The 72,089-nt window shown below is 39.5% G+C and overlaps 1 protein-coding gene across 7 annotated transcripts; it reads left to right on the top strand.

The window, feature by feature from the left end:
• Positions 1–16,558: 16,558 nt before the first annotated feature.
• LOC310663466 (vomeronasal type-2 receptor 26-like) lies at positions 16,559–46,582 on the top strand. 7 transcript variants are annotated; one of them, XM_083411307.1, is made up of 7 exons: positions 16,561–17,003; positions 21,600–21,693; positions 23,589–23,715; positions 41,063–41,923; positions 42,274–42,501; positions 43,132–43,258; positions 45,140–46,582. In XM_083411307.1, exons 2-7 carry the CDS (start codon positions 21,659–21,661, stop codon positions 46,039–46,041), a joined length of 2,280 nt encoding a protein of 759 aa, XP_083267433.1. In that variant the 5' UTR covers positions 16,561–17,003; positions 21,600–21,658; the 3' UTR covers positions 46,042–46,582. The 7 variants fall into 7 exon arrangements, with proteins under 7 accessions (XP_083267430.1, XP_083267433.1, XP_083267436.1 ...); XM_083411308.1 differs by lacking the exon at positions 16,561–17,003 and adding an exon at positions 18,797–18,884; XM_083411309.1 differs by lacking the exon at positions 16,561–17,003 and adding an exon at positions 18,897–19,026.
• The last annotated feature ends 25,507 nt before the right edge of the window (positions 46,583–72,089 follow it).

Raw genomic sequence — 72,089 nt, 5'->3', positions numbered from 1 at the left:
TAGCAAATTGACTGCATATACAAAATATGTGTTTGGGGGAGTGCTGTGAAATAATAAGCAGTGCCTTTTAATATATGAAATTAAAGCAATTCCAGTGGGTTTTTTTCTCTCTCAATGCAGTTTCATTCCTGAAACAAATTCGAGCCCAGGATTTTCTTCTCAGCGGCTATGATCTGGCTGTTTGCTCCTGGCATATTGTTTGGAGTGGCTGACTAAAATTATATTGGCAATTTGAAATTGGTATCATTTTGTTATAAGCTTTATTTATATATTTTTGCTTCTTTATTATATAGGGTTGATATGTCTTCCAGAAAAGAATTGCTGCCATGGGAGCATCACAATCACAGGGGAAGAAACTTTGGCAGGAATATGTTTGTGTATGAAATAAAAGATTGTTATTCAGGTACTCAGGTACCCATGTAATAAGCTATGACTTGGCCACAGTTACCCATGCTGTGGTTCAGTCACATTTTTAACTATTATAATATGTTGCACATAGGGCTGCCTTTAAACTGTTTCAGAAACAACAGTTAGTTCTATCTAACATCTATCTACTGGCTATCAGTAAAAGACATGGAAAACACAACAAAAATAGAAAAACACAGATGCATCAACTCTTATACAATGCAAATGATATTTTAATAGACCTATGAAAATAAAATCAAAAATAAGTATTGAATGGGTCAACAAATATTTGAATTGTGCACCACAGTAAGCAAAATGAACAGGTGGGGCATGCCACTTGATTTCAGTCATGCTTCTTCTTTCAGATGTGATGACTCCCAGCCTTTTTAAATTGATGTTTTCAACCTGTGAAGCCCATAATGGTTTGGGACCAGGTTAGCTGAAATTTCACTTTATTCCATATTTGAGTTCCCAAATTTTAATTTCCTGCTCAGAGGTCCTGTTTCATGTGCCTCCAGTTAAGTGAAAACCATTGGTTGAGTATTAGGGGGGGATCATCTTCTCAGTCTTAGGGACGCGGGTGGCGCTGTGGGTAAAAGCCTCAGCGCCTAGGGCTTGCCGATCGAAAGGTCGGCGGTTCGAATCCCCGCAGCGGGGTGCGCTCCCGTTGTTCGGTCCCAGCGCCTGCCAACCTAGCAGTTCGAAAGCACTCTCGGGTGCAAGTAGATAAATAAGGACCGCTTACTAGCGGGAAGGTAAATGGTGTTTCCGTGTGCGGCTCTGGCTCGCCAGAGCAGCGATGTCACGCTGGCCACATGACCCGGAAGTGTCTGCGGACAGTGCTGGCCCCAGGCCTCTTTGAGTGAGATGGGCGCACAACCCTAGGGTCTGTCAAGACTGGCCCATACGGGCAGGGGTACCTTTACCTTTATCTTCTCAGTGACAACACACCCACCTTCCAAAGAGACTTCATACAATTCACAACCAGTATAATTAAAAATCATATCAAAGTGTTTTTTGGCACCAGGTGAATATCTTTTTAATTCTAGGCTTTTAAAAAATCTGATTCCACTGATTGTATTGTGCACAATTTTTAGTTCCACGGTATGCATCCCTCCATTGGAAATATTTTTTCAGCAATTGTTTACATTATATAAATTATATTTATATGTGAGGGTGCAACTTGTATTGCAGTGTGGTGCCAAAAGGTTCCAAAAGCTTCTGGCTTTGGTAGCCGTTGTAGAGGGGAACAATAAAAATCCCACAACCCTACTTAATATCACTTTGGGTTCCACTATAATGGCAACTTCTACAATATTCAGGTAATTTGTAATGCATCACTGAATCTTCTTCCTACAAGTATGACACCCAGAACAATTTTTGGGGTAAAAGAACTCAGAGCTCTCCTTCACCCTGGTCACTTTTACAAATACATGCCAGATTCAACAGGTAGATATTTTGAAGGGTAGGTAAACCTGAGATGTCACAACATGAGATACACAAAATTCAATTCCCGTTCATGGACTGCTTTATGCTTCAGTGTAAAAGTGGCAGCTGCTGCAATGTTTGGCTTGGTATTTTAATATATTAGTGACTGAAATAAATATAGGATTGTAGTGATTAATTGTATGCTTGTGCGATGCACAGGGAAATTTTCAGAACTTCTCCTTGATGCTTAAAAAAAACAAAAAACCCACTCATCAATTCTATGCATCACACATTATGAGATGATTCCGTGTGATTCAAGAAATTTCTGTGATTCAGGATTCAGGAAAGGTTGTTATATTTCCAAGTAAAGGTAAAGGTACCTCTGACCGTTAGGTCCAGTTGCAAACGACTCTGGGGTTGTGGCACTCATCTCGCTCTATAGGCCGAGGGAGCTGACGTTTGTCTGCAAACAGCTTCCGGGTCATTTGGCCAGCATGACTAAGCCACTTCTGGTGAACCAGAGCAGTGCACGGAAACACTGTTTACCTTCCCGCCAGAGTGGTACCTATTTATCTACATGCACTTTGACGTGCTTTCGAACTGCTAGGTGGGCAGGAGCTGGGACCGAACAAGGGGAGCTCACCCCATCACGGGGATTCGAACTGCCAACCTTCTGATCATCAAGACCTAGGCTCAGTGGTTTACACCACAGCGCCACCTGCATCCCTATTTTTCCAAGTAGGATCTTGCTATTATAAAGGTGTCAGTTCATGTACAGCCATAGTTGAGTGGAAGTACTCAGGGTGTGGGTTAAACCACAGAGCCTAGGACTTGCCAACCAGAAGGTTGGCGGTTCGAATCCCCTTTACCTTTACCTTTACTCAGGGATAGAGCATCTGCTTTCCATGCAAAAGCCCCCTCATTCCATCACTGGCATCTTCAAATATGGCTGGGAATTGACCCAGTCTGAAATCCTGGACAGTTACTGCCTCTCAGTGTCGACAATACTGTAATAGATGGGTCAATATGCTGACCCAGTATAAAGTGGGCTTCCTATGTTCTAATGTGCTCTATAAGCTTATGAAACCCTATGTTGCCTCAGCCCCCCTGAGAAATGAAACCCAGCTGACTGGTAAATGTCTAGAGTTTCAGAACTGGAAGGGATTTTTTTTTTTGTCTCATCACCTAGGTCAAGCTCATGGTCTTGAGCAATTTTCGGCCTTGGCCCCGGCCTGGTGGAATCCTCTGCCACAAGAGATCAAGGCCCTGCGGGATTTGACATCTTTCCGCAGGGCCTGCAAGACGGAGTTGTTCCACCAGGTCAGGCCGGGGCTTAGCCTGACTCCCCTTTTCTTTTTTGTATAAGTACTAATATGAAAGAGGGCTCCCAGCATTTTCACAGGCCCATATAAGATCAGCGTAAACAGTTGGTCCGATGAGCACTTACTGTTCCCAACCCTAACCCTGCGGGAAGCCATCTAATCAGACTTTAATTTGATGTTGACATGTTTTTAGGCGGTAATTTAATTATTGTTCGATTTTATACCATTGTTAGCTGCCCTGAGCCCGACTTCGGCTGGGTAGGGAGGGATATAAATAAACGTTTATTATTATTATAGGTATATGAAAGGTAAAAAAGCTGGCATGGCAGCAAACTAAATGAAATAGGGAGGAAACATGAATTAAGGGACGCGGGTGGTGCTGTGGGTTAAACCACAGAGCCTAGGACTTGCTGATCAGAAGGCTGGCGGTTCGAATCCCCGCGACGGGGTGAGCTCCCGTTGTTCAGTCCCTGCTCCTGCCAACCTAGCAGTTCGAAAGCACATCAAAGTGCAATTAGATAAATAGGTACCGCTCCAGCGGGAAGGTAAACGGCATTTCCGTGCGCTGCTCTGGTTCACCATAAATGGCTTAGTCATGCTGGCCACATGACCCGGAAGCTGTCTGCAGACAAACGCCGGCTCCCTCGGCGAATAAAGTGAGATGGGCTAAAGTGGTGCTTCAGGTTAAGAACAGTTTCAGGTTAAGAACAGACCTCTGGAACGAATTAAGTACTTAACCTGAGGTACCACTGTATATGTGTTGATAAAAGAGATTAGTCCATTATCTGAGGATAAAACAGAGTGGAGGAAAATAAAAGTGGCAGGGTCCTTTTCCAAGTTAGATATTATTGATTTTTGTTTGTTTATCTTTTCATTTTTTTAAAATAAATTTTATTAGGATTTTTAAAGAGAAATACAAAGCTTAATATCAATGTTATTGTCCAAAACCAAAACATTGATCTAAATACACTGAGAACATAGAAGAGGAGAAAAAGGAGGAGGGATAGGGAGAGAGAGAGAGAGAGAGAGAGAGAGAGAGAAGTAAAGAAAAAGAAATAGACAAGAGATTTAAAAAGAGAGTGAGGAAAATAAAGTTCCATTTGCAGGAGCTGTGGGGTAGAAATTAGAATATAATAATAATAATAATAATAATAATAATAATAATAATAATATCCAGCAGCAAAAACATTAATATTTTAACATATTGTTCAGCATTGTACAACATTCATATTTTAACTCATAGTAGAACAGATCAGAAACCCTACTATATTAATTGCAGCAGAATGATCCTACTCTGGACAAAAGATAATGAGTTTACCACACCAATTAAGACCTTCTGCTTCTCCTAGTGTTTTGCTGTGTTTGAGACCACATAAATGTCACCACATGTGGAACTGCTTCTCCCTCCCCATATAATTATACCCATATAATTGTCCTGCTCACCAAGCCCCATGGCATATTTGAAAGCCTTGAGAAAACTAAACTGTTGTATCAGAAAGTGATTATAAAAGGTTTCTCCAAGGCTCAGAACTGGCCCAAAGGGTCAGGTTTGGATATAGTTCTGTCACTCTGTGTTCTGATAGTTTTAGAGTAAGAGTACACAATTGGATGTCCTGTGATTATTACCAGTGAAAATGGTTTGTGAGTAGCTTGAGCAATCTGCAACTCATGCTATTTCCCCAAGGCAGACTCCATTTCTAGATATTGCTTATATGGGAAAGTAATACAGCCTTGATGCATAGGTACAGGAAAGGTACAAAAAGAACTAGCATAGGGAAAGATTATTAAGAATTATTAAGTAGAAAGAGAGGGACAGTGGTGCTGACATGCTCTAATACCAACTTATCAATGTAGTAATGGAGTAAATCTCATTGAAAGTAAGTTATAACCTGGGTGATCTGAAGAAAACCGAAGCATGTGTTTCTGGAAGGGAAGTTTTGTTCCCCAAATGGTGATGTTATTTGTGTTTCTGTTTGGTCTTCTCCCACATATTGTCAGCAAGACCATTTGCATTCCTCCTATCTTGAAGACTCATTCTAATAGCTGCAGAGTAAGTAACTCCTTTATTTCACAGGATTTTCCTTAGCTGGGAGACTTTTATGCAACATTGGTGAATAGAAGTGTGTGCGTGATTAAGACATGTAAAATACAGCCAAACTGATAGTAATGGAGACATTATCTTAAGCCAACTGGTCAAAGTGGCATTGAGGTCTCATTGAAAGCAGGTCACAACCAGACTGGTCTGAATATGATAACTGCAGTTCAATAAAACTGTGTTTAGAAATCAAGTTTTCTTTGAAAAATGGGTTTCTGCTTGGTCTTCTCCCTTGTGTTGTGAACAAAACCGATACTGGTTCTTTCAGCTTGAATTTCCGATCGTCTAAATGCAGAGGTAATGACTACTTCTTTATTTAACAGGAGTTTTCTCAGTCAGGAGACCTTTTCATTGGACAAATTGCTTCTCGGTTCTATTTGGTGAACTTCACTCATATTTTCAATAAACAGCCTTCTTCAGTGTTGAACAAGGACATCATGTAAGGCATTTTCATTCTTTTAACTAAAGCATTCATTTGTTTACCTCATAGAAACTGTGAAAAGACAATGAAGCAACGGGAGCTCTTTACCTAACAAAAAGTGGCATGCAATCCACATGTAGGTGCTTCTGACATTGTACTTGCCATGATATCTGGATAAGACATTTTTTAGTATTTGAGAATTTGGTCCAGATTTCCAGCACTTCATTCTAAGGTCATTTAGACATAACATTTTGTAACCCAATTGTGTGCATTTGGTATTCTCCTTGCATCTGCTAGGACAGACGATCATTTTGACCATTTCATAACTCTTCCTATTTTCTCTGCAGCACTTCTTTCTTTCATGAACCCAATTGCCTTTTTAAAAACAATAAAACAAAATGTATTTATTTTAATAGTATTTTTCAAGTACTATATTGGGATATTCCATCCCCTGAGGCTTGCAATTCTATGCCAGATTATTCTCTGATATTTCTCTTGTGTTTCTGGCAACATCCAGATTATTCTCTGATATTTCTCCTGTGTTTGTGGCATTAATCTTGTCCATGTTTATTTCAAACATTAAAGTGAGCCATAGAATTCTAGAGTTAGAAGAGACCATGACGGTCATCTAGTTGAATGTTCTTAATAGTTGTGATGTGTACTTTAGTATCTACTTTTTGCCTTCTCTCCTATTAATTTTAAATGTTCCTGATGGTAATTACTGGAAAAATTCGCTCTAAATGTAGTTAGAAATGAGAGCTGTGAGATTCTTGCCTGACATGTGAATGTACCCTCTGTCCAGCGAATGTTTTTCCCATCTACCCTCTCCTATTATCCATATGGAGATAACCATACTATCCTACTTAACAAGGATTTTTTTTTTTTTTTTGACAATGTATGTGAAGCATTTTTCATATGGTGTTCCGACTGCTGGCTAACAGTCTCTTTGTCTTCATAGCTCAGGATGGCTAGTTGATATTTTCATAGTTGGAGCTGAAGAACTGAAAATTGTTGGAAATTCAGCATTGTTTTTGACTTTCAGAGGCTGAGCACCAATCCAGTTTTGTAATTAACAAGTATGTGTGTGTGTAGAAACAGCAGTATTGCAATTCAGAAGCTGGCATGTGGTGAGTTCACTGAAGCCTACCAGCAGCATCAGGATTCAAAGTTTCAGTCTGGACATCTGATTTGGGTTAGCAGATGTGCTACACTTTAGAATTGCCTCTGTGTCTCTACTAATTATTCATCTGCACATTTCTTAACAGCAGATACAACAAAAAAACAGTGTGTCTAATCCATAGGAAGGGAAGCATAGGTAGCACCACCTTAGGAACATGTCACAACTATGGAAAGTGAGGGGTATGAAATATTCAGGTGATTCCATATGAGAAAATCCTTACCGCAAATGTCTCCAAATATATTTGCAGCTACATAAGCCTTAGCATGCATTGTGTATTGTGGGAAGTATTCCAAGAGCAGCAGAACAGTGATGTAACTTTTTCATGAAAAGCAAAATGCTGATACTACTACAAAGAATTAAGAAGAATAACATATGGTATTCTTTACTGGAGATAACCAAGAGAATTAGAAATGGTATTCTCTGTGGTCGTTTGATATTTCTTGGCATTTTATTATATGGAATGTGCTTTTTATTGCAGTGTTGTGCCAAAGAACTACCAGGAGATTCTGGCCTTAGTATTTGCTATGGAGGAGATTAAAAAAAATCCCACAATCCTACCTAATGTTACTGTGGGGTACCACATCTATGAAAGCTACCACAGTGTTCAGAGGACTTACAAGGCCTCATTGGATCTTGTTTCTACACAACGCAGACTTTTACCCAACTACAAGTGTGATACCCAGAACAATTTGATAGCCATTGTTGGGTCAAAATACTCTGAGCTCTCCCTCAACCTGGCCAACATTGTAAACCCATACAAGATTCCACAGGTATCTATTACAGGGGATAGTACTAAGATGTTACAACATAAGTTATTCAAAATGAAATTGTGTTTAATGGGTCAGTTTGAGGTTCAGAGTCAAACAAGCAAAAGTTTAAATATTATGCCTTAATAGTTTAATATAGGCATAAGAGGTGTTAGGAAAGGGTTAGTAGCTCTGGTGGAGGACACATCATGCTCCTTCTGAGGTAGCTCTCACCCATGGCTCCTAGACACTGTCAGCATGTGACCGCATGTGATCGTGGCCACATCCCAGGAATAGCTTTGACTGGCCGGCTAAACCAGATGAGGATAGCTGATGAATCTCAAACCCTGAGTGAGCTAGGGACTTCCCCTGCAGGTGGAGACAGGTTCCGGTGGATTGAACAGATGAGAGTGGGTTCACCAATCTAGAAGGCAGCTACTGCATGTGCTAGAGGGAATACACACACACACACACACACACACCATGGGACAAGGTCATAAATGTAGCCACTGGATTAGACCCAATCAGGCAGAGTGAACCTAAAAGGGGGATGGGGAAGAAGAACATGTGACATTAAAACATAGCACATTGGCTAAGGTGAAAGGCAAGGAAAAAAAGTATGACAGTGTGATTTCTTTGCCCATCCTAGATGTGTGTGCTACAAAAAAATGTTTCTTGGAACTACTGGATCCAAAACATTCTCCTGTCTATTATAGCCCTAGATGCATTCACCTCACTGTTCCTCACTGAGAAAGATTTGTCTAACTGTATACTGATGCGCATCTCCTGAATGAACACATTTTTGTATTACAAATGAAATATTAATTTAAATCAAACCAGTGTATGCAAGCAAATGTACTGCACACTGGTGAGTGATTTAATGCAGTTTTTGTGACCTTCATATCATTATATCTATGTTTTATTCTTAGTTCACGATTGGCTCCCTTGACTCAAGGTTTATAGAAAGAAAACTCTTCCCTTCCTTATACCGGATGGTGCCAAATAACAACTATGAGTACAATGGGATGGTCCACTTACTTCTGCATTTTGGATGGACATGGGTTGGGCTATTAACTGTGAAATTATTCAGTGCAGAAAGATTTTTGCAAGCTCTAGTGCCACAGCTTTCTTTAAATGGCATCTGTATTGCTTTTATAACAAATATACAACCATGGGGTTATGCTGCTGATATGTCAGGGAAATGGAATACTGCAATATTTTCTACAATATCAGATACCACCAGCAAAGCCAATATAATTGTTGTATATGGAACTCCTGTAGTAATGGATATCTTGATCTGGTATCTTCATACAGCACATCTTCCTTCAGGTAAAGTGCTGCTTGTGACATCACATTGGGATTTCAAAACCACCAGTAAAAGCCCCTGGAATATGCAGTCCTTTCAAGGTGCCTTATCCTTATCTGTCCATTCAAATGAACCACCGGGATTTAAGACATTTCTTCAGAATCTAAATCCTTCAGAGGCAAAAGAAAACTGCTTGGTGCAGGATTTCTGGGAGAAAACATTTAACTGCTCATTGAAAAAGAATAGTGTGGGTGACAAGATTAAAAAATTCTGCAATGTGGAGGAGAAACTAAAGAGTCTGCCATTATCTATCTTTGAAATGGACATGACTGGCAACAGCTATGCTGTGTACAATGCTGTCCACACAGTTCTGCATGTTCTGCATGCCATGTATAAATCCATATCAAAATACAGAAGACACGTAGATGGAAGGAAACTGGTGGCTCACAATCTGCACCCATGGGAGGTAATTTCACCCAAATCAGTGTAGTTTTCTTGTATAGACTAAAAGAACAGAGCTTTCCATGTTTGTAAAAAGTAGCACCTACAAAAATATATATGCTATGTTCATGGCTTTTTCTTTCTTCTGCATGAATCAATTGTTAAAGTTTTGTTACAGAAGTCACCAAGTGACATAGCTCCGCAGTGCCGATCATAGTGCTAAGCCAAAGCTTCTGCAGTCTGTATGGATGCTCATTGCTACTGTACTTGCCACAATAGCAGGAAAGCTTTTTGAAAAATAAGAAAATGGAGATGAATTCACTGCTATCTCCTTTTATATCAGAAAGTACAATTCAACAATGTATTTGGGTTAACTCTTAAATTTATTCCCCTTTTCCCCACTGCAACCCCCATTTTGTCTATTTCCAAGTTCATATCTTTGCAAAGTATCTGGCAACACCATGTCAGCCATCTAATATCTTGCTATTTGTCTCTTTCTTTATTTTTGCTTTGAACATAGCTCCATTTCTTTCTAAAGGTTACCTCATTCAACAACAGTGCTGGAGAGACAATACAATTTGATGAAAATGGGGAGTTAGTTGCAGGATTTGATGTGATCAACTGGGTAATGTTTCCAAATAAATCTTTTGGTAGAGTCAAAATTGGAAGCCTGGATCTTCGGGCTCCTCCAGGAAAACAGTTAACCATACAAGATGAAAGCATTGTGTGGCATAGCAAATATAACCAGGTGAGACAGAACAAACAACAAATCTTTAGTTCCAAATAATTGGAAATTGATTGTTCAAATGTATGAGTACTTTTCAATGTTATTAGTACATTTTAGTGATGTTACATGCTCTACAATCATTGTTTGGAGTACCCCAATCTTCAGTTGATTGATGTTTTCAAGGTTTCCAGAATGTACTCTGGGTTGCTTTAACTTGAATGAGGTTACTGGAGATCTCATTTTGTCATATATTATTATTATTATTATTATTATTATTATTAACACTTATGAGCCACTTTATACAAAAACAAAATCTCAAAGAGGCTTAAGAAGATAAAGTTATGTGACACAATAGGAGTTGAAAACCAGAAAAAAAACAATGAACAATGTAGAATACATGAAATGTTCTTGGACCATGTGTAAGAAATGGAAGAATGATGACAGAAATTGTGAAGGAAGAATATACATGAATTGCCAACAGTTGCTCCATCTCATAGTACCTAGCTTTAGAACAAGCACACACAGAGAGAAAGAGACACATACTTTCTCAATCCCTAATGTTTTTCTATAGGTTCTTCCTATTTCTGTGTGTAATGACAAGTGCCACCCCGGTCACAGAAGAAAAGAGAAAGAAGGGAAGCCATTTTGCTGTTATGATTGTGTTCCGTGTCCAGAGGGAAAGATTTCTAACCAAACAGGTAGGAAATAAGTTTGTCACAGGGGTTAAGTACATGATGTATGATACAGTTAGCTCCAAAATTCCAACTCAACTCAAATAGCAAACTCCTCGCTGTAAAGGGAGGCAGAGCACTGCAGCTGAGAAGGTGGTTTGTGGATCAATCCAGCTTAAATAGCTGACCAGACCCTTTGTGACCCTCAGTGTCTCTCACCTTGGGAGAGACCATCTCAAGTCTTCTACATAAAGGCAGGAGATGATAAATTGGCATTGTGTGCATGTTCAAATTGTGTCCACTTTAAAGTGTGTCCACTTTAGTACTTTACACCAATATCATAGAAATTTCGTGTTCCAAATTACCCAATCCACACAAAAGGCATACAATCGACAAAGCCGATACTCTCTGTGCTCATGGTGGTGTTTTGATATTGGCTGTTGTAATCAGGACCTGGACTTACACATCTCTAATGTGTATTAGAGATGTAGTATATTTTGCTAATCATTGCCATTGGCTGCACCATCTCTCATTCAATATTTTATTGCAAAAATCTCTTGTAAGATGCAATAGGGAAAGCTGAATTGTATTAATAGTATTAATATAGCATTAATAGAATTAATTTCCTAATGCCAAGTACATTCCTCAGTCCACTTACTGTAGTATCAGTCAAGGTAAGCGTTCCATACATATACTGGGACTGCTGAATAATTTGCTTTCCCTTATTATGTACAGTTCCTGGTTAAGGGACCTAATGCCCTTAAAACAGACAACTGCTTATCCTTTAGGTAGAAGATTAAGATGAGTGGTAATCATGTCCCTGGTGAGTTTTGAATGGAGAGATTTAAATTGGCTCGCACACTGATCATGAAAATTATGCTTCATGCTTCCTTTCTTTTTAGCAGCAGACGTCATTTTCCAATTACAGCTTTTGACCAACTTTAAAGTGTGTATGATAGTAGATTAAAAATGAGAACTTTGTCACGAATGCTTATGTTCCGCTGTCATCACTCATTAACCATTTAAAAAAAATGACAAAATGTGTAGCACAAATATCTTACTCATTTCCAATAATTCTGGAATTATTAAGCATTAAAAAGCATGCTTTTCTTCTTAATTTTTAACAATTTTATTATTACAATTTCAAATACAAATATTTAAAGTCTTAATTCATCCATCTATAAATATACAAAAGTTATAGATACGTACATACTGCATACAAAGTGTACAAAAATATTCCATATTATTCAATGTAACATCTTTCTTTAATATAACATCTTTCATCTTTCTTCTACTTTTTAGATATGGATGCTTGCACTAGATGTCCAGAAGATCAATATCCAAATCTGGATCAAAGCCAATGCATTCCTAAAGTTATAACCTACCTCTCTTATGAAGAACCTTTAGGGATGACTTTAGTTTTCTCTGCTCTTGCTTTTGCTCTCACCACAGCTTTGATAATGGTAATATTTATTAAGCACAAAAACACTCCCATAGTCAAAGCCAATAATCAAAGTCTAACCTACATTCTTCTCATCTCACTCCTCCTTTGTTTCCTCTGCTCTTTCCTTTTTATGGGGCAGCCTGGACAGGTGAGTTGCTTTCTCCAACAAAGTGCTTTTGGCATCATATTCTCTGTGGCTCTCTCCTGTGTTTTAGCAAAAACCATCATTGTGGTTCTGGCATTTATGGCAACCAAACCAGGATCAAGGATAAGAAAATGGTTGGGGAATAGGCTTGGAAAATCTATTGTATTTTCTTGCACCTTTGTTCAAACAGGAATTTGTGCTTTTTGGTTGAGTACTTCTCCACCTTACGCACATGCAGATATGCACTCCCTGATTGAGAAAATCATAGCAGAGTGTAAAGAGGGCTCAGTTTCCATGTTTTATGGTGTCTTGGGGTATATGGGCTTCCTAGCTGCTGTCACTTTTACTGTGGCATTTCTTGCTAGGAAGTTACCTGACAGTTTCAATGAAGCCAAATTTATCACTTTCAGCATGTTGGTCTTTTGCAGTGTTTGGATATCATTTGTTCCAGCATACCTGAGTACCAAAGGAAAATACATGGTAGCTGTGGAGATCTTTGCTATCTTATCATCTAGTGCTGGGCTACTTTTTTGCATATTTTCCCCCAAATTCTACATAATTGTGTTCAGGCCTGAGTTAAATAACAGAGAACAATTAAAATGCAACAACAACAACAACAACAACAACAACAATAATTTATTTATACCCCACCCATCTGGCTGGGTTTCCCCAGCCACTCTGGGCAGCTTCCAACAGAATATTAAAATACAATAACCTATTAAACATTAAAAGCTTCCCTAAACAGGGCTGCCTTCAGATGTCTTCTAAAAGTCTGGTAGTTGTTTTTCTCTTTGGTGGGAGGGTGTTCCACAGGGTGGGTGCCACCACCACGGAGAAGGCCCTCTGCCTGGTTCCCTGTAACTTGGCTTCTTGCAGCGTGGGAGCCACCAGAAGACCCTCCACACTGGACTGCAGTGTCTGAGCAGAATGATGGGGGTGGAGACGCTCCTTCAGGTATACTGGGCAGAGGCCAAGGCATTTGGCATGGTAGTTCCTGGGTTTAAGGAGTATGTTTTGGTCTATGTTTGGCAATTATCCAATGTCCTTTTGAACCAAGATGGGTACTGAACTTGTCAAAACTGCACAGATTTGTACACCTCTTAAGATATAATAACTGCCATGCCCCAGCTAGAGGAGTCATCTTTGAGTAGGCCCTGAGGCGCCTCAAGGCAAATATTACAAAGGTACAGACTGTGTCAACTGAAACTGAGAAAGAGAGGAGATACAGGCCTTCAGGGGTCTTGGAAATCCATTATATTTTCTAAGACACAAAGGGCCAATGCACAAAATGAAAGGTTGAGGGTGTGCTATCACTGAGATTGGGGAGGGGGGTGTTACCAGGGCCTAATGGTGCAAACTCAGGCAGCAGCCAGCTGCTGGATTTCCTGTATGAAGAACAAGGATTCCTTGGGAGTAAATGGCTTCTTGTGAACAAGCTATTTCTCATGAACAGACCAAACATGTCTGGAAAACCAGATGGCCTGCAGCTCTGCTTTGGGTGTGCCTCTGAAGTCTCATGGTTAAAACCAGTGCCTTTTTTCTAGATTAAAAGGTCCAGTACTGCCCCCTCATCACCCCCTCCCCCTGTGTCTCCCTCTCTCCCTTGCCCCTGCTTCACTGAATGTCCTGCAAGCCTTTCTGCAGCAGGCTGTTGCTGTGCTCAGTTTTTCTTTTCTCCAGGTAGGTGACGAAGCAGAGTAGCCATCCTGTTCGCCTACCGCAGAAGAAGCCAAAGTTAGTTCGAGAAAGGGTTGTAAAGTCAAAGCTAGTCACACTCCAGAGCGGAACCACTGAAGTGGGCATGAGTAATTAGGTCCACTGACTTAGCAGGTCTACTCTGGGCAGAACTAAGATATCGCCAAAGGGCCACAGAGCACCTTAAAACAAATTATTATGGCAGAAGCTTTGGGTGGACTACTATGCACTTCACCAGCAGCCTTCTCCGTATGTGCCTGCATACTTAATTTCAGATAATTAGGAGTGATGGTAGTGAAATTCTTTCCAAATAAAGGGCAATAAGCATACAGAAAACTGCCTATTTATTATCTTCACATTAATCAGCAAAATATAATTAATGTCAATGGATACTGGCTGGTATACTTTCTTGTAGCATTTTTTTATTATTTTGTTGCAGGTAACTCATTTTGCTTATGTGATAAAGCTCAGTATAATAACGTTATATAATTTCAAAAAATGTTAGCTATTAACTAAGCTGAATTTTATTCCTGATAGAAGCTAAAGGCATCCTAGCAGGTATCAAAGTGTCAGTAAAACTTGTAGCCTAGTGTCAATAATGGGCTAGCTAAGTTTGGAGAGGCTTCAAGCTCAGTTTTAGTAGGTCGGTTACTGGACAGTCTGCCACATCTCATTGACTCATAATTGTAGATAAATAGGAAAGCAGAATTTCACTCAAATTGTGGTGACTGGGTGGAGGGCCCACATGTGTGTAAATAAAAGTCAGGGTTCAGGAATGGTCATAAAATGGTTGTTGGGGGAAAGCTATTTATTTAATTTATACATCAGCCTTCATTCAAGGATTAGAGGGCAATTTAGAATTAAAAAACACAAAAATGAACTGGAGCAGAATGGTAAGGGATTTAAGAAGAGGCCCAGGGTGGGCTTTGGAAGCCTGAAGGGAGGCAAGAGTAATAGCAGACATAGGCATCTAGAACAAAGCTAAAGATGCAAGACAGAGGTTCATATAACTGGTGCAAATTACTGAAAGAGACCTCTGTGGAAGCCTTCAAAGAAGAGATATTGCCAAAATGAGAGATACTTGCAAAAATGAAGTGGCATTTGTTTCTGGAATAGTCTGGAGGCCATAGCTTCAATCCTGAGAAAAAGATGAATGACTACAAAATAAAGGAAGCAATGACCACATTGAAAATTGTTTCCAAACCCTGGATCCAATCTTGAGTGAAGCCTAGGAGCTGGCATGGAATGGAAGTATTATTAAACCAATTGGAACCAATGACCATAGTATCATATGTACAACAGTAGAGCACAAAACATTAGAAACAATAAAATAATAAAGTCTCTGACTAATTAAAGAGGCATTAATTAACAAAGCAAAAGGCTTATATTAATTATCTGTGGTGGAGAAGGGCACTCTGCTTTGTTAAAAATCTTCATTTTATAGTACTTTAAACTCTCCATATTGTTTGTGTGGCACTGGCTATAAAAATGAAACTGAATTCAGCATGAGAATAGAATGCACTGTTTACTTAAAGCTTTTATAGGCAGACACTGCTAAGTGGGAGGTTAACAGAATCCATTATGGCAAAGATTGTTGGTATCATGCGGTGATTATTGGATGAGCAGTTGGAAGAGCTTAGAGCTGAGATGCTTACAATGGTGAATGAAAATGGATCAGAAAAGGCCAGACCTTTGGAAAACAATATTGATCAACATCTGCCCTCAGAACCCTCCAACACGGTGATAGTAAAATCCAGGAAAAATCTTATTGAACACCATATTCCCATTTTTCTCATGAAATAATGGTAGTGGTTTTGGTTGTCATGATTTCACATTATTTTGCAAGACAATTTCCCCAAGGAATGGTGACCAAAAATGTGTGTTTGTGGGCACTGTGCAAGATTGCACGACCCCAACCCTTTAAAAAGTGGGGGGGGGGGGGGCTTCGAGAGGGAAAATTGTGGTGCAAAATTATGCAAGACCTTGGTGACCAAAAATGCCACTGGTCTCTCATGATAAAAATTGGGATGCCCCAATTTTTCTGAGACACTTGCTGGGTATGCCATACAAGTTTACCAGACTGTTCACCTCCCACTGTTTTTCCAGTTATTTTTCTGTATGTAGCAGAAACAGCAATGTCTGCAGACAGGGAGATGATTATCACCCCTATAATTATGAGCATATAATTACCCTGCTAAACAAACCCTAGGAAATGTATGTTCAAGGCCTTGAGAAAATAAACCACCACAACAGAAGTACTTATAAAAGTCTTCTCCAATGCTCAGAGCTGGCCCAAAGCAGAAAGAGCAGGCAAGGCCCTGTCATTCTGAGCTCTAACAGTTTTAGGATAACTTTGCAGTCTTTGGGTGTGCTGTGGTTTCTTCCAGACTAAGCATATTTTGAGTTGCTCGAACGATCTGTTTCTCCCAGCAGTGCCTCACTTATAGATCCTCCTAGTAAAGAAAATACAACTTCTGTGTGCAGGCAGAAAAATTTGCACAATCTTGCAGTCAAGACCTGAGGTGTATTAAACAGAATTTTTTAAAACTAAAAAAATTAAAAAACATGAAATAGGAGCGGAGGAGATGGATGCAGTCACCTTCTTACATCAACTGATCAATGTAGGAATGGGGTCACATCTTGTCAAATTAAGTTGAAACAAACTCATCTGAATAAAAGTGACATTGAAGAAAACAGTGAGGTGTGTCTGGAAGTAATTTATTGTCCCCAAAATGCTGAGGTTATTGATACTGCTGCTTGTTTTTTTCCCTCATATTGTGAGCAAGAGCCATTCAATTCTTTCCAGCCTGAAGATGCGTTTTGACCTATGCAAAGTAAGTAACATGTACGTCACTTCACAGGAGTTTTCTCAGCCAGGAAATCTTGTCATTGGGTTTATTGCTTCTCGGTTTTACATGATGCACTTCCCTACAATTTCATCTGAACTGTCCTCTTCAGCACCCCAGAAGGAACTCATGTAAGTCACCCTCTTTTTCCTCTCTGTAGAATTAATATTTTTTTATCTCACATGAATTAAGAACAGATAATGAAGCAACAAGAGGTCTTTTCCTCTCTTATAATCTGAAATGTAAGATGCAAATTATGGTATTTCTGAACTTTTATTAGCTGTGCTTTCAGCGTAGGTGGGTTTGTTTATTTTTTAGTAGATGCAAACTTGGTGCATATTTTATCACTTTATTCTACTGTTACTTTTTTGCAGTCTACTAATTTGATAAATCTAGTGTTCCATATGATATGCTTATGCAATTTCTTTCTGGACACCTGATTTTAGAGAGCAGAAGGGCTGCCTTGGTGCAGTGCTTCTTTAAATCTGTTTTTGCTCCAGATTCATTTGTGTAAATAGAGCAAATAAAGGCATATAGCACAAGTTTACAGTGTTGTGAGTTGAGGCCCCGTCCCCCCTTTATGATGAAATAAGACACATGGACACAAGTATTTTAGGTAAATGGGCTAAAAAGGCCACAACTTTATTGGTTACAGAATGTGATTGGTATTGGCTTAGGCATTGAATCGAAAGAGACTAAAACTGACTCCTGCCCGCCATGCAGGAAGTCACAGAAGGGTTAACAACCTGCAGGGGGAGCTTGTTGATACAAATCAACTGGAAGCTTTCCCCTAGAGTCACCGGAGAGTCATGCCATGACCCTGGTCACCACCTGGGCTTTGGACAGGAACCACGACCACTGGATTCCTTTAATGGAATACCCTTCAAAGGGAGTGGTAGGTGATGGCCACAACCTCCCCTCCAACACACAACACATTTTCCAATGCCTAACCACCTAACCTTACAAAGTTGTGATGATTTGCTACGAGGTAGGTGAAAAATCAAGTGGCTGGTGCCAGTCTGCCAAGAGGAAAAAATACTTACCAGGCCCCTTCAACAGGCAACCAACAGAGGTCCATAGCAAGGTCAGGTATTGAATGCACGAGAATAGAGGGAGGGAGGGAGGGAGGGAGGGAGGGAGGAGATTCATGCATGCAGGAAAGAAACAGGCTGAGCCTCAGTCCCACACACATTTAAGAGTGGCAAACCACGCCCCTCCCAGTAAGCTGTATTGGCTGGCTGTGGGCATGACACAGGCCAGGGTCTCTCTGACACAGTGGGCCATCCACGCCCCCTGCAAACTGTGGGAAGCGAGACCCACTTACAACCCCTCACCTTGGGAAAGAGGAGAGGCTTTTTCTGATTCATTTGTAAATAATGCACATGATAGCCCTACCCTAGAAACATTCCATTGGATGTCCATGAGTTCTAGACTACAAATATTTCACAGCTCTAGAAGGTGTAGAGCATATGAAAATACTTTTTTTCTGAATTGTTCAAAAGACCATAAATCTATCAAAAAATCCTTACAAAGGCCATGTTGCAATGGATTTGCAGTAAAGGACACCTTAAACTGCAATTTGTAATGCAGGAAATATTCTGTGCACAGCAGATTTTTCCTAACAGATGTAGAAGATTGATGCTACCTGTTTTATTTCATGGAGGTGATAAAAAATATGAGAAATAGTATACTGTGTCCCCCCCCCCCATTTGTATTGCAGTGTGGTACCCAAAAACTACCAGGAGGTTCTTGCCATGGTATTTGCTGTAGAGGAGATAAACAAAAATCACCATATTTTGCCTAATATCACGTTGGGCTTCCGAATCTATGATAGCATGCACAGGGTTGTAGTCACTTCTAAGCTCTCACTGGACCTACTTTCTCCACGGCATATTTCAGCTCCAAATTATAAATGTGATCGCCAGAACAATTTGATGGCCATTCTTGGGACAAAGTTAACTGAGATCTCCTTCAGTTTGGCCAGTATTATAAGCATGTACAAGATTCCTCAGGTGGGTGTTTTTGAGGATAGTACTGAGATTGTGTGAGATATGAGCATCCAAAATGCGAAGTAAAGACTTAATACTCACAAGGACTGCAACATTCTAAGAAAGAATCTTGTGAGGTCATATAACTTGTGCATGAGGCAGTTGTGTAAGTTGGTACAGTTATGTCAATTAATAACAGTCTTTTTGAGTTAGAGACACTGAGCAGTAGGCCTGTTCAGTTCTGCTGCAGTCTGCCTCAAAGTTTGTTGGTCTGTATGAGTTTTAGTCTTAGTGATAAGCGGAGAGAGGGCTTGAAGGGGCATTTCTCCCTCTCTGCAGGTTGAGCTCCTGCACTTCTTTGGAGAAGAATATTAGACAAACCCTATGACTACTGAGACACCTTTCCAGGAACCAGTGGATTACACCCTAAATTATGTTTATTTAGATTATTTCAAATTAAATGCATCAAGATTGCCTTGGCTTGAAATATCAATTGATCATTATTTTTCCCTGGTAAATGAAACATTCATTTAACCCAAAGTAGTGGCTGTGGACAAAAGTAATCCATATTAGGAATGCATACCCTTAATCCACACATTTTCTGTGCTTTTCGTATCATATATGTGTTTGCTTTTAGTTCACCTATGACTGTCTTGACTCAAGGGTGACTGAAAGAAGACAGTACCATTCCCTGTACCAAATGGTCCCTAATGATGTCCATGAGTACAATGGATTGGTCAAGCTACTTTTGCATTTCAAATGGACATGGATTGGTCTCTTTACTATGGAATACATTATTGGAGAATTTTTTTTGGAAACATTAGTTCCCCTGCTTACCCTGAATTACATCTGTGTTGATTTTATACGTAGGATATTGCCATTGGCTTATGCTGAAGGAATGAAGGATTTGCTCCTTAGTGAATTTAATAAAATTTCGATTGTCATGACAAGCAAAGCCAATGTTTTTGTGGTCTATGGTAGTTCCATGTTGATGGACATTTTGATTGTGTATCTTCATAAGGCACAACTTTCTAATGGTAAAGTATGGCTTGTGACAAGTCATTGGGATTTCAAAACCACCAATGAAAGGAGGTGGAATATGCATCCTTTACAAGGTGCCTTATCTGTATCTATACACTCAAATGAACCCCTGGGATTCAGGACATTTCTTCAGAGTCTAAATCCTTTTGAGGAAAAGCAAAATGATTTGATTAAGGATTTCTGGGAAAAGACCTTCAAGTGCTCATTGAAAAATAATAATGTGGGTGAAGAGCCTAAGAAACGTTGCACTGAGGAAGAGAAATTGGAGAGTCTTCCATTACAAATCTTTGAAATGAGCATGACTGGCAGCAGCTATGCTGTGTACAATGTTCCTTATGCAGTGGCACATGCTCTACATGCTATGTATCAATCTAGATTCAAACCCAAATCACAGGTGGCTAGAGTGGATTTGCAGAATCTGCAGCCATGGGAGGTAATTTTACCCACAGCACAGTATTTTCTGCTCTTAGGTGGCCTAGAATACCATATTATTCCACAGCTGTGTAAAAAAAATTTAAAATCTCGTGTACATAAACAGATCTTACATTCAAGGCTTTTTGTTTCCTATCAAATAGCTTGGTGGCTTCCCTGTTTGCTGTGTTATACATAGCACTTTCACTAATAAATCATTCACTTTTATGTCATACCTCCTATATGGGCAAATTTTGGTCAGGGCTGCTGATTACATCTTCACTGCTGGCTAATATACCAGGAACACTTTTTTAAAGAAAGAAACAGGAGAATTTTTTTACCTTTTCATCTTTTATTAGAAAGCATTGTCATCATGTTGAGTTTTTGCCTGCGCCTGAAAATTATTCATTTGTCTCTTCCCAAGCTCCTTTGGCTTGGTGGAAATGTATCTTGCTGCCACACCATCTTCATTGATACATTTGGATACTTTTGAACCTATTGTTGTTTTGTGTGATGGATCCTAAAAGGGATTAACAGGTTTTTGACCCTTTTCCTGAATCAGGTGGAGGATGAGCCACCTCCAAGTATGCAGAAGTGATGACTCCTAATGAGTTAGCTGCCAGAGGCCAAGCTGCCTACCTGAAAAATAACTATTACTCAGGTGTGACAGGCTGTTCCTCAAAGACCAAATTTCTTATGATATCTTGATGACCTGCAGTTATGCTCTGGGTGTGGCTCTAAGGCCCATAGTTTTAATCTGACAGTTTCTGGTAGAGAGTGATGGCACAACTTCCTTACATGAGTTCACTGACTAGAATAGTAAGAAAACTTTGCAAAATAATTCCTAAGATTGAGGACCTAGTTTTGGTCTATGATTGGTTATATTTGGATGCAATTTTAAATCAAGATGATGAACTGAAACTTTCAAAACTTTACTGTTTTTAAACAAAACTACCAATATTCTCTAGTATTTTACAAATTAACTTTAGAATGATTTTTTAAGGGTGAAACTAAATTAAGGGTTTTTTATTTCATAAAATGTCTGGACTGGCTACACACACACAACTAGTGCACACCTCTCTGAAAATTATGGTTGTATTCACCACTCTGAGGATTCAAACATTTTACCCCTTTCTATTTTTTTTGAATGTAGCTCCATCCCTTTCTAAGAAATCTCACATTCAACAACAGTGCTGGAGAGACAATACAGTTTAACGCTAATGGAGAGATAATGGCAGGATTTGATGTGACCAACTGGGTAATGTTTCCAAATCAATCTTTTGGTAGAGTCAAAATTGGAAGGCTGGATCTTCAAGCTCCTCCAGGCAAGGAGTTAACCATTCAGGATGAACGCATTGTGTGGCATAGAACATTTAACCAGGTGAGCTAGGAAGACTTGTAAATCTTTTTCTCCCAAATAACTGGAAATGGATTGTTCAAATGTGCCTGACGACTTTTTTTCAATATTGTTACATACACTCCAATTAGTGCACCCCATTCTGCAATCAGCAAAAGGTTTCAAGACTTCCAACATGTACCCTGGGTTGGTCTCATTTAAAGAGAGTCACTGGAGACTCAGAAAATGCTTGCAGTGTAAGGCTAATCTGTACATATATTCACAGTAAGCATAAGAAATTGGTTCATAGCCCTAATTTCCATTGATTTCCCATCCTCCCTCCCATGATCCCAGGGATGGTCACAGATAAAACATCAGCAAATCAATCAAATGCAACTTTCATAATACAGAAATAAAACAAGAACTAATAATTTAATTGTGCACAGAAAATAAAAAAGGCAAAGAATAAATGAATGCAGCTGGCCTTCTGAAAGAAGAGTCTTTTCAATTGCCAGCAAAAGAGTAAATGGTTGGCAGCAGAACTACTTAGAAGGGGGATTCAAAAAATGGAACATTAAAACTAAGATGGCCCTGGAGTAAGCTGCTTACTCACTGTCTTCAGATAGTAATTTTATAAAATGCGAGCAGGAAAATATATGGGGATATCATTCCCCATCAAATCTTCCCAGGCCCCAATGGGATTAGAACCACCAATATCACAGCATTGTATTTTCCTACTAGGGAATTCAAGTCTATGTCTCTTTCAGAATCAGTTTCAGGAGTGCTAATCATTTGATCACTTTCACAAACCCTTCAACGTCATCTTTGGGCATCAGAAGAAGACCAGCACCTTAATCATGGGCCAGCAGCAAATTGGTAGCCAGTGCCATTCTCTCAGCAGTGGTGTGACTGGTTGCCAATACTGTGTCCCAGTAAGCAGTCAAGCAATTTGCATCAGCTTCAGCCTCTTGACCAGCCTCAAGGGATTCCCCACATGGACACTGGGTTCTACAGCCCCCCTTGTTTCAGATGTTACAGAGAAGTAGAGTCCATTACGTCAACTCAGAAGGATACCATGGCCAATCGCATCAAAAGCCATTGACATGTCCCCTGTCCTTCTCCTCATAACCAGGCATGAAACCAGAGTGGCATGTGTCAGCCATGATACACTGGAAAAGAGATATAGGACATAGTATAGAATTAAGTGTGTTGGAAAAATTGTGGCGTAAGGATTTAAAATTTACAAATTGTGATACGTTGAAAGAAAACTTCATGAAGATTATATATAGGCTGTATTTTATGCCGAGTAAATTAGTGAAAATATATAAATCAGAATGAAGTACCTGTTGCAAGTGTCAAGAAAGGGAGGGTACTTTTTATCATATGTGGTGGACATGTAGAATTCCGCAGGAATTCTGGGAGGTGATATATAATTAAATCAAAAAATGTTATAAAAAGACCAGAAACCTTCTTACAAGGTATATTAGGAACAGAAGTCTTCGCAAAACTGCAGAATTTTTTTAAGCAATTACAGCAGTCTGAGGTATATGCTCAGAAATAGAAAGAGAGAATGAACCCAACAAAGGAGGAGTGGCAGATAAAGTTATTGGAATATGCAGAATTGGCAAATTTAACCAACAGAATAAGAAATCAGCAAGATGGCGTGTTTAAGAAAAAGTGGAAAATGTTTACAGAATCCCTCAAGAATTATGCAAAGCAAGATAAAGTGTTAGCAGGATTAATCTAAATGTAGCAGGTTAAATTATTAAAATTATAGTGGGGGGAAAATTGAATAAAAGGGGAATTAGAATATGTAGTCTTAACTGATAAATAAATGGAACCATGGAAGGGGGAAAGATAAGGCTATTATTCAATGTGTGGTGATATTCAATGAAATGCGAATTGTAATGAAAATGATAAAATTGGACATTTATTTATAGATTCTTCCCACTTCTCTGTGTAATGACAAGTGCCGTCCTGGATACAGTAGGAAAAAGAAGGAAGGGGAGCCTTTTTGCTGTTATGAATGTGTTCCTTGTCCAGAAGGGAAGATTTCTAACCAGACAGGTAGGAGATATGGTTATCATAGAGGTCAATGTGCCTTTGAAACTTAAGGTAGGTGTTTTCAGGACATTCCTGTACTACTAATTATTTTAACAGTATCATAACTGTTTTTAATGTACAGTTTTAAAATGTTGCATCTGTTGGGATCTGATGGTAAAGGGTGAGTAATAAATTGAATATTAGTAAGTGCAGAATGAATTCCACAATTATCCAGCAAGACTGACATGACTATATTTGGTATTCAGCTAAGTTGTTGTGCGTGCAGAACAAGGCCTGCGCATGCAATGGAACCTCCCTGCTGTTTCCCCCCTGCAGCACCTAAACCCATTCTGGGTTTCCCACAAGCCTCCAGGGAATAATTATGGAGTTCATGGAGAATAGTGGGAGGACAAGGGGGGAAGTGCCAGTGTGTGCGTGGACCTCATTCACCATGTGCTTGGTCCACAGAATGCTACATTGAAACCCACCATATGGCTTTAAAGGGGGGAAACAATCATGCTTAAAATGTGCATTATTTTGTTTGAATGCTGAAAATATTCCATATGCAGTACACTTTCCACCAACAATGTAAACAATTCCTTTTCAGATGTAGCCCAGTCCAAATTTAAGACATGTAGTAAAACAAGTTACTATTAGACTTTCATGTTCTGACATCAGCAATTCTGGCCAGGGTCTTAGAAGGACACGAAATGGGTTTTCTTATTTATATTTGCTAACTATTGGTATTGGAAGTAACATCTCTTATTCTATATTTCACTACAGAACCTTATTGTGAGACACATCACATCAAGGGGAAGCTGAATTTTCAAAAATTCATCTTCATTATAATTTTCCAATGATATATATAACAAAAAAATTCAATACGCATTACTTATTCCATTTTGATTAACCCCACCATAGAAAAATAGACATAAAGGAAAAACAAAAACAAAAAAGATATGTATATTGAGAAACTGAAATTACATGATCTGAGAATCTATTAATCTCAATTTATTTCTTCAAATAAGTAAAACATGTGAAACAATAGAATGATTTTTTATTATTATTTATTACTTATACCCCGTCCATCTGACTGGTTTGCCCCAACTACTCTGGGCAGCTTCCAACAGATGTCTTTGAAAAGTTGCATAGTTGTTTAACTGTTTGACATCTGATGAGATGACATTGCACAGGGCAGGTGCCACCACCAAGAAAACCCATTGCCTGGTTCCCTATAACTTCATTTGTAGCAGTGAGGGAACCACCAGAAGCACTGGCAGAGGAAGAGGAGTGCGGGTGGAACGCATAGCCCCCGGCAGTGCGATCCCAGTAAGTGCCATCACAGCTGCCTCCACCCACGCTGGGTGCCACACCCTTGCAGGCAGCAAACCCCATCCCAGGATGCACACCAGCCCCACCCCCACCTGCTCTCCGCCCCCTGGTGCTGGAGCATGAAGCTCCATGACTAACCAGAAGGCCCTTGGAGCTGGACATTATTGTCTGGGATGAAGAGGGCCTGAATATATACATATTCCTATATATAGGGCCTGAATTGTGATCAGAAATGTACTGGTAGCCAATGTAGATCTTTAAGACCAGTGTTATAACATCATGTTCATTAGGGTGGAAGGTGGCTGTGACTTTTTAAATTAGTTTTATGGTTTTTGCTAGTTCTTCCAGGGCTGGCATAGCTTGCCCCCAGTTCTAGACTAGGATCTGTGGAATAATGTGCCATATACTTCAAAACACCTTCTTTGCTGATATCTCACATCTGATGGAACTGTTCTTTGCTTAAAAGCAAAGATAGATAGTCTTCGCATGTGAGGAGTTTGCAGATGAATGACAACCCTTGGCTAATGAACTTGGAAATGAGGAGAGATTTAATGCAGTTCCAACAATGACAATAAAAGTATCCAATTTTTTTTAAAAAAATATTCTAGATATGGATGTCTGCACCGAATGTCCAGAAGATCAATATTCAAATGTCCACCAGAACCAATGCATTCCCAAAGTCATAACCTACCTTTCATACGAGGAACCTTTAGGAATGACTTTAGCTTTGTCTGCTCTTGCTCTTGCTCTGATCACAGCTTTGGTGATAATAATATTTGTGAAGCACCAGAACACACCCATCGTCAAAGCCAACAACCGAAGTGTCACCTACATTCTTCTCGTATCCCTCCTACTGTGTTTCCTCTGCTGCTTGCTTTTTATTGGAAAACCTGGACAGCTAATTTGCTTACTCCGACAAACAACTTTTGGCATCATATTTTCTCTTGCTCTTTCCAGCTTGTTAGCTAAAACCATCACTGTGGTCCTGGCATTTATGGCTACTAGACCAGGATCTAGAATGAGAAAATGGATGGGGAAAAAGCTGACAAACTCTATCATGTTTTCAGGCTCCTTTATTCAAGCAGGAATTTGTATCCTTTGGTTGAGTATTTCTCCCCCATACGCAGATACAGACATGTACTCTGTCAATGGGGCAATTATAGCAGAGTGTAATGAAGGCTCAACTGTCATGTTTTATAGTGTCTTGGGCTATATGTGCTTCCTGGCCATTGTCAGCTTCACGGTGGCATACCTTGCTAGGAGGTTGCCAGACACTTTCAATGAAGCCAAATTTATCACTTTCAGCATGATGGTGTTCTGCAGTGTTTGGTTGTCCTTTGTTCCTGCCTACCTGAGCACCAAGGGAAAATACATGGTGGCTGTGGAGATCTTCTCTATCTTATCCTCCAGTGCTGGGTTACTGCTTTGCATCTTTTCCCCTAAATGCTATGTTCTTTTGTTCAGGGCTGACTTGAATAACAGGGAGCAACTAAAATCAGGAAAAGACTAAGTTATATGAGAATTAAAAACAGATGGAACTTCCCTCCCCCCCCCCTTTCAAGTATGCTATCTGAATGGTAGAATGAATAGTATAATGACTGACACATACAGTACTTCACAGAGGTTAAATATACTGAGAAACATCCTTTCTAAAGCTTTCTAAAGCTTTCTTGACCTAAAAATTAATATCAACGATCTTAATGGACCTTTTCTTTGCCATTTTAGTGAAATTATTTGCAAGTCAAGATCCACAAAGTGAAGTTGCATATTTATTCTCTTCATACTCATCAGCCAAACAGAATTATTGACTGAAATAAATATTCCATGAATAAATATAAAATAGAGACTGAACGTAATAATATTATTGTTATTTTCTCTCTGTTGGAAAAACACTACTGAAAATGGTGGTTCATGGACCAGTGCCTGTATGTAAGCAATTGGCTGCTGGTCTGTGGTGATTTCCCAGGAATTCCAGCAGTAGGAAGGGAAGAGAAAGGGCAGCCAGGGCAAGGAGGAGTAGGAAGAGAAGAGGAGGAGGAACGATACTTGTTAGGATAATTAGTCTGGTGCTGCCAATAAAATCTTCCCAGATAGATTTATGGCCCTCTTTGAAGTCCAGCACGCTTCCGCCGCGTGAAACTCTGTTGTAAAACACCTTAGCAGAATAAGCGCAGCATACGTGTGATAAAGGCTTAAATTAAACGAAGGCAGATTCTTTCCTTAAAGTCTTTTATTGCTCCGATAACATTGGCAAAAATCCATCAGAGTTCAGCTGCATCTCTGCCAGCTCCTCTCACCGAGCGAGCTGCTGACACACTGACACTTTCGCTTTCACAGCACACAAAGAACATTCCAGTCTGCTCACGTCATTTCCTGGCAGACGTCCCAGGAAATCCCTCCCCTTTAGAGCCGAGGCATAGCAGTTTACCTCATTACTGCTCCCAACACCCCCTCTTGCCTCGGATCGGAGGGTAGAATCGACCCTTGGTCGTCCCAAACCTAAACCTACGCAAAACTCTCCATGTCTCTGGAAGGAGAGTGGCTTCGTTAAGCCATCAGCTAGGTTCTTCGCAGAGGGACAATACTTCAGTGCTACTAATCCCTCTTGAACGCTTTGACACACATTTCGAACTCTCAGTGCTTCACAAGCTACAAGCGTTCTCTGAGCCTCTGCTCTACACTGTGGTTGCCCAGTCTCTGTGGGTTTCAAACGGTAAACCCACCTGCAACCTACTGCCTGTTTGCCTGGTGGCAGTTCAGTGAGTGAAAACACACCTAGATCCTTCATGGACTTCAACTCTTTGTCCATTGCCTTGTGCCACTCAGCTGCTTCTTCCTCAGGTAAACTCTGAATATCCTCAAAGGACTCAGGTTCACATCTAGCTGAACCTACCCAGACACCTGAAGCCTCATACCGATCAGGAGGTCTCCTTGTCCTCGCTGATCTCCTCAGTGTGACCCTTGGTGACACTGCTTCTTCTTCCTCAACCTCAGCATCTTCCCCCTCTGACCTGCTGCGCCTTTTGGGCTTCACAGCTGGCTCAACGGGTGAAGAAGGCTCACTCTTTGGTTCAATCTTGACTCTTGTCAGAGGAAGTGTTGTTGACATTCCTGGGTCGCCATAGCAACAACCCCCCTCTCACTGCCCCCTTGGCTGGGGCCTGTGTTGACTTTCTTCACTGTAGCCTTTGTTGCAACTCTCTCAGTTGCCATGGAGACTGGACTTCTCTCACGCAAGTCCTCACTCCTTATCTGTACTTTCGCCAGATGTCCGACCTTGAAGGCTTCCACTGTAGACGGCTTCCCACGGGAAGATTTCTGTGCTCCTTCACGTAAACAACTTATGGTAGTAGCCTTTGGAGAAAGAGGCTTCTCTGCGCTGTTGCTTTCCTCTGCCCCCCCACTCTCAGCACCCCTGGGGCTCCCAGGTCGATAACCTGCACCCCCTCTGGTGGGTCTGGTGGGTCTGGGGTTCCAGCTTGGCCCCTCTCCAGGCTTCTCAGACAGACACATCTCAGCATCAAAGCAGCTCTCTGCAGCAGCCACAGCAGCTCTACAGCCCCCCTCTCTTGGGAGCTTCTCCCAGCTGCTCTCAGCTGGGCTCTCGGCGCCATCTTGGCTCTCTGCCCCTTCTGGCGTCGCAGCGGCCACGTCTCGGCCCAGGCCTCCCACTCCTGCTTCACAAGCTTCTTGGAGTGCTCGCCACGCTGCACTAGGCCTTCTAGCCTCTCGTACCAGGGGTAACAGGTGTACGTCCACGTTTTCTGCTAGAAACGCTAGCACACGCTGCTCTGCTTCTTTCTGCACCTCTGTGCTCTCTGCTGCCTTCTGGGGTTTCTGGACAACACCCCACAAACCTGCCCCCACTAGGGAAAGCTCCACATGAAAGCTCCACGCCAGCCACGTGCTGGGGGTAAGCTTCTGACATGGCAAAGGCTCACAGCCAAAACTGTGCTTCAGGGCCATCTTCTGCCCTTCTCAGCCCCTTTCTACTCACTCAGTCTCTCAAAGGGGATATTAAAGTTTTCTGAAGCTGCCTGAGCCATGGCCCTTCCCTTCTGTCGGCTTATACTCACTCAGCCAAAACCGGGAGTCTGTGTGGCTGTTGGCTCCTTGCGTCTGAGTCTCTCCGCTGTGCCTTTGAAGATCTGACACGCGATCTCAGCCCTCCGCAGCTTCAAAGCCTTTTTCCACACATGCTGAAGTCCATAACCTTTGTTAGGATAATTAGTCTGGTGCTGCCAATAAATCTTCCCAGATAGATTTATGGCCCTCTTTGAAGTCCAGCACGCTTCCGCCGCGTGAAACTCTGTTGTAAAACACCTTAGCAGAATAAGCGCAGCATACGTGTGATAAAGGCTTAAATTAAACGAAGGCAGATTCTTTCCTTAAAGTCTTTTATTGCTCCGATAACATTGGCAAAAATCCATCAGAGTTCAGCTGCATCTCTGCCAGCTCCTCTCACCGAGCGAGCTGCTGACACACTGACACTTTCGCTTTCACAGCACACAAAGAACATTCCAGTCTGCTCACGTCATTTCCTGGCAGACGTCCCAGGAAATCCCTCCCCTTTAGAGCCGAGGCATAGCAGTTTACCTCATTACTGCTCCCAACAATACTACCTGCCTATCTGCAGGGCCGTAGCTAGGATGTGGCAAGGTGGGCCCCCAAGATAGGGCACAGGCGATGGGGGGCACAAAATTATCTTAAAAATATGTCCTTAAATATAAATATTGATTATTGCCTCATAAGAAATGGTTATAAATAGAGAGTGAATTGAATGGGTGGAGGGGTTGTGGTTGGAGGAGAGGTGGGAAGAAGAGCTAATTTTTCCATGGCTAGGGGGCACAATCTGGACAGTTCTGCCAGGGGCACAAGATCACCTACTTACGGCTCTGCCTATCTGCCTATGTCAAGGGGGAGGGGGCTGGAGTTGCTGCTGCTGCTGCTGCTGAGTCTGAATTGGGAGTAGGAAGGCAGGGTCCTTGGAAACATTGAGCCAGGGGAGGGAGGAGAAACCCATAAAAAAGCAAGGAGTTTCTAGTGGCCCCCTCAGGAGGAGTTCAGCAGACTCCCTTACCTGGACCTTGTGTATGGACCTTGTTAAGCTGGCATCTGTACTCTTTAGTTAAGTACTTCCCTTTCATTCCCAGATACAGACATGCAGTCACTGAATGGTTAATTCATATTTGAATGCAATGAGGGTTCAGCTGCCATGTTTAATTGTGTCTTAGGTTTTATGGGTTTGTTGGCTGTCGTGAGTTTCATTCTGGCTGTCCTAGCCAAAAAGTTACCTGATGGTGTTAATAAGAATAAGTATACAAATAATGCACTATTGTTGTGTCAAGAACATGCTGCAGAATAACCCACCTTAAAACACCAGTCTGGATGGGTCCCTGGTTTCTTTCCATCTATCTACCCCTGCCCAAACAAACTGACCCACTTAGAATATAACTCAGATTAATCACCCTTCTTCAACAGCCACCAACTGTTATTGATGTTGTTGGGTTTTCAATCTATCCATATTTTTATGGTTGGCTTGTAAAGGTAAAAAAGGTGAAGGACCCCTGGAAGGTTAAGTCCAGTCAAAGGCAACTGTGGGGTTGCAACCCTCATCTTGCTTCAGATCGAGGGAGCCAGCATTTGTCCACAGACACCTTTCTGGGTCATGTGGCCAGCAGGACTAAACCGCTTCTGGCCAACAGAAACGCTGTTACCTTCACATTGCAGTGGTACCTATTTATCTACTTGCACTGGCATGCTTTTGAACTGCTAGATTGGCAGGACCTGGGACAAAGCAACTGGAGATCACCCCGTCACAGGGCCTCAAACTGCCGACCTTCTGATCAGCAAACCCAAGACGCTCAGTCGTTTAGACCACAGTGATTGTACTAAGAGTTATTATGCAGCTCCAAAACAGCACCATTACTCCTTTTCACAGACCCAAGAGAAGACAGACAAAGAATGTCCTTTCAATGTTTTATTCACTCTCACATTTGTTAATACATTTATATGTAGTAAATCACTTCAATATATGCACCCTAGTTTCATAATCTAGCACTAGTTGATACACTATTCTTATGCAACACAAGCTTAAGACTTGTTGATAGACCAAACAGCAAGTTAGAGTCTTGCTAAACTATGAGCTTTCTGATGTTGTAGTCAGATGAGGTGTGATTCTCTGTCAAATATGAGTTGCTGAGGTTGAATCCTGACAAGACAGAAGTACTGTTTTTGGGTGACAGGGGGTGGATGGGTGTGGGGGATTCCCTGGTCCTGAATAGCGTAACTGCCTGGGAGTTTTGGACTCACAACTGTCCATGGAGGCGCAGGTTAATTCTGTGTCCAGGGCAGCTGTCTACCAGCTCCACCTGGTACACAGGCTAAGACCCTACCTACCCGCAGGCTATCTCACCAGAGTGGTGCATGCTCTAGTTATCTCCCACTTGGACTACTGCAATGCGCTCTAAGTGAGGCTGCCTTTGAAGGTGACCCGGAAACTGCAATTAATCCAGAATGCGGCAGCTAGACTGATGACTAGGAGTGGCTGCCGGGACCACTTAACACCGGTCCTGAGAGATATGCATTGGCTTCTAGTACGTTTCCGAGCACAATTCAAAGTGTTGGTGCTGACCTTTAAAGCCCTAAACAGCCTCGGTCCTGTATATCTGAAGGAGCGTCTCCACCCCCATCGTTCAGCCCAGACACTGAGATCCAGTGCTGAGGGCCTTCTGGCGATTCCCTCATTGCGAGAACCAGGGAACCAGGGCCTTCTCGGTGGTGGCACCCACCATGTGGAGTGCTCTCCCTTCAGAAGTGAAGGAAATCAGTAGCTATCCTATCTTTAAAAGACATCTGAAGGCAGCCCTGTTCAGGGAAGTTTTTAATATTTAATGATGTATTGTTTTTAACACTCGATTGGGAGCCACCCAGAGTGGCTGGGGAAACTCAGCCAGATGGGCGGTGTATAAATAATTATTATTGTTATTATTATTATTATTATTATTATTATTATTATTATTATTATCAAACCTACTCCAGAAAATTCAGCAGCATTTTGTGTATGTTTCTTCTAACATAATAATCGCAATGCAATTTCCCCCTAAAAACCTTTTACAAGAAATTTACCCCAATATAATGCATCTGTATGTTATTTTCACCAATACATATCACTTTATTGATGCACCGAGTGCTTGTGCTTCAGCATCCAGTGTTGTGATGTATCACAGGCCACTGTTTTGTTCATAATGCTATTTAGCATCTATATGAAGCTTTTGGTAGAGCTTAGGATGTTTGGGGAAAGCTGTCATAGAATCACAGAATCATAGAATTACAGAGTTGGAAGGGACCCCAAGGGTCATCTAGTTCAACCCCATGCACTGCAGGAATCTCAACTAAAGCATCCATGACAGGTGGCCATCCAATATTTGCTTAAAAACCTCCAATGAAATCTGAATGCTCTTTGGATAAACTTAACTCTAGCACTGGTCAGATCTGGATCTACCAGGCTACATAATGCTGACTACTTAGGACAAAATAATATGTTTATTATTCAGGTGGAAAGAAGAAAAAATCTTCTAGCACTTTTGTTATTCATGATACAACTTCAGAAGTCAACAACACACTGGGGAAATGATAATCATACCTGTTAATGCCACTGACATTCAGCAACACACAAAAAAAAACAAGATTCTGAAAAAGATCTATAAAACCCTTGTATCCTTCAGAACTAGGTCCAGGTATCGGCAGGGCTCTATCATTCTTCTGTTAGATAATCTATCTTATACGTTAGGTTATATAACCACTTTTTGGCTTTAGAAACATTATGCAATGCAGTAGAGGGCACCATGGAAACTTACATTTGGAAGGGGCATTTTGTCAACAGGATCATGATGGTGATGGCATTGTTGCTTATACTGTTGTGTCATGCTGTATGCAAGACACATTCCATTAATTGCAGCTTACGTGATGATCCTCTCCCTATTCCTCATGAATTTTACCAATCGGGAGACCTTTTCATTGGTGGGATTGTTTCTCAAGTCGTGTTCCTATATAATGCACTCTCTTTCATGGAACAGCCTTCACAGATTGTGATTGGTGAGCCTATGTAAGACACCATCCTACTCCTCTCTCTCTCTCTCTCTCTCTCTCTCTCTCTCACACACACACACACACACACACTTTTGTAATGTGTTCAGATCATAATTACCATAACACATATTTAATGAATATTGCATTTATTTATTGTGGGTGTGATGAAAATGTCATGCTGGCAATGTTTCGACTGGTTAGTCAATATTTTGCCTTCTATATTCTATTGCTGGGCACAAGGCATTAGTAAGCCTTTCCTCATAAGTGCCAATGAAATGAATGGATCTGGTATACTTCTGTTTGCCCCTGCAAAATTACCTCCAAGAGGAATATACTATGGTACCTTCATAGTCAAACGCCTTTGTTGTCCAACAAATCAGCTCCTGAACGCCACAAACCTGGAAGTGAGTATTCCGATTTGCAAACGTATTTTGGAAGCCACACATGTGACGCGGCTTCCTCAGCTTCTGACTGAGTGCAGGAAGCTCCTACAACCAATCGGAAGCCATGTCATGGTTTTCAAACGATTCTGGGAGTCAAATGGACTCCCGGAATGGATTAAGTTCAGGAACCAAGGTACCACTGTACCTGTATTTAATTCTTGGCCACACTACTACTTATTTTTCAAAACATTTTGCTCCTTCTTTCTTCTTTCCATTTCTGCCCCTCCCCATGACCTTTCAATTATTTTGTGCTTTTAATCTTTCATTTAACATTATTATGTTTGCACAATACAACTTGTTTCATTGGTCCTGTTGATTTCAGCCTGCACTTCAACATGACTACTCCCAGAAAACGGAAGGAAAATTCCATTTTATTGCCACAGGCCCAACATCATATCTCACTCTCTAATGAGAGTTTGTGAATGATAGCTTCATTATTACTTATTGAAATACATTTAAATGAACACAAATAAATTATTGTTGGGGTTATGAATTTCAAAGGTAATTTTTTGAATTGGCCTTAAATAATTGTTGTATGGATTTCAAATGCATATAGAATATTAATGTGCATTTCTGGGGAGGGGGTGCAAAATCATATTTTCAAAGAGGTCCATGACCCAGAACAGATTGAGAACCAATGCTTTAGTTCTATATTAATCAATATCTGAAATATTTAAAGGATCCCTCTTTTATTTCAGATATGGATGCCTGTGTGAAATGTCCAGAATATGAGCATCCCAATGATGACCAAATCCAATGCTTTCCCAAGGTTCCAAGCTACCTGTCTTATCTTAGCATTCTTGGCCATTTCTTTCTCTCAGATCACAATGCTTGATCTTTTATAAAGTATAATAACACTCTGATAGTCAAAGTCAACAATCAGACTTTCACCTACATCCTTCTCATCGCCTTTCTGCTTTGTTTCCTCTGCTCCTTTCTCTTCATTGGACAGCCTGGAAAGCTGACCTGTCTTTTCCAACAAATAACTTTTAGCATCATCTTCTCTGTGGCTATTTCCAGTGTTTTGGCAAAAACCATTACTGTAGTTTTGGCATTCATGGTAACCAAGCCAGGATCCAGGATGTGGAAATGGATAGGGAAAAGGCTGGCAAATTACATTGTCCTTTTCTGCTCCTTTATTCAGGCTTGCCTTGGTACTCTTTGGATGTAACACAAGGTACCACTGTACACTCACTGAATGGGGAAATCATACTTGAATGTAATGAGGGTTCAGTTGCCATGTTTTATGGTGACTTAGTCTATATGTGTTTGCTGGTCATTGTCAGCTTCACCTTGGCTTTCCTTGCCAGGAAGTTACCTGACAGTTTCAATGAGGCCAAATTTATCACTTTCAGCTTGCTGGTGTTTGCATGTTTGGTTGTCCTTTGTTCCCACCTATCTGAGCACCAAAGGGAAATACATGGTAGCTGTGGAGATCTTTTCCATCTTGTCTTCTGGTGCTGGGTTACTGGCTTGCATCTTTTCCTCTAAATGCTACATTATTATATTCAGACCTGAGCTGAACACCAGGGAACAACTTATCAGCAAAAAAAGTATAAGAACATGAGTGCATATCATTATTCTGCTTGCATATGTAGTTCGTTGGAAATGCTGGTTGTAGTGATGTCGTAATAATTTAGTCATAGGTACTTGCTTAAGCAAACAACTCTTCTCATAGTACTGTTTGCAGAGTTTAGCCAGAAACATTCCATTTCTTTCTCACTTTGGTTTGCTAACATTCCTTACATTTGAATAAAACAATTCTTGATTAACTGTGCAGAAGCATCTTGGTGGATTCCTAACTTAGGTCGTAACTCCAGCAAAAGATCCTAAACCTCTCAGCAGTGTCTATATGAAGATACATGAGTGCTGGCTACATACATGTGAGTCCAGGGACACACTTGTAACACCCTCTGAACGGCTTGAATAATTCTATCCAATATTATCAGTAATCTAGTCATTCTAATAAGCAATTGTTGTATATTTGAAAGTACTGTATTGGCCTGAATACGAGTCTCATGTTTTTCCCTAATTCCTACCATGAAAAGTGTACGTGCGGCTTACATTCACAACCTTATGGTATGCAGCCAGGAGCGCGGGGGAGACAGTACCAGGAGCGCGGCAAAGCGGTGGCCGACCCAAGCATAGTTCCCTGTTGTCTCCCCCAAGGCCAGGAAGGAAGAGAGCAAGGAAAGGGGAAAGGCCGCTGGCAACGCAGTTCAGCTCCCCACCCCCACTATGCAGCCAGGAGCACCGAGGAATGGAGAGGCTTATATTCGGGTATTTTTAATTTTCTCTCTCCCCCCCACTTCCAATTTTAAAGGAGCGGCTTATATTTGGACCAATACGGTATCGTTGTTATTTATGTATTTTCATTTTATATATTCTGACTGCCATGCTTCTGGGGTTTTCCAGACATATCCATGATTTGTCCAAGACTTATAGCGTCTGGGGGGATTTCTGGCAATCATGAAAATGTCCAGGAAAACCCACACGTATGGACATTCTAGAAGTGCTGGTTTTTCATTGCACTTCTTTAAAAAAACCCTCAAAAACATTAAATTTCTTGGCGCTCAGGAATTATTTAAAGAAGTCCCCAAATTATTGCAGATTTGAAATCAGTGGTTAAAACAAGTGCATTTTTTAAGGATTTAGAATGCCACCAACTGTATACAAACATAGGTGAAAACCTGCTTCTTGATTTTAGGAACCATTATGCAAAAAATGGTTAGAATATCTCATCCAAATGTACAGCAAACAAACAACTTTCCAAAATGTATAGCAGATACATGGAAAAACTTATATCTAGATCTGGAGACGGGCAGCTTGGACCTGCTGGGGAAGTGCCACATACTACTAATTATACCTAAAATGAGAAAATAATAGTTGTATCACTCTAATAAGGAAAATTCCTAGTAGTTTTCTCATGCATGATACAACTTCACCAACACACTGGGGATGTGATAATCATCCTTAACTTTATCAAAATTATGGGTTTTTGCAACCTCTAGCACAATTGACATTCAGAGCCTATTAGCAAGATCAACTATCCATATCTGAAAAATGCTATAAAACCCTTATGTTCAGAATGGGATGTAGGTAAGAACTGGGTTCTGTTACTCGCTTCTAAGTTCATTTTTATATATATATCTTGAGATATACAGTACCAAAACTTGATTCTGCTGTGATACTTAAAACAAATAAATCTATGCTTCTCAACCTTTCTCTTTGACCAGCATGTCTTCCTAATCCCAGATTCTGACTAGGTATTCATTAGCACGCACACACAAAATGCAACCTGCTTATCAACTATTCACCTTACATTCTTTTGCAACAACTGATTTAAACGGCTATACCATTCTACCCCACTTTTGCACACTAAAGCATTGCTCCATTTTCATTTTTCACCATTAGATGAAGAGTGAAGAAATAAATGATTTGATCCTGAATGTTGCTGACCTTAGATCCTATTTAAATCAATCAGACAACTCTGAAACAATTTAAGTCCCATTAATATAAGTGAGAGCTTAGTTACATCATTTAGTTGGCAACCAAAGGAAATACATAGTTCAATGACACTCGTGGAAAAGAGCCATTATTAACTACCTGCAGTGGTTCTCAAATTCCCTAAGATCAGTGAAGTAACAGAATCATCCACCATTCAAGTCAGTTTGTAGCAATCCTGATAAAAACTGTGTCAAATTCTGTAGAGGAAAACTTTGGAGCCCGGATTTGGCAGAGGTATTCTATCAACAGGATCATGTTGGTCATTGTGTTGCTACTAGCACTACTATGTCATGCCGTATGCAAGAAACATTCCATTAATTGCAGCATATATGATGATCCCCTTCCCATTACTCATAAATTTTACCAGTCAGGAGACCTTCTCATTGGTGAAATTGTTTCTCAAGTATTCTACCTCTATGATCTCCTCTCTTTTATGAAACAGCCTACACAGATTGTGATTTATGAACCGATGTAAGAATTCAGTTTTTTATCCTCTTTCTCTTTTCTTCATTCTTTTATATGTTTGGACCATATCAGTTGCTTGACCCATATTCATCTTGGTACAGTGATTCTCAGCTTCTTGCATGTACAGTGGTACCTCGGGTTACATACGCTTCAGGTTACAGACTCCGGTAACCCAGAAATATAACCTTGGGTTAAGAACTTTGCTTCAGGATGAGAACAGAAATCGCATGGCGGCGGTGCAGTGGCAGCGGGAGACCCCATTAGCTAAAGTGGTGCTTCAGGTTAAAAACAATTTCAGGTTAAGAACAGACCTCCAGAACGAATTAAGTATTTAACCTGAGGTATCACTGTATTGAGTGATATAATATTCATAATAATAGGTTGTTGGAGAGATGGCCAAAAAAATTTCACTCTACATCTCCCTTCTTCTCAGCATTTCCTTTAAAAGGTTAGGAGGCATGTCATAGTTTATATATGGACTATCTACCTTGGGCTTATTGTTTGTTGTTTTTAGGCAAAGGGAGTAAATCCAATAAGTGCACATAGAAGCTCATTAAGTAGAATGAACCATCAACATTTTAAGAATTCAGCATTTCAATTCAAATATTTTATTTATCATGTCTATTATCTTCTAAGGTTTTAAAGTTACACCACATTCTTGACTATATAGTTGTTTTTATTTAAGTATTTTCATAGTTAACAAGGGTACATACAACACCTCTGATTTCAATTCACAGAGACCTTTCTACAAGTCATTTATTCTTGAAGATCAGTTCTGAAGAATAGGAACACCTTTTTATAGAAATGCCTTTTTATTGCTTCCAAAACAATTGTTTTATTTATCAGCTGTAACAACTCTAAATTTCATTACAGTTCAGTGCCAAAGAACTACCAGCACATCCTGGCCTTGGCATTTGCTGTAAAAGAGATCAACGAGAGTCCCAATATTTTATCAAATCTCTCCCTGGGATTCAGCATTCTTAATAGCTACTACACTGCAAGGATGACCTACAAGGCCACCCTCAGCCTGCTTTCTGCACAACATAGGTTTGTCCCCAACTTCAAGTGTCACAAGCATAACAATCTGATAGCTGTCATTGGAGGATGTCTTTCTGAGATCTCTGTCAATGTGGCCATCATTTCAGCAATCCACAAAACTCCACAGGTAAGCTGTGGTGCTATGGTGATTTTACAACTGTGGCACACCATCATGATTTCAGTAGTTACCCGTGATATTTTGGTTAGAAACTACTTTGGGCCAAGTTATTTGATATTCTTGGTCTATCACTAGTAGTATAAGATGTTGGATACACCTTGTAAATGCAAGTAATGGTAATGGTAAAAAAGCTTTAATGTGACTGCAACAGGAGTGTAACGGACTCATTTGTACTGTTGAACCCCAAGAGTGGATCCAATACTTCCAATCATTGTTTTATAATAAGGAAGCTCAGTTTAACAAGCCAAGCGTTCAATCAGAGGTTTCACCTCACTGGCCACCCGTAACCATAGAGGAAGTAGAGAATTTGATGGCACTGCTAAAGAACAAAAAGGCCCCTGGCATAAAATTATATGTAAAACACCTCTATATCAAATTAACTAGTTGGATGGACGCTGAGACTATCTTGGCAGAGGAGCAAGCTGGATTTAGGCAAGGCAGATCTACCATAGATCACTGTTTTGTCCTAGCAAATCTCATCAATAAATGCGCCAAGAAAACCTGTGGGGTCTTATATGCAGCCTTCATTGACTTGAAGGCTGCCTTTGATTCAATTTCACAAGTAAGACTCTGGGCCAAATTGAATACATCCAGTATAGATAAAAGATTACTAATTTTGATTAATGGCCTATATAAAGATACTGTGCTGTACATAAGATCTTCCACAAATGGCCAACTTATAGGCCCTGTACCAGCCACCAAGGGGGTTAAGAAAGGCTGCATTCTAGCCCCAGCTTTATTTAACCTATATATCAATGACATGGTTAAAAGCTTAACATCTCCAGAGTTTCATGCTCCCAAATTAGCCACAAAACCAATCTCAGTGCTCTTATATGCTGATGATGCGGTTCTCCTATCCTGAACAAAAATAGGCCTAAAAAGGTTGATAGGAGAATTCTTAGGATACTGCAGGAGAGAACAGCTGGTGGTAAACTATCAGAAAACCAAAGTCATGGGTTTCACAAGGAAACATAGATCACATAGCTGGAGCATGGACCATTATCCAATTGAGCAGGTTAAAGCCTTTAAATACCTGGGCATAGTCTTCCAGTCATCGGGGTCATGGGATGTACACCAAAAATGTGTTACAGAAAAAGCAGCCCAAAGTGCTAAGATATTGTCCTGTTTTTTTCCATACGGAGGGCGGCAAATACATCCCAGCTGCCCTAGAAGTTTTTCAAGCCAAATCTTTGGTGCAGATACTTTATGGGGCCCAAATTTGGACGGGTAATCATTGTAGAATTCTTGAAACTGTCCAATCCAAATTTTCAAGGCAGATTTTTTCTGTACCACCCTGTGTCCCGAATGCAGCATTATGACTGGAGGCAAGTTTTCCCTCTGTAGAAACTCAGTCCTGGCAAAGAACTCTTAATTATTGGCTCCGTCTAATTTTAAATCCACCCAGTCTACTGCCCTTAGTGACACAAGACCCCCACAAAAGTGGGTTGCTTTAAAAATGTGCACCAAAAACACCTCTCCTGTGGACTACACCCACATCAGCTTCTCATGACGGGCTTTATTAAAGCAAAAAGGCTAATTGGACAGTGTCTGAAGGACTTAGAGCAACAGAACAATCCGGCCATTATAAAGAAATTCTGTCCTTGGTATGCCTTTTTCCCCCCTTCTCAGTTTGATTCCCTGGCACCATATTTGTATAAATTAACTATCCCAAAATACAGATGTGCCTTCACATTGGCCAGATTGGATGTGATGCCCTCTGCCGTACTTGAGGCAGATACCAAAAGATTCCAACTGAGAAACGACTCTGCCCCTGTGGAGATGGTAATCTGGAAACAGTGGCTCATGTTCTGCTGTCCTGTCCCCTTTATTTTTCTATACACTATAAATTGGAAAATGACAAATAAATTGTTTGTTTTTACTGCATAAGGATTTATTGTTCCTTAGGTCATTGTATTCCTCTCACGTGTCATCATGTTTTTGACACTGTGATGAATAGAACATGTTCCTATATCAATCAATCATATATAAACCATATAAATTACAGAACAGAAATACATGTACTATAGATCCTACCTCCTGATTATCAAAGGTACATGCCCTTAAATAAAGAGGGAACCAGCATACCTGCCTCAAAGCATTGGGATGGAATGACATCTAGCCAGAAGAAAGGTTCTGCAATATTAAATAACATTGGATATAAGAGCAGTTCAACAATTGAACAGCCAACTGTTGCAGCTCCTCTTGCTCTCAATATCCACAGGCTGTTTGACCCAATTGCCTACAGGACTCACTGAAATACGTTGATAGAATATGTTTTGGGGATCCATTTGAATAATGCTTATAAATTTCCTTCCAGCTCACTTATGGATCATTTCTGCCAGGACAGCATGCTAAAATGCAATACCCCTTTTTGTATCAGATGGTCCCAAATGAAGCCCACCAGCACATAGGAGTAGTGCGCTTACTTCAGCATTTTGGATGGACATGGGTTGGACTCATTGCTGTGGATGATGACAAAGGGGACAGGTTTTTACAAACAATTGTGCCAATGCTTTCACAAAATGGCATCTGCTATTCTTTCATATTAAGACTACCAAAATGGAATTATCTGGATGAAATTATAGACTTGGCTGTACAGCATTTTGAAAGCTATACCATTGCGTTTCAGGCAACAGCTAAAGTATTTTTTGTATATGGAGAACCTCCATCTTTTCAAGGTTTGAGATTTTTGCTGTTTGCAGCACCCTTCTTCTCTTTGCCACCTCTGGGTAGAGTGTGGATTGTTACATCTCACTGGGATTTTGCATCACTTTCTGTTCAAAAAGATTGGGATTTACAAAGCTTTCATGGTACCATTTCCTTCACAGCTCACTCAAATCAGCCATCAGGATTCCCAAAGTTCCTTCAGTTGCTAAAACCCTCCTGGGAAAAAGGAGATGGCTTTATCCAAGACTTCTGGGAGCAGGCATTCAGCTGTTCACTAGAAATGTCTATGGGCCAAGAGAAGAACCAGAAGAAAACCTGCACAGGGGAAGAGAACCTGGAGAGTCTTCCTGGAAGTGTATTTGAAATGAGCATGACTGGACACAGCTACAATGTCTACAATGCAGTACATGCAGTGGCACTTTCCTTGCATGCCATATACAAATCCAGCCCCAATGAGAGAAGGTTGATAGAAGGGGAGAAACAGTTTTTTCAGAAAGTTCAATCATGGCAGGTAACTGTAACTCATGTAAAAGTGAAAGATGAGCTAGCTTTTGATAAGAAAATAAAAGGGCTTATATATCTGCCTAATATAGTCTCACTATTTTTGTGCTTTTCATTTCATTTCAATCTTCATTTTTTCTTTCAAATTCATTTTGGTAACAAATACCAACCATATGATAAAATAAGGTAGGGTTGTTTTATTTGTGTGATTGTGTGTTTGTAAATAAACATAACTAGTTTCCTGTTTGGAGCCAACAGAGGGAAGTGGCTTCGTGTACTATAAAGTTCTCACACGTGCTGTCCACATAAAATGGGAGACGGACCTAATAGTCCCTTTCTCTATATTCTCTTTCAATCTAGATCCATAACTTTCTCAGAGGCTTCACATTCAACAACAGTGCTGGAGATACTGTGTGCTTTGATGAGAATGGGGAATTAGTTGTAGGTTTTGACATTACAAACTGGTTGATTTCTCCTAATGGGTCGGTAATTAGATTCAAAGTTGGAAGACTGGAACCTCAGGCTCCGACAGGCAAAGAGTTAATCATTCATGATGATCAAATTGTGTGGCATCAAAGTTTTAATCAGGTGAAATATAGCTGCCTGTTTATTTTGTGTCTGTGACCAATTTTTGTCCTGTAAGCCATTTTTGGTAAGCCATTGAAAAGAACTTAGTACATTCCAGCTTTAATTTTGGTAAAAGCCAACAGAAAGGGTTGTACATGCCCATAAACACATCTTTAAATCTCCCACAGCGGCAAGTGGGAGACATCACCACTCTGGGTGGCTTCCAAAATAATGAAAACACAGCAAAACATCAAATATTAAAAACTTCAATGATATAGGGCTGCCTTCAGATGTATTCAGAAGGCTGTGGAGTTGTTTTCATGTTTGACATCTGATGGGAGGGTGTTCCACAGGGTGGGTGCAATTACCAAGAAAGTCCTCTGTCTGGTTCCCTGTAATTTCCTTTGCCCAGTGAGGGGACTGTCATAAGGCCCTCGGAACTGGACTTCAGTGTCCAGACTAAATGATGTGTGTGCAGATGCTCCTTCAATTTACAGGGCCGAGGCTGTTTAGGGCTTGGGCAAATGCCACAAGGCATTTGTACAGGGCTCATCCACGTTCTCCCCCTCATATATGCTAGCTGTTGGAGAGGTGGATGAATGAGGAGCATTAATTTGTAATTGCAAATGCCACTTTGATGTTTCTCTATAGGTGTATCCCCTTTCTATGTGCAATGACAACTGTTATCCTGGCTACAGCAGGAAAAAGAAAGAAGGGGAGAAATTTTGCTGCTACGATTGTGCTCCATGTCCAGAAGGAATGGTCTCTAAGTGGAAAGGTAGGAGGCATAATGTACAGAAATATCAATACAATTCCATAACACAGGATGTTTCTTTGGAGTATATGTAGGCCATTGAATGTATATGAAGGTAGTCTGCAATACAGATTTAAAACAAATAACAATCGCCCCCCAAAACCAAATTATCACTTTTAAAGACATTATGGTTTGGATGCTGTGTAGCATTAAAGTCCCATAGTGTCACCCTTGTTCCACCAGACGGTGTTTTTGTGCCAGTAGAACTTTGCTGCACAAGAGAATGCATGAGAAGGTTGCTCACTACTTTGTTGTGCAATAGATTGCACAAGGTTGTGCAGTGAAGTTGCCCTGATGCAACTGTTGCATTGGCTTCCTCTGCTGAGCAACGATAAAATTCACTGATCTGCTAGAACAAGAGCCCTTTAGCTAGCAGACAGAAAACTCAAGAAAATGTACATGGGCCTTCCAGGAGGCCTTGGGACTAAAATTCACAAATTAAATGAACATACCAACATTTGGATTTGAAGGGCACTTTGTGAATACTTCACATACAATATCCCAGGAAATCCAAAAAACCCTGTAAAAATATTTATTCCTGTTAAATGAAGAAATGTAGAAATGAAAACTAAATTTCTCACTGTGGGTATTCCCCTCCCCCTTTTCTTTTTTCTTTTCCAAGGTCTTCATACTATTGCTATACTGAAAGCAGGCCTGTAATGCATGAAAAGTTTTCTTCCAATGCTTGCAGACTTCTTTCAAAAAATCATGATTGTCTTCATATTTTTCTGTTGATGTGGGATTGAAATAGCCTTAAAATTCTGAGGTGGCCAAGGGTGGTGTGTCCATTAAACATTTGTCCTCTGCTTATTACATCATTTTCCTGTCACTCATTGAAACACAGGAAGCAGTGGGGAATCGTTCCCAAGTACCTGAGAATATTGTGAACACTGGTTTGGTATTTACATGAAGTTCTTACATTTCCCTTAAAAAAACCCCTCTGCTCCCATTTCTTTAAAAGTGCATTAGGAGATACCATTGGCTTTTCATTAAGCCTGGGTATCCAAGAACATTGCCAAAAGCTGACCACTTTGTGCAAAGACAGGGTTTTCCGTCCCCAAGAAAGTCAAATCAGCACAGTAACCCAAAAAAACACTCATGAAAATTTGACCAAAACTTTATCTTCTCTTTTCTAATTTTGGGACATGGTTTCTTTTTTAGTAAGTTAATGGAGATTTGTATTTGTTGTTTTTTTTAATTGAGGTGAGTTTTGGCATACCTCAGCAACCTATTTAATTAATGGGATTTATTAAATTAGGGAGTTACTAATGTCCAAAACATGAGTCTGGACAAACTGCGGGAGGCAGTGGAAGACAGGAGTGCCTGGTGTGCTCTGGTCCATGGGGTCACGAAGAGTTGGACACGACGAAACAACTAAACAACAACAACAATGTCCAAAAAACATTTAGATGAGGTTGATGATTTGCATTTATATCCCAGCTTTAATCCAAGGAGTTCAAGATTGTCTTCACTGTTCTCATCCATCTCTGTTGTATCCTCACAAGAATCGAGGATATGCTGAGAGACAGTGACTGGCTCAGGAAGCTATGTAGCTGAATGCTGAATTAAACCCTGGTCTCCCAGCTCCTAGTCCAAAACTAACCATTGTGTGACACTGGATGTACAGTATACCATTTCAACATCATCCACAGATTTATTTGGAACTGCAACAACAATGCTCTCACTCCCTTTTAGAAATGTGGAGCATCATTTCTACTGCAGCTGACCAAAGGACTAAAAGAAGACAAAATGAGACAATTCAGCTTTTTAGATAAATGTTGGTCAGCACCTTTAAATAATTATTTAAAATACAGTACTTTAAATAATTCTTTTTCTTTTTTCCAGACATGGATGCCTGTGCCAATTGTCCAGAAGATCAGTATCCCAATAAGGAAAAAACTCAATGTATTCCCAAAGTTCCAAGCTACCTCTCTTACAAAGAGAATTTAGGGGTCAGCTTAGTTACCTTAGCTATTACTTTCTCCTTCCTCACAACCTTAGTACTCTTAACTTTTGTGAAGCACAGCGATACCCCCATAGTCAAAGCCAACAACCACACCTTGACCTACATCCTTCTCATCTCCCTCCTCCTTTGCTTCCTCTGCTCCTTCCTCTTCATTGGAAAGCCTGGAAAGGCAATCTGCCTTCTCCGACAAACAGCATTTGGCATTGTCTTCTCTGTGGCCCTTTCCAGCATTTTGGCCAAAACCATCACTGTGGTTCTGGCATTCATGGCAACCAAGCCAGGATCTAGGATGAGGAAGTGGGTGGGGAAAGGACTGTCAAATTCGATTGTCCTTTCTTGCTCATTCGTTCAAACTGGCATCTGTACTCTTTGGTTGAGAACTTCCCCTCCATTCCCAGATACAGATATGCACTCAGTCATGGGGGAAATAGTACTGGAATGTAATGAGGGTTCAGCTGTCATGTTTTACTGTGTCTTGGGCTATATGGGTTTTTTGGCCATTGTCAGTTTCTTTGTAGCTTTCCTAGCCAGGAAACTACCTGACAGTTTCAATGAGGCCAAATTTATCACTTTCAGCATGTTGGTGTTTTGCAGTGTTTGGTTAACCTTCATTCCAACCTATCAAAGCACCAAAGGGAAATACATGGTAGCTGTGGAGAGTTTCTCCATATTATCCTCCAGTGCTGGATTACTGGGTTGCATATTTTTCCCTAAATGTTACATTATTGTGCTTAAGCCAGAGTTGAACAGCAAGGCACAACTGATAAACAGAAAAAAGTGAGGGAAAAGCAATAAATCCATTCAGCTCTTATATAGAGATTATTGGAAATGCTGGTGAAGGGGATGTCATGAGAATTCAAGCATAGGTGCTGTCTTAAATAAACATTCCACACTCAATTTATGGGGAATGGAGTTGAAATGGAACTATCCTGTTTCAATTTGCCCCCAAACCCTACCTTAGATTTGCTTCTACGGACCTACTGTTGGAGTAACAGTTACCTATTTCACAAAAAAGGTAGCTATTCTCACTCTTCAATTGTAATTTATTTATATTACAAATATATAAACCATTTATAGCCAGAAGCTATTGAAGATGTGTTCAGCTAGGCAGCATTCTGTTCTCACAGTAGATAAGCTGATGCCTTTCAGAAATCCACAAGCAGGACCTGAATACAAGAGCACTTTCTCTTTCTCCAGTTTCCAGCAACTGGTATTCAGAAGCCTACTGTCTACAGCTGTGGAGGCAGCACAAAGCCTCTATGATGGCTAGTAGCCATTGTGAGCCTTCCCCTCCATGGAAAATTGTACATGAAAATGTACTTCTTCTTTTTAACCAATGTAGTCATACTACATATGACATAGTCTGAGGGCCATTAAAAATATACTCTTAAATGCTTAAAATGCTATGTTTGAATGTATTGTATGTAAAATAACTTAAAAAATGTTTAGTCAACTTTATTCATAAGGATCAAGCCGGTTTTTTACCAAATAGGCAAATAAAGGACAACATAAGACATGTAATGAATCTTATTGAATACCTAGAATGTAAAAATGAAATTCCCGCGGTATTAATGTTTATAGACGCCGAAAAGGCGTTTGACAATGTATCCTGGTATTTTCTAATAAAGTGTTTAGAAGCGGCAGGGATAGAGGGCACATTCCTGGAAGGAATAAAAGCAATTTATTCACAACAAAGTGCTAAATTAATTATTAATAACAACTTAACAGACTCCTTTGAAATTTCGAAGGGTACAAGACAGGGGTGCCCTCTGTCACCGCTTTTATTTATTATGGTGCTAGAAATAATTGCAAATAAGATAAGGAAAGTTTCAGAGATACGTGGAATAAGAATAGGAGTGAAAGAATATAAGTTGAAAGCATATGCTGATGATCTCATGTTGTCACTGGAGGATCCAAAAAATAGTGTCGGCAAAGTGTTATATCTGCTTGAGGAATTTGGAAAGCTATCCGGCTTTAAACTAAATAGAACAAAAACCAAAATGATGACTAAAAATATGATGGAAGAGGTCAAAAGCCACCTGGAACTACAGACTGGGATCAAAGTAACTAAAAATGTAAAATACCTCGGAATCTGGCTTACCATGAAGAACATAAATTTATTGGAAGATAACTACACAAGCACATGGAAAGAAATATGAAAGGACTTGGACATCTGAAACAGAATAAAACTTTCTTGGTCGGGTAGAATGGCCGCAATTAAGATGAGCTTATTGCCGAAACTGTTGTTCTTATTTCAAAACATACCAATAATCAGGGGAACCTCAGTTTTTAAAGATTGGCAGAAGACACTCTCTAAATTTATCTGGCAAGGAAAAAGGCCTAGGATTAGATTTAAATTACTCACAGATCAAAGAGATAGAGGGGGTTTTGCAGTTCCAAATTTGAAGCTATATTATGAAGCCTCGTGTTTGTGCTGGGTCAAGGATTGGATTGTCATCAAAAACACAGATTTGTTGGATTTGGAAGGCTTCGACCCAAGATTTGGTTGGCACGCTTATCTGTGGCATGATAAGGTAAGGGCCCACAAAGGATTCTCTTTTTATATATATATATATATATATATATATATATATATATATATATATATATATATTAAGTTTTAACACAAAAGACAAAACAAAAAAAAGAGCAGACACTAAAAAAGCAACAGAAAAAATACAAAGTTACAAAAAACAACAATAAAAACAATTTCATCTTCACAAAATTTCTTGCATTAACTTATTTCACCGACTTCCCCAAACCTCCCTTCACTGTATTTCAAATCATATATTTAATCAGCAAATGCCTTCCCTTTGTCTTGATTAATTTTTGTCATAATTTTAATATCTTAATATAGCTTAATTTTCTTATATCTTAAAATATTAAGTCTTTTAATTTTTAAACTTTTTACTAATAACCCTTTACATTCAATCTGATGTCATTCTAACATTCATTGATCTTATAATATTTCTGTAGGTAATCTTTAAATTTCTTCCAATCTTCTTTCACCGTCTCTTCTCCCTGGTCTCTGATTCTGCCGGTCATTTCAGCCAATTCCATGTAGTCCATTACTTTCATCTGCCATTCTTCCAGAGTGGGTAACTCTTGTGTCTTCCAATAAAAAAGGTAATCAAGGGAAGCTGCCAAGATCCTTCAACAACTTAGAGGAAAATTTAGATCTAGTAGACATTTGGAGATATAAACACCCAATTGAGAAGCAATTCACCTTCTTCTCAGAGCCACATAAGAGCTGGGGCAGAATTGATCAAATCTGGATCTCAAGAGAACTCACATTAAGAACATCTAAGTGTGAAATCCAACCTAGAACTCTATCCGATCATAACTCAATAGTCTTTGAAATAAAAGGTATATCTCAAGACGGGTTTAGATGGAGAATGAATGAACACTTACTAGAGAGTGAAGACGTTATTGTAAAGACCAAAGCCACTCTAAAAGACTACTTTAGTCTGAATCTTAATAAAGAATCAAGTATAGATGTAGTCTGGGACGCCAGCAAGGCAGTGCTAAGAGGTTTTTTTATTCAGCAAAATAGCTATAAGAAGAAAGTAAGAGAACAAAAGAAAGAGGAAGTCCTTAGCCAGCTAAGAGAATGTGAGAAAATGTGAGAAAAAATTAGTAACAAACCCGAATGACGAACTAAATATACAAACAATAAAAATGTTACAAACACAATATTCAATTTTAACAAGTCAAGAAATTGAATGGAAAATTAAGCTGATGAAACAAAAATATTTTGAATCGGCTAATAAAACGAGTAAATTATTAGCTTGGCAACTGCGAAAAAGGCAAAAACAAAATGTAATAAATAGGATAAGAATAGAGGAACAACTGATAGAAGACCCAAAAGAAATAAAGGAAAATTTTCTTAAATTTTATGAGAACTTGTACAAAAAGGAAGACGAAGAGACAACCCGGATAGAAGAATATTTTGAAAACTACAGTGGGAAGACCATAACAGAGGAAGAAAGATCTCAACTAAATAAACCTATAAATGCAGAAGAGATCCAGGATACGATAAGGAAGATGAAATTAGGGAAAGCCCCAGGACCAGACGGACTGCCAGCCAAATATTATAAAATATTAGAAAACCAACTAACGCCAGTGTTATGTGATCTTATGAATAACATACTAAGAGGAGGTAAGATACCAGAAACGTGGAAAGAGGCCCATATTACGATGATCCCTAAACCGGACACGGACAAATTAAATATCAAAAACTATAGGCCTATATCATTATTAAATAACGACTATAAAATTTTTGCAGAAGTGATGGCAAATAGACTGAAAAAGTGCTTAGTAAATCTAATACATAAAGATCAAGCAGGATTCCTCCCAAACAGGTTTCTCAAAGATAATGTGAGGCATATCAAAAACATCATAGAATATTTGGAGTGTAAGAATGAGGTACCTGCGGCGCTGATTTTCATAGACGCAGAGAAGGCGTTCGATAATGTCTCATGGTTGTTCTTGTTAAAAAGCATGGAGAAAGCAGGGCTAGAAGGTGAATTTATGGAAGGGATAAAATCGATTTATTCAAACCAATCGGCCAAACTGATTATAAATAACAATTTAACAAATTCATTTAAAATTGAAAAAGGAACAAGACAGGGATGCCCTCTATCCCCGCTTTTATTCATTATGGGATTGGAGGTAATAACGAATAAGATTAGAGCAACATCAGAGATTAGAGGGATCAAAATAGGAATGAAAGAATACAAACTAAAAGCATATGCAGATGATATGGTGCTATCTCTGGAAGAACCACAGAAGAGTGTTAGTAAGGCCTTGGAGCTATTAGAAGAATATGGCAAGTTGTCCGGTTTCAAGTTAAATAAATTAAAGACAAAAATGTTGACTAAAAATTTGGAAAAAGACGAAAGAGAAAAACTGGAGACACAGAACGGAATTAAGGTGGCTAAAAAAATAAAATATTTAGGAATTTGGCTAACAACAAAAAATATAAATCTAATTCAAGATAATTATCTCACAACATGGAAGGAGATCAAAAAAGATCTAGATACGTGGAACAGAGTAAAACTTTCATGGATGGGAAGGATGGCGGCCATAAAAATGAACATACTCCCAAGAATGATATTTTTGTTCCAAAACATCCCTGTGATTAGAGGCTCCTCAATGTTTAAAGATTGGCAAAGAACTCTTTCGAAATTTATATGGAATGGGAAGAGACCGAGAATTAAATTCAAATTACTAACAGATCGGAAAGAAAGAGGGGGATTCTCGGTTCCTAACCTGAAGTTATATTTTGAGGCCTCCTGTCTCTGTTGGATCAGAGATTGGATAAGATTGGAAGATACGGACCTGCTAGACTTGGAAGGCTTCAACAACAGGTTCGGTTGGCATGCCTATTTGTGGCTAGATAAAGAAAAGGTACATAAAGGTTTTTCAAACCACATTATTAGAGGGCCACTATATGAAGTCTGGGAGAGAAATAAAAAACTTTTGGAATGGAAAACACCCTGGTGGTTATCCCCAATTGATATTCTAACAATCAAAAAAGTAAACATGGAAGGAGAAAGACTGACATATGAAGACCTACTGATAAGATCAGAGAGTGGATGGAAATTGAGGACATATGAGGAGTTAAAAGACAAGTTAACAGGTTGGCTGCAATTCCATCAAATAAATGCGGTTTGGAAGGAAGATAAAAAAGTAGGGATAAATGAGAAAAAATCTAAATTCCAGATAGAAATAATTGAAGGCAAATCCAAGTTATTATCTAAAATGTATAACATATTATTAGATTGGGATACCAAAGATGAAGAAATTAAGGAGGTCATGACAAAATGGGCAATGGACCTCGGACATAATATAGAATATGAAAAGTGGTCGAATTTATGGATTAGTGGGATGAAATTCACGGCATGTGTTTTACTTAGAGAAAATTTGGAAAAGATGATGTATAGGTGGTATATCACACCGGCAAAACTAGGGAAAATATACAAAACAGGAAACAAGGCTTGCTGGAAGTGTAAAATTAAAGAAGGTAATTTCTACCATATGTGGTGGACCTGTGAAACAATGAAGAAATTTTGGGAACTTATATATAATGAGTTAAAGAAAATACTTAGATACACCTTTCCTAAAAAGCCAGAGGCCTTCTTACTAGGAATAATTGGGGACGAAATCAAAAAAGAAGATAAGACGTTTTTCCAATATGCTACGGCTGCTGCTAGAATATTAATTGCACAAAATTGGAAGAGCCCAAATATCCCAACGATCAGAGATTGGCAAGCAAAATTATATGAGTATGTTGAGTCAGCAAAAATGACACAAAAAATTAGAAACCAAAAAAATACAAAGTTTGTTAATGATTGGAAAAAATTTATGGTATACATTGAAGGTAACTACAGAGACTTAAAAACCATAGCAGGTTTGATATAAGTCCTACGACGCGCAAACCAGTAACAATTAATAGCTGCAGAAAAGAAAGAACTTCTTATTAAGAAACCCGAAAACGGGAGGGTAGGAGGTCAAGGGGGGTGTAGGGAAAAGGTTTAAATATTTAAAAATATAATGCTTTAAGGAAAAGGACAAAAATGGTAATGAATGTCATTCCTGCGTTATGTATGGATATTGTTTATTAATCTGTTGATTAGTTTTGTTTTTTCTTTTTCTTTTTGATCTTTTTCTTTTTTTCTTTCTTAAGAGAAACTCAATAAAAAGAATTTAAAAAAAAAGAGAGAGAGAATGTATTGTATGTAAAATGCTGTGCGGAGAGCTCAACATTAGGTTGTCTATAGCTAAATGTGGGGAAGAAAAGGGTAGACGTTTCCATTCAATTAATTGATGACTCATCCCAGAAACTCTTCCAGCTGCAATCTCTTTGACAGCAGGAAGATGAAACCTGAGGACTCAGTGTCCCAGTCAGTCGTTGAAGCTCAGGAATGATGAACGCGCTTACTGTATTCAGGACTAAAAAGAAGATGGGACCACATTGCTTGCTGCTTAAAAGTAATGTGCTACTTTGTATTTCGCACTTTTTGGTAACTAGCTTGAGACTGTTCTGCAATAAAGCTTTGAAACTTATTTTTGTGATGGAGAGCAAAGGCATTTATACTCTGCACAATGTCCAGATAATAATAATAATAATAATAATAATAATAATAATAATAATAATTTATTATTTATGCCCTGCCCGTCTGGCTGGGCTTCCCCAGCCACTCTGAGCGGCTTCCAAAAAAATATTAAAATACTGTAATACATCAAACATTAAAAGCTTCCCTAAACAGGGCTGCTTTCAGATATCTTCTAAAAGTCTGGTAGTTGTTGTTCTCTTTGACATCTGGTGGGAGGGTTTTCCACAGGGAGGGCGACACTACCGAGAAGGCCCTCTGCCTGGTTCCCTGTAACTTGGCTTCTCACAGTGAGGGAATCACCAGAATGCCCTCAGTGCTGGACCTCAGTGTCCGGGTAGAAAGATGGGGGTGGAGATGCTCCTTCTGTTTGCAACAGCTCTTAACAGAGGCTGCTTTCATTCTTTCTTAATAGTTTCAAGATGCTTTGGAGCAGGTTCAAACTGTGTTGCTGCTGTTCCGGGTAAATAAACCAGGAGATGCTGCAATTCACTTCCCATGTAATTTTATGTAGAATGGTTGAGTACACAGAAATACTAAATGAAAAAGCTATGGGTGCCCTCAGATATTGTTACGTATGGCTGTATCCTAATTTAGATCACATTTACCGTATCTGTGCCATTCTTGGCAGCCGTACAAGGTGCACAAACCAAGTAATTAGCTCCATATTATTTAGAAAATGAAAGTTCCACCCCAACCCCTGAAATCACTAGAATGATTTGTAAGTGAATTTAATTCTAGCTCTGTGCAGAAGCAGCAAGATTCATTTTTTAAACCCCTTCATCTTTTATGCATAATGCAACTTCAAAAGCAAACAGCACATTCAAAATTGATAATAATAGCTATTATATTAAAGAAATTGCTGGTTTCCCCATAGCAAACTTGGCAATCAGTGTTTGAAAAAAGCTACAAAACATACACTGTTCAGAAATGAAGCCAGGGATAGGTAGGGCTCTGCCAAGCTTTCTTCTTGCCCAGTGAATTTTACACTTTCCAGATTCTTATTGTGAAAAACTGTGCCTTGACTGGGTATTAATTAACATTCCTGCACATTGCCTCACCACTGTCACATATGGACTCTGTGACAAATGATTAGACATTCAAATAGCTATAAAGCACATTTTAGAAAATTATAAAGCACACCAAAGCAAAGCATTAATATTTATAGCTGAATAGCTGTATATGATATCTATCTTTCTATCACACATTCTTATAAAATAAAGTAAGGAGATAAAGCATTAGATCCAAACTAACTCACCTGTTAAGCATGACTTCCACTGAAATCAACAGTCATACCCTAACTTAAATTCCATTGATTTCAGCTAACTTAATCTGTAGGAATCCAACCCAATGAGAACATGTGGTTTAGAGAAACTTAGGAATAGGGAACATAAATTAATTATAAACCTACAGCATGGATGCCCAGATGCTGTAAGAGGATAAGCTACAGATCAGTAAGAATATCATCTGCCATTCAAAAGAGGCCATAGTAACATTGCTATCATCTACATTTAATGCTATAGTTGGGAAAATGGAAATCTGTGTTGGGAGCGGGTATTTTGTCAACAAAATCATGCTGGTGGTGATGCTGTTGCTTGTACTGCTCTGTCACACAGTGTGCAGGACATATTCTATAAATTGCAGCATATATGATGATCTCTTCCCTATTTCTCATGAATTTTACCAGCCAGGAGACCTTCTCATTGGCGGGATTGTTTCTCAAGTCTTCTTTCTGTATAACAACCCCTCTTTCGTGGAACAGCCTACCAAAATCACAATTGGAGAACCTATGTAAGGCACTGTTTCCTTGTTCTCTCTCATTCTGTAATATGTCCAGACCAAAATAAATATCTAGAGATGCAACATTATGGGGAAATATGCTTTCTGTCGTGAGAATGGTGACATTCCTGCAACTTTTCTACTTGTTAATTTGCATTTCCTACCACCTTCTATGTGACTTTGCTTGACATAAATGCTAGTATGTTTTCTTCCAGGATACCTTTGCAATGAATGGATTATTTGTATTTTTATAGGATTCCTAAAGAACAACCAAATGACGAATTATGCCTTTCTATAATTTTGTCACACCTGTTCTTCCCACACTTTCTTCCCTCTCATCCTTAGCCTCCATCACTGCCTCCTCCACTGCACTTCCAATTCTCAGTTCTTTTTAATATTTAATATTATTATTTTTTCAATGTTTGTTTCTTTTAGAAATAATATAATGATCTTTATTGAGGTTCAACAACCTATAACACAGATTCAGAATAAAATACATATATATACAGACAACCTCCCAGGGAAGGGAGACCGAAGTGTTATTTGTTTAGTCATGGGTATGTTGATCTTTGATTCGTATGACTACTGAAAGAAACTTTGCCACGTTTCTTTCTTCATATTTTTTTACAGCTCTGCAGTTTCCATCGTCTGTTCTCACCTTTCTAGTTCCTTCAGTTGACTTCATATAAATTGTACATATTTTTGCCTATTTCTTGTTTCATTGAAAGAGTTGGCACAAAGTTTCTCAGTGTATTGGGTAAGTGATAAAAAAATGAATGAAGAGTTTCACAGTATAAGTTTCATCATTTAGACTTTGCTTTTAAATAACTAAGAAAAAATTATAATTGCCACATCTATCTGTTTGCTTTATCTTGAGTTAGGTTTCGTTGTTGGCACTGAAAGGGATTCACTCCAGTAAATTTAGGAACAGCACAAGAATTATCCTACAATATTTTGATGATTTAGTTTTTCATGGGGTGAATAATTTATTTAAACGTCTTCCTATATTTTAACTTGATCCATTATCGTCTATGGTTTTCCGATACAGCTCAAATTGGGAAGCATACAGCTGAGTGATGACAAAGATTACACCTGCATTTTTTCATTGCTGTTGCTGCTGTTTTATTAAAATGCTGTTATCTCTTATTGCAGTTCAACTCCTAAGAACTATCAGCACATCCTGGCCTTAGCATTTGCTGTCAAAGAGATAAATGAGAATCCTCACATCTTATCAAACATGTCTCTGGGGTTCCAAATTCTCAATAGCTACTACACTGGAAGGATGACCTATAAGGCCACCCTGAGCTTGCTTTGCACAAGGCATAGGTTTGTCCCGAATTTCAAGTGCCACCACCAGAACAATCTAATAGCTGTCATTGGAGGATGCATCTCGGAGATCTCTGCCAATGCTGCAATCATTTTAGCAACTCACAAGACTCCACAGGTTAGCTCAATGAATGGGGGTATGGGAATTTAACAAATGTGGAACATCATCTTGATATTGAATGAGCATTTGATATCTATCACAGTTATATCTTGGGTAGCAAATTGGTTAAATATGGGCTTGAGGACAATGGGTGTGTTTGCAAGGCATACTAAGCAAAGCTGGCATAGCTGGCATGGCTGGCATAGCTGTTGTTCCACCCTGCGGTTAAAATTCAGGAGAGGAGGAAGGCAGAACTGAGTTCTTCTCCAGGAGCCCACATATTCACACACATAAATAAGCCATATGTTGGCTTTCTGAGATACACAAACCAGACCAACATATTAATTTTATTTATTTATTTGTGCCGATTCACAGATAATTGGAAAATAGTATTCAAAAGTGCTCATCAAAAGAATTGAATAAGCTTGTCAACATTTTTATCAATGACTTAGATGAAGAGTGGCACATGCTGCAAGACTGGGATAATTGTTAACATCAATGAAGGCAGAAATAACATTATTATTTTGTTGTTGATGTAATGGATATTACATATGAGATTAAATTCAAGCAACACAAAGCAATGTATTTAAGCAAAACAATCAGATGCACAGCTACAGGATGTAGGATGTATGATGGCAGTAGTAGTATGTATGAAAATTGTATCATAATTACATTTGCTGAGAAAAAGTCAAAACCTAAGTCAGCAATAGGAAAAAAGTCAATAAAATTTTAGTTTGCTTTAATGGAACCATGGTTTCTCTGTTAAAATGCTCAGTTATTTAACATCAAGTCACAGTACCTCCTTGGGGGTATTAGATGCAGTTTTCCATGTTCACTTTAGGATAAAATACACCAAGAAAATCATTAAAATGCAACAATAAATTACTGGATCACATTACAAAAAGACATAGGCTGAAATAGGCTGAAACCAACATTGGAAACATGACTGAAGTTCATTGGGCACCAGAGAAGTTCAACAATGGAACTGATTAGCAGGATTTATGAGTGGAAATGAACATCCAGCAATGGAGCAATGGGGGTATTCTCCCTTAACAGAGTTCTTCGAAGTGGGTCTAGGAAGTCATCCATTTAAGATCTTCTGGCTCTGTATTGGAGAATTTGCCCCACCTCACCCCTACAATGATTCAATGATTTAACACTCACTATTTTTCCATCAGAAAAATATGTATATATTTTATTTTAGCTAACTTATGGATCATTTTTGCCAGTACAAGGTGTCAAAAGGCTATTCCCATTTTTGTACCAGATGGTCCCAAATGAAACTTACCAGCATATGGGAATTGTGCAGTTACTTCAGCATTTTGGATGGACGTGGATTGGGCTCTTGGCTGTGGATGATGACAGAGGGGACAGTTTTTTACAGACAATTGTGCCAATGCTTTCCCAGAATGGTATCTGTTCTGACTTCATAGTAAGATTGCCAAAATGGAATTACCTAGATGAAATTCTAAACAGGATTGTGCAGCAATGGGAATATTATGAAGTGATCTTCGACAGAAAAGCCAATGTGTACTTTGTATATGGAGAACCTCCATCCTTTCAAGGCTTGAGACTGTTGCTGTTTCTAGCACCGTTCTTCAAACTGCCACCTCTGGGCAAAGTGTGGATTGTAACTTCCCACTGGGATTTTGAATCACTCTCTATTCAAAAGATATGGGATATACAAGCCTTCCATGGTTCTATATCCTTCACTGTGCACTCAAATCAGCCAGTAGGATTCCAAAGGTTCATTCAGATGGTAAAACCTTCCTGGTCAAAATATGATGGTTTTATCCAGGACTTCTGGGAACAGACATTCAACTGCTCATTAAAAATGACTAAGGAAAATAAAGTGGAAGAAAAGAAAACCTGCACAGGGGAGGAGAAGCTGGAGGGCCTTCCTGGAATTTTGTTTGAAATGAACATGGTTGGCCACAGCTACAATGTCTACAATGCTGTCTATGCTGTGGCACATGCTTTGTATGCCGTATACAAATCCTATTTCAGACACAGAAGAATGGTAGATGGAAGAAAATATGCATTTCCAGAGGTGCAACCATGGCAGGTAATTCAATACTGTTTACAACATTCATTTATCCATTCTTTCTGAGTGAATTTTGAGACAGAGCTAAAAAGCAGGTGCTGATCTGCATAAAACAATTCTAACAAATTTGATTTTTTTGTTTTCCTTATATTTTACCAGCTTTTCACATTTTTAAAAGTACTGACAATAACATGCAATAGTGTTATATTATCATGGAGCAAATAGAGAGCAAGGATCATATAAAGCTTTAAGTCCACAAATATATTTTCCATAAGAGCAGGACAGCAAAAAAGAGGGAAAAACTTAAACAGGTTGCTGTGAATCTCACACAATTAATTTCAAGACCTAATTGTCCCTTTGTTAATATTTCTTTCAATCTAGGTCCATCACTTTCTAAAGCACATTATATTCAACAACAGTGCTGGAGACAGTGTGTACTTCAATGAAAATAGAGAATTAGTTACTGGTTTTGATGTTACAAACTGGATGCTCTTCCCTAATGGCTCAGTGGTTAGAGTGAAAGTTGGAAGTCTGAAACTTCAGGTTCCTCCAGCCAAACAGTTAACCACTAAAGATGACCAAATTACATGGCACTCATGCTTTAATCAGGTTTGTTGTAACTGCTATGCTGGGTAGCATTTACCAACCCTATTCAACTGCCCACACCACACAAAATTAAAATCACAGGATGAGTGGGCAGGAACTAATTTGCTGCACCCACTCTTTGTTGACCATCCCAATTACTTCCACATACTAATGACTGACTGTCAATTCTACCCACATAGGCTGTTAATGCAAGTTAGAACTTTTACTATGAAGAATTCAAAATACTTGTGGGGGGACTGCACAAGTAAAAAAAAAAAAAAAGGCCTTCTGTAGATATTGAGCTACAGAAATTAGTGACGTGTGGCAACTGGGGCCTTGGATTCATGGACACACACACACACACTATATTGGAGGAGAATGATTTAAGGGAGCTAATCACTTATTACTGATATCTTTTATAAAATTCGGTACAGGTGCTTCCTATTTCGGTATGCAATGACTACTGCTATCCTGGCTACAGCAGGAAAAAGAAGGAGGGGGAGAAATTTTGCTGCTATGATTGTTCTCAATGTCCAGAAGGGAAGATTTCTTACCAGAAGGGTAAAAGTCATAATATAAAGAGATAAGCAAATCTCATTAACAAGACCTACTAGTTTATTCATGTATTTATTTGGGGAGAGAGTGATTCATAAAATATACAAGAATATCATTCTCAATACAGATTTTTCTAATCAACCACATAAAATGGTGAAGATGAATTAGGACCAACTATATATGTTGCCTTAAGGGACGGGGGTGGCGCTGTGGGTTAAACCACCAACCTAGCAGTTCGAAAGCACGTCAAAGTGCAAGTAGATAAATAGGTATCGCTCCTGCAGGAAGGTAAACGGCATTTCCGTGTGCTGCTCTGGTTCGCCAGAAGTGGCTTAGTCATGCTGGCCATATGACCCGGAAGCTGTACGCTGGCTCCGTCGGCCAATAAAGCGAGATGAGAGCTGCAACCCCAGAGTTGGTCACTACAGGACCTAATGATCAGGGGTCCCTTTACCTTTACCTTTTACTTACATCCTAATTTATAGCTGTAGTAATTCTTGGCATGTGAAAAGTACTTTGTGAGTGCTTGAAGTACTGCCACAGAAAACACCACAGAACTCTTATAACCACCCTACAAGAGAAATTAATATTATTATTCCCACATTGTAGATTAGTGCAAAACTGAGAAAGAAAGGCTTGTAAAAAGGTTACCTAATGATATAATGTCTTGTGATGAGGTCAGAATCAGGAATTTATTGTTTTCCTTAAAAATAATAAGTACATCAGCTCAGTTTAAGTCACTATGTAGAACTGCAAAAAAGCAGCAAGATGCATTCTGGCTACACCCAAAACTACTTAACATCTTCCTTTTTTCAGACATGGATAACTGCGTCAGTTGTCAAGCAGACCAGCATCCCAACAACGACCAAACTCGATGCATTCCCAGGGTTATAAGCTACCTCTCTTACAAAGAAGACTTAGGGATCCTCCTAGTTATCCTTGCCATTTCTTTCTCTCTGATCACAACATTAGTACTTGGGACTTTTGTGAAGTACAAGGACACTCCCATCGTCAAAGCCAACAACCGGACTCTCACCTACATCCTCCTTGTAGCCCTACTCCTTTGCTTCCTTTGCTCCTTTCTCTTCATTGGACAGCCTGGAAAGGTGACCTGTCTTCTCCGACAAACAGCTTTTGGCATCATCTTTTCTTTGGCCCTTTCCTCTGTACTGGCAAAGACCATCACTGTGGTAGTGGCATTCATAGCAACCAAACCTGGAGGCAAGATGAGGAGATGGCTGGGGAAAGGATTGTCTAATTTTATTGTCCTTGCCTGCTCCTTTATTCAAGCTGGTATTTGTACTTTATGGTTAAGCACTTCACCTCCATTCCCAGATATAGATACACACTCATTGAGTGGGGAAATGATATTGGAATGTAATGAGGGCTCAGCTACCATGCTTTACTGTGCCTTCGGGTATATGGGCATCCTATCCATTGTGAGCTTCATTGTGGCTTTCTTTGCCAGAAAATTACCCGACACTTTCAATGAAGCCAAATTTATCACTTTCAGCATGTTGGTGTTTTGCAGTGTTTGGTTGTCTTTTGTTCCAACCTACCTGAGCACTAAAGGGAAATACATGGTAGCTGTGGAGATCTTCTCCATCTTGTCCTCTAGCGCTGGCTTACTGGGTTGCATCTTTTCCCCTAAATGCTACATAATTGTGTTGAGGCCTGAGATGAACACCAGGGAGCAACTAACCAGGAGGGGGAAAAATGAAAGAATATAAGTTCATCTCTTTTTTCTCCAACTCTTAGACATATTTCACTGGAAATGCTATTGAGAAGAATAGATAGGAATTCATGGATGAGTGTTTTCACACATTTTTTCTTCTTCTGAGTAGACTTACACCAGGTACAGCTCCCTCACTTGACCCACTATAAGATTTTTCCTCTGTAGCAGACTATAGTGCTGCTACTTGAACAGTAGCAGGGGGGTGGGGTCATGGGAGCAGGATGGATTAGCATGCAACAAAAGCACAAATCCCTGTGAGACATCTGGGATCTATCATAAGTTCTCCTTAATTTGTATAATAATGTTTTCACAAAACTTCTCATGCTCCATGCTTTCCTGTATATGTAACTGGAAATAAATTCATGTGTTTCATTCAAATTGTGTTGCTCCACAGGGTCGCCAAAACATTTTGGAGAATAATCTGGAGCAACACCTGGGGTTTCAGACATACATATTAATATAACTTTTGGGTGGCTAACTGCTTAAGCTTGGTGTGGACTCTTTGTTCCAGATGAATGGATATGTGAAAGAACATCCTGTAACATTTTAAAAGGGATAGATGCAATCAAAGGCAATTTGTTCTGCCTCAGCACAATATTTGACAGGGCTTCAGTTTAAAAAAAGGCTTCCTCACAGGGATGAGAGTATAGTCTTTGTGGGGCTAAATCTCAGTTGAATCAAAAGCATTTCTTGTTCAGATTCCATAACCTGGTTATACAAACTCCAGTATGGTAGTCTGCATTAGCAGTAACATTAATCCAATAAGCAGGCCATAGTTAAAATCTTCCAACACCAGGTTGGTCTTCAACAGACAGGTTTTTTCATTTCCTAATCTATATTACATGGGCTAACAGTTCTAGGGCTAATGCTATACTGGAGCTCAGATTCTTCATAGGTCAACCAAAGAAACTATTTCATTGAAGTAGGACTGAATGAAGGTATAACAAAATTCAGAAATGGGGAAATGGGTGGTTAAAAGAGTTTTGTGTCCACTTTCCCCCAGAGCTGGATTATTGCATCTGTTCCCCTAAATGCTGCATCATTTTGTTGATGGCTGAGCTGAACAACTGGAAGCAAAGAGGAAAGAGACAAAAAATGAAAGAATATAATTTCATTTCTTTTTTCTGTTCTTAGATGTATTTAACTGAAAACATTGATGGGAAGAATGTTGCAAGAGTTTATATATCGCAACAGCACTTCTCTTTCTGTTGTGTTAAGAAAAGAAAGACACTTCCAGTATAGTGAAAGTTCTGCCTCTTCCCATCAGCCAGCATGGGATTAGTAGTTAAGATCCAATGATTCCTGATGGAGCTTCTTCTGCACTTTATATACAGGTCCAAATTAAAGACAAAGGAAGGATAGAAGCCCAGCAGGCCTGTTCCACTTTTAACAAAGCCATTATTGTCAGATACTGCCCTTTCTTTGCTTCCTAGGGTGATGTGGACTGATGCTATAATGGTTCCCCATGTGAACCCCAAAAGTCATTTCAGTGCTCAGGGGTAAACTAGACTGGGTGAAGATATAACAAAAAATCAAGAAGCATGAAATAGGTTAAAAAAATATTGGACATGCACTTACTAAATGGGAGTTTGGTACATTTGGACAAACAAAGGCTTATTCTTCATTATCATCTTCAGTGTGGCTTTCCTAGCCAGAAAGCTATCCTGCAATTTCAATGAAGCCAAATTTATCAAACTGACAACATGGGATTTTACTTCTGTTTTGTTTTTGGAAACAGTTATTCATTGCACCAATCTACTTGAGCATCATTGGATAAAGTTGCTCATGATAAATGTAGAGGATAAATCTATACTCCACTTTCTCTACAATTCCCAGAATTACCCCTGAAGAGGGATTGAGTGTTAAACCACCCTGGGAATTGTAGCTCTGGCAGAGGAATAGGGATCTCCTAAGAATTGTGTAATGATTTGTGAGTGAACATAATTTTAATTCTTGGCAGAGGTATCTTGGACTTACTGGGATATGTGCCTCTAGCTATCTATTATCCCTCAGAATTGTAGGAATTATGTGTGTGTGTGTGTGTGTTGACTCTTAACAGTTTTTTCATGTGTGATGCAACTCCAATAGTCAAAAGCACACTAGAACATTTTTTAATACCTGTCATTATGAAAATTACTGATTTTCATTCTTTTACACAATGGACACCTGGTGCCTGTTAGGGCCATGAATGATCAGCATATGATAAAAGATATAAATCTTAATGATGTTGAGAACACTATTTAGGCACAGACACCACTGACATTTCTGTGTGTGATTTCCCTTCCTCATTTATTCAGTTAGTTCTGCCACAATTTTTATCTAAATAATTACTATCCCTCATTCTCAACCTTTCTACTTGCCCAGTTAATCTTCTGCATCCAAGATTCTCATTGTGAAAACTTGGAGCTTGTTGATTAGTGATTATTAACACACACACATGGACCCTGCTTTGTCCTTATATGTCTTATGAGCATTTGGATGAATTAGTAGATATTGCCCCAAGGTTATACTATTTGCAAACAAAGGCAAAGTTAATACAGGTAACATATAAAACAGTAAAATCAGTGTAGTAACTCCAATCAACAGAGGCAGTAGAAAAACTGATAGCCAGAAATAATGCTGGAGTTATGGAAATATACATGGAAATATTTCCCCATGGAAATATACATGGGGAAGAGAAGTTTTGTCAATAGGATCATACTTCTTCTGATGTTGCTTCTCATACTGCTTTGCCGTACTGTATACAATAAACATTCCATTAATTGCAGTATATATTATGATCCCCTCCCTATTCCTCATGAATTTTACCACCCAGGAGATCTTATCATCGGTGAGATTGTTTCTCAAGTTGTCATCCTGTATGATAGCCTCAATTTCATCAAACCGCCTACACAGATCTTGATTAATGAACCCGTGTAAGCCATTATTCTCTCTTCCTTTCTCATTCTAAAATATACAGTGACCATAATTATTGAGGACATATCACTAAGAAATACTGTTCTTTATGTACTTTTACAATTAATGCACCCTGTGTATTTTTAGCACAGCTGCAGAATAACTGCAGAAAAATACTTAAATGATTTATTACAATCATTTGTCCTCCCTCCCCCAATATATCCTGTTTTCTTGTCTTTAAAATTTTTCATTTCATATTATCATGTATATAGGATACCATCATGTTTCATTCATAGGAACAATGATTCTGAATAATTTGGGTTTGCTGTTCATGTTGTTTTAATAAACCAGGCTGTACTTTTTTTTCCAGTTCAGTACCAAAGAACTACCAGCATGTTCTGGCCTTAGCATTTGCTGTCAAAGAGATCAATGAAAATCCCAACATCTTATCAAATATATCTCTGGGATTCCACATCCTCAATAGCTACTACACTGCAAGGATGACCTATAAGGCTACACTCAGCCTGCTTTCTGCACAACAGAGGTTTGTCCCTAACTTTAAGTGTGACAACCAGAACAATCTGATAGCTCTCATTGGAGGGTGCATTTCTGAAATCTCTGCTAATATGGCCATCATTTCAGCAATTCACAAGATCCCACAGGTAAGCTGTGTGCATGAGTGTGTGGAGATTTCACAATTGTGACACACAATCTAGATTTCAACAAAGTTTTGAAAATGTGTCCGGCTATATTTTGGTTAACAAATAGATTAAATGATGGCTAAGTGATAGTATCATCTAGTGCGGTGGTCTTCAACCAGTGTGCCATGGCACCCTGGAGTGCCTTGAACGATAGTCAGGGGTGCTGTGGGCAACACTCACCTCTGTCCCTCCCCCCTGTGATACCCTCTGGCATCTCTGCCTCCCAAAGGCTTGTATGGCTGTTTGCCTCATGTTCAGCTTGATCCAGTCTCCATCTGGCAACTAAGGTGGGGTGGCATCTTCTTCCCAAGGCTCCCCATAAGTCAGTGTGAGGAGGCACTTTGGTTAGGGAGTGACTCAGAGACCAGGAGTGGTGGCAGCAGCTGCCCAGAGGAATCCAAAGGAGAGGGGAGAGGAAAAGAGGCTGAGGGAACACTCCACAAAGGAGGGTGTTCAAAAACGGGTGGTGGGCTGCTGGCTCTGCAGGCAAGGGGTGGCATAAGTGGACTCTGAAGCTTAGAGAATGTAGCTGGCCAAGGGAGCCATGGACTCAAAAAGGTTGAAAACCTCTGATCTAGTGGATAGACAGCTTATTAGAAGACAGTATTCATTTACTGCTCATCAAAGACTAAACATCAAAGTGGAAGGAGGTCAAACTGGACCCCCCCCCCCAAAAAAAAAAGCTCTATTATGAGCCTGAACTGAAATTTTGAATAATGTTATCACTGACTCAGGTATAAGGTTGGAAGTAATCCATATCAATCTGTATCTGATAAAAAGTGGAAAGGTTATTAACATTTCTAAGGATAGGTATAAAGCTCAAAATGCAAAGTATAAATTTCTATAGGATGTAGTATACATGACAGTTGTCGTACGTGTGAAAGACGTCTAAGAATGATTGATCTAGCTATTTATCTCTTTATGTCACTTTCTATACACTGTTAATCCTCCGCTGGGAGCCTAGGGCAGCTAACAGTATGAAAGTCTAATAAGAATCATGAAGCAATAATATTACAACAGTTAAAAACGTCAGCAAAAGACAATGAGCAATCATTTAAATAGGCCTGGACAAATAAAAACAAAGTTTTAAAGTTACTTATAAGATTTGCTAGCAGGAGCAAGGGACAGCAAGCAAATCTTGCATACAGTATATATGCTATATAGGCACAGGTCTAAGGGAGGACTGGGAATCTCAAACTACTGCACAGCATTTCAAATCAAATCATTAATCCCACTGGTTAGGGATGAAACAGAAGATGTCTGGGTCCATATTGAACTTGTCCCTTTCATGTCAACATTTTCCTTCTTAAAATTATCAGATTCAGTGATAAAGGGAATTGACAGAGCCCTTTTAAAAACGATGTTGACATGGAAAAATTAAGGGAAAATCTTGCCCCTTGAAACATCCCCATTAACTCCCTGCTTTTAGAAAATAATATAAATATTGGCAATATAAAGAATGGGAAAACAGACGTTTATATGGAATTTGAGATTTACCATGTAAACGCAGAGCAATAACCAAAGAAAGGTTAAAGGAAAATCTAAAAGATCTGCACCCTAATTGGCTCCAGCTTCTCCAATATTGTTAATACATTGCTAAACATATTGAAGAAAGAGGGGAAGAATCTCATTCTTTTAAGGTATTTGAATCAAGGTGTATTGAATCCCATTGTGATATGAAAGGTATGGTTTCATTGATTTGTGGAATATTACATGGGAAATGCAAAGCGTTTACACATAGTATGGGAGACTGAATTAGACTGAATTAGGCAAAGAAATCAATGGCAATGAGTGGGATGGAATATGGAGGATCCCATCTTCAAGAACCATTTCATCTTACCTTCAAGAAGCTACTTTGTTCTCTCTTTTTTTGTAAATAATTTTTATTAATTTTCAATTAATAACATTCCAATTGGTAATGAATCAAATCAAATCTTGCCACATCATAATACAAACAATAAGGCCAATTATACATTCCAAATTAAATAAATTTCAGGAGGACTTCCCATGTTCTGGATGTTGAGAGAAAGTCTCTTTCATTTGTTCCTGCATTCTTCTCTCTTGTTTTCCCCCAGTTTCATAAGTCTGATCTGATTGTTTTATCTTCACAGTCCCCGCTGTTTGACTCTCTGTCATGTCCAACAAATCTGTATTTCTATTAACATGCAGGAGGCAGTTTATTCTGTGTTGTTGTCCTTTGATTAATTTTCAGTACAGTCCCCTCAGTGGCCTCAGTCTTTCATTTCAGCATTTTATCTTCCAGGCTCTGGGCTTTCTTCCAACTCTCCTTCATTTAATAAGATTTATGGCGCAGCTATCTTTCAAGTCTTTTAATGAGTTAGTATTCCAAATGTGAGTCTTCCATAGGAAAGCAGTGTCGTGGGGTATATTTCAATAATTGTTTGGTGGTTGTTTAGTTTAGTTCCTCTAAGATCTGAACCTGCTCCCCTGGGCCCTAGGGAAGCACGCCAAAATCAAAGATTCACCCTCACTTTCACATCACACCATATATTAAAAAGAAAAGTCCAGAAAGGTCACATTGGATATCTGCTCACCTGGAGCTTTGGGTGTGTAGTCATTGCTGCATGGCACAGCTGTGGTGGTTCTGGGAGGCTGCCCTCTTCCAGGTGTGGCCAGAAGAGGGGATGGCTGGCACTGCCCACCCCTAGCTGCATCAGACCCTCAGGTAAGGGCGAGCAATGCCAACACAGCCAATTAGAGGCTGGGGCTTGGGGCTGAAAGCAGCCCACCCCTAGCCTATTTAAGGGGATGGTCAGGTGTTAGCCACTGAGCAAATCTGTGTTCACCTCCCAGACCATAGGACCCAAACGCTACAATTCTAAGATTGTAAGCAGGATGTTGAACATGTCAGCCTACTGGATACTCTGCAATTATAATGAATTATCTTGTAATGTTTTTGATGGCCCACGGCTTCCCTGCAACTTTCTGATTCAGGGGCATAACATTATATTTTCCATCTAAACAGCTCACTTATGGATCATTTCTGCCAGTACAAGATGCCAAAAGGCTCTTTCCGTTTTTGTACCAGATGGTCCCAAATGAAATGTATCAGCACAAGGGAGTTGTGCAGTTACTTCAGCATTTCAGGTGGACATGGATTGGGCTTTGGGCTGTAGATGATGACAGAGGCGACAGGTTTTTACAGACAATTCTGCCAATCCTTTCCCAGAATGGTGTATGCTATGACTTCATAGTAAAAATGCCAAAGTGGAATTATGTGGATGAGATGATAAAGCTGGGCTTTGAACGTATGGAAAGCTATAAAATTGTCTTTGAGAGAAAAGCCAATATAATGTTTGTTTATGGAGAACCTCCTTCCTTTATGGTTTTGAGAATTTTGCTGTTGGCAGCACCATTCTTTTCACTGCCACCTTTGTGTAAAGTCTGGATTGTTACATCCCACTGGGATTTTGCATCACATTCTCTTCAGAAACTCTGGGATATACAAACATTTCATGGCTCTATGACCTTCACTGTTCACTCAAACCAGCTGATAGGATTTAATGAGTTTATTCAGATTATAAGGCCTTCCTGGACTGAAAGAGATGGTTTTATTCAGGACTTCTGGGAACAGTCATTCAGCTGTTCGTTAAAAATATCTAAGGGGCAGGAGGAAGAGGAGAAGAAAGGCTGTACTGGGATGGAGAAATTGGAAGACATTCCTGGAATTTTATTTGAAATGAAGGCAACAGGCCACAGCTACAATGTCTACAATGCTGTATATGCTGTGGCACATGCTTTGCATGCAATATATAAATCCAACTTGAAACACAGAAGATTGAGAAGAGACAGACTGGCATTTCAGAATGTACAGTCATGGCAGGTACCGTAATTACAACTCAATTTTTTTTTTTTTTAACAAAACCAGGGTAGATTTAACAAAACCAGGCACTCCAATTTTGAGGAATACAATTCCATTAAAAATAAATAAATATGTCTGGCTTTCCTTTTGCTCTGTTTTGGGTCAAAGGGACCCAAATGTCGCCAAAGGCATATTGAGTCACTATGTTTGCTTGTTTTTAGGTGACTAAGAGAGATGCTTGTGATCCTCACTTAAATACTTACAGTACCTAGTTTTCCCTTTGTTCATGTTTTCTTTCAATCTAGGTGCATCAGTTTCTAAAGAGTATCGTAATCAATAACAGTGCTGGAGACACTGTGCACTTTGATGAAAATGCTGAACAAGTTACTGGCTTTGATGTTACAAACTGGCTGATGTTTCACAATGGATCAGTGGTTCGAATCAAGGTTGGAAGACTGGAACCACAGGCTCCTCTGGGCAAAGAATTAACCATTTATGATGATCGAATTGTTTGGCATCCAGGCTTTAATCAGGTGTGACACAGCTACAAATACTTGAGTATATAAAAGGGAAAGTTTATTGTTTGACATACTCATTAATGTTCCCTCTGGTCGTATAGGTTGCTGGGGGCTTGCATTTGAATGAACCATTCATGAGCAAGCGGTGTTTGATTCTATTTTTTTCTCCCTTTCACGTGATACTGAAGAAGACTTATCTCTTATACCTAAGCTTTCTTTTTTGTTTCTGTGCAGGTGCTGCCTATTTCTCTGTGTAATGACTATTGCTATCCTGGCTACAGCAGGAAAAAGAAGGAAATAGATAAATTTTGCTGCTATGATTGTGTTCTGTGTCCAGAAGGCACAGTCTCTCTTCAGAAAGGTTGGAGGCATAATGTTCAGAGATATTAAGAAATTGTGATACCATAGCATATTATTTTTTTATTAATAATTTTATGGCTATAGTTCACAATACAAAGGGGGCATTCTTTAACCTTTTCTTTAAAGTGACAATTAAGACCACCTGTGCTTAAAGTGGTAAAGATGGATTTAATAAGAATTTAAATTAATGAATTACTAACTGGCCACATTCCTTTTTTAAGGAGCAACTTATTAATTACCCATCAAAACCTGTCTCTCTTCTATAACTTAGCTTGTCATTAAGCATGCAAACCTTCCAAGGATCAACCAGACCCAGTCCTCTTTATCTTAAACTAAATTGCTATACAATGACTCTTTCTATCACACAGCGGGGGCGGGACATTTAAGTATTACAACCCATGTAATACCATCGTACTGGAATACGTGAACACAGAAAGGTTTACTCTCACTAACGGGAGAGATTTCCCTTGAGTGGTTAGAAGAAATTCAGGAAAACAAAAAAGGGACTCTTGTAATTGACTGTTCAGATAAACATTGGTCAATTTCTAGAAATAACCAGCTTTTCGTTTTCTCATCAGATATGGATGCTTGTATGAAATGTCCAGAAGACCAGTATCCCAGCAAGGATCAAAGTCAATGTATTCCCAAAGTTTTAAGCTACCTCTCTTACAAAGAAAATTTAGGGATTATCTTGACTATCTTGGCAATTTCTTTTTCTTTTACCACAATTCTAGTGCTTGGAAGTTTCATGAAGCACAAGGATACGCCCATAGTCAAGGCCAACAACCGGATCCTCACTTATATCCTCCTTATCTCCCTTCTTCTTTGCTTCCTCTGTCCTTTGCTCTACATTGGACAGCCAAGAAAAGAGATCTGCCTTCTACGCCAAATGGTTTTTGGCATGGTCTTCTCTGTGGCTCTTTCCTGTGTATTGGCAAAAACAATCACTGTAGTTATGGCATTCATGGCAACTAAACCAGGATCTGGGATGAGAAAATGGGTGGGAAAAAGACTGGCAAATTCAATTGTCCTCTTCTGCTCCTTCATTCAAGCTAGCATTTGTACTCTGTGGTTATGTACTTCCCCTCCCTTCCCAGATTCAGACATGCACTCATCGAATGGGAAAATCATACTAGAATGTAATAAGGGTTCAGAGACCATGTTTTACTGTGTCTTGGGCTATATGGGTTCCCTGGCCATAATCAGCTTCATTGTGGCTTTTCTTGCCAGGAAGTTACCTGACAGCTTCAATGAGGCCAAGTTCATCACTTTCAGCATGTTGGTGTTTTGCAGTGTGTGGTTATCCTTTATTCCAACCTACCTGAGCACGAAAGGAAAATACACGGTGGCTGTGGAGATCTTCTCCATTTTATGCTCCAGTGCTGGATTACTGGGTTGCATCTTTTCTCCTAAATGCTACATAATTTTGTGCAGGCCTGAGCTGAACAACAGAGAGCAAATAATGTCCAAAAAAAAGTGAGAGAATGTAAGTTCATTTCTTTATAATTCTCACTTTAAAATTCACTGGAAGTCCATACCACGAGATTATTAATCAAAATAAATTAAAACAATTCTTTAAAAAGATAGTTAAAAAGACTCCTCTTAAAAACATAAAAACACCTTTAAAAGAATCAAATCTTATTAGAGATACAGACTCTGAAGAACTGTTCATGCACACGAAAGCTTATACTTAAAAAAACTCTAATTGTCTCTAATGTGCTACTTTATAATTTTAAAAATCTTTTAGAAGGATTCTTTTAAAGACTTTCTTAGACCATATAACTTTTTTTAGAAGACTTTATTCTTTTAATGGGGTTTTTAGGTTTTTAAGAAGAGTCTTTTAAACTATCTTTTTAAAGAATTGTTTTAATTTATTTTGACTAGGGCAGACCAACACGGCTACCGACTTGAATCTGAGATTATTAGTGTTAGTGCTATAAAAGATAGAAGTCATTGCTCAAATGCACCCTTTTTGTGAGTACAGTTGTACTGGACGCACATTAACTCAGGTCAAACCCCTATTTTGATCTGATTTACATACTGTATATCAACATTAAAGGTAAAGGTACCCCTGACCGTTAGGTCCAGTCATGGACGACTCTGGGATTGCGTGCTCATCTAACTCTATAGCCGGCATTTGTCTGCAGACAGCTTCTGGGTCACGTGACCAGCATGACTGAGCTGCTTCTGGCAAACCAGAGTAGCACACGGAGAACGCTGTTTACCTTCCTGCCGGAGCGGTACCTATTTATCTACTTGCACTTTGACGTGCTTTTGAACTGCTAGGTGGGCATGAGCTGGGACCAAACAACGGAAGCTCACCCCATCGTGGGGATTCGAACCGCCGACCTTCCGATTGGCAGGCGCTAGGCTCTGTGGTGTAGACCACAGCACCACCCGTGTCCCAATATCACAACATGTAATATCAACATTACATGTTTTTTCAACTGGGAAAACAAAACTTAACTTTGGCTATTGATAGTATTGCTGGAATCTGTTTTGATAAGTGAAATTCGGATTTGCAGTTAATATTCTCTATTGGAAGAAACTCACGCACCATCAGAAGAGGGATAGCACTTTATTTTAAGAATTGTTGTATGTATTCTGATCTCCACATTCAGCAGTTCTCCTCTACATGGCATGAGCATAACAGGGAGCACCAAATAAGCAGAAAGGAAAGAGCAATAATTCAGTATTTCTCACTATTCCATTATAATCACTCAACAAATGTTTTGAAACTTCTTTTTGGGCTCTGCCACAATAAATAGTTTAGAATATACTATGCAGATTTCTTGGAATATGTCCCCTAAAAAGTTTAATCTGTAAATATCCAACCTTCTCAAATCATTTCTCCCAATCCAGCATGAAAGGCTGTGTTGATAATTTCTAATATAATGTGTTATACATGCTAATAAAAGTCTATAGAAGGCAATTACTTCATGTTCTCCAAGATCATGTCAGGATATTATGTTCCTTAATTAAATATTTTTTTTCTTGATTAAATATATGTTTCTCTTTAACAGTCTGTTTTTTAGTGTGGGTAGATTCAAGTTTAAACATTAAAGTTTTGTAGTAAAGGTAAAGGGACCCCGGACCATTAGGACCAACTCTGGGGTTGCGGCGCTCATCTTGCTTTATTGGCTGATGGAGCCTGTGTACAGCTTCCGGGTCATGTGGCCAGCATGACTAAGCCACTTCTGGCGAACCAGAGCAGCGCACGGAAATGCCATTTACCTTCCCGCCGGAGTGGTACCTATTTATCTACTTGCACTTTGACATGCTTACGAACTGCT

This window comes from Podarcis tiliguerta (genome assembly GCF_965153285.1).
Source record: "Podarcis tiliguerta genome assembly, chromosome: 13".
Lineage (NCBI taxonomy): Eukaryota > Metazoa > Chordata > Lepidosauria > Squamata > Lacertidae > Podarcis > Podarcis tiliguerta.
Note: the sequence above shows the minus strand (reverse complement) of the source record. Positions and strands in the feature narration are given on the sequence as shown.

Coding starts and splice junctions, on each gene's coding strand:
- LOC310663466 (XM_083411304.1), top strand. CDS start 16,759: ATGCTGAGGTTATTGATACTGCTGCTTGTTTTTTTCCCTCATATTGTG. Junction 18,885..19,497: donor GCATGTACAAGATTCCTCAG/GTGGGTGTTTTT, acceptor GTTTGCTTTTAG/TTCACCTATGACTGTCTTGA. Junction 23,716..25,631: donor GAAGATTTCTAACCAGACAG/GTAGGAGATATG, acceptor AAAATATTCTAG/ATATGGATGTCTGCACCGAA.